The following is a 71,514-nucleotide window of genomic DNA, read 5'->3' as shown; positions in this document are numbered from 1 at the left end:
CTCACTGCAATTCCATCGTTCATAACTTTTGAACACAACCATATACATGTAAAAACTGTTGCAAAATTAGATAGTGTGTTCGGATTACTTCAAATAAGGCTATCAAAGAGAAGACCTGGGAAGGCCTGAGACAACATTTCATGAGAATGTGTGATAGAAATTGATTGCAAACGTTATTATGGCTTAAGGAGTTGCTCCACAAACATATACGAATACGGTACACTTTACGACTTTGTGGCTTCAGTTTGAGTGAGTTTTTTACAGAACTTTGTAGGACTTTGAACGTAGATGACCCCAATCAGACTTAGCGAAGCAGTATTATTGCTGTTATTAGACCATAAAAGACACACAGACAACTTCCAATAGTTCCTAAGTGACATATCCACAGCAACATCGTTTGAGGCACGATAAAACCTCAAACGCTACTTGAGATGCAAAACTAGTCCATCGAATCTTCCTAACCGTATATCCGTGTGCAGACAACGGCGTTCAATCCCCCAACAACCCGTCGGGGACAGCAACAGTGCACTACTTACTCATAACCTCAAAAAAAAATGAACCAACCCATTAGATTTTATTGGAGTGGATAGTTCCCCCAGCACGTTTGAACGGGTGGAGGAGAGGACATACTTTTCAGCCCGAAGTCCCCTTGAAAGAGAGCTTAATTGTTCGGTCGAACCACCCGCACCAAAGCGGCCAATATTGACAATAGGCAATAAAATGGCCGGTGGCTTCCTTCGGATGTCTGTCGCTCTCCGGTGTCGCTCGCCGCTCGAGATCACCAGGCACCGGGAATGGTGCCAGGAGAGGATTAAGTGATCCCAAACCCGTACGCTGCTGCGACTGTCGTTGACCACCGGCGCATGGCGGACCTGGAGGACGGAATGCGGATTGTGGCGGAGACCTTACTGCCGCATGTATATGTATAAAGCCCACCCGCCCGCCTCGAGACCTCCTTTAGGCTACATCTGCCGATTGGAATCGATGAATTAAGTACGATGTCGTCGTCCCCCCCCCCACCCCCCTTTTTTTTCGCTGTGTTCGTTCTGTTCGGGACAGTCCGCTTGGGGCTGGCTGCCACCGCTTTCAGGATGCCGCTATTTCGCTGCCCACCGTTTTTCGCCATTGTACGCGATACACATATACGTACGATAAATATTATGCGGGGCAGAGAACGGGCAAGGCAGAGAAGAAGTCGGCAAAACGATTTACAAAAAGGGGAATCGAAACCGATCGGTTTGAAATCTGCAAACTCGCCCAACGATGGCAGAATGGAAGAACTGAAACCGACACAACCGGGGCCTCCGGGTCTCCGGCGGCGTTCGGTGCTGCCGGAATTCTGAAGCTACAGAGACAGAGTGTGAGAGAGATAGGCAAAGAGAGAAAGGGAGAAAGCGAGCAGGAGAGTCCCGAGGTTGAATGTAGCAATTGAAAATTACAAGCATAAACCGGTACCGGCCAGCTGCTTTTGGCGACGGGGCTACGGGGCTGATGGGCAGGCGTGAAGAAAATATGAAAAATATGTTCCATGATTGTCATCGGCTTTTGTCGTGCAACTGCTCGGGCAGCAGGCAAGCGGGAGTCACCGCGCGACGAGCTGGCGACTTCCATTGGGCATTTGGAAGGCAAACGAAGGGCACAACCTTTCGAGGTGTAGTAGGAGGACACGCGAAACAACAAACGCAAGTACGCAATGCCTGCCAAGGATGTGTGCGTACAGCTTAAGGCCATCCCAGCCACTCCAAGCCGTCTACACTCCAACTCCGAAGCGTCGTCAAGCCGGAAAATGGGCCTACCTGTCTAACTTTATTCTGGTTGATACAGTGTCTCTTCCCGGTCGAGCCATCTCTAAGACAACTCTTCCCCTACGATCTACGCTCGTTGCAAGTTTTTGATTTGAAAAAATCCGTTCAGCCCCATTCGGGGAATACACTCTGTCCCATGTTCTCGCCGATGGCGGTTACGTACGCCCCGAAGGATGCTGGCAGGAGGGTTTGCTGGCGAGGTAGAGGACACAACGCAAACCATCAGGCAACGGAGGTTGAAGCAACACGTCCGGAAGGAGGCAACCGGTGCATATTTTATGAAGTTTTTTAAAGAATTCTTCAACAAAAGGTACGCTCGCGCGAGCGCTTAGTCACGTTCGCCCGGGGAGTGTGTGTGTATGTGCACGGGGTGTGGTTTTGTGTTGTTGTTGTTGCGTTGTCTGTGCAAGCCGCGTCCTCATATGAGGTGGAGATGGGGGAGAAAGGTTATGTTTTTTTTCTCCTCTTTCATTCGCTACGGTTCAGCTGTAGCATCGAGTTCTTGCTGTTTTGCCACTTTTTTGCCTACTGTTCTGTAACATACACACACACACACCTTTGGGGAGCCATTGGGGGGAGTAAAACCGTTCCATTAGATTCTTAACCAATTGATCCTGCCCGCTTGATGGAGATTTAGAACGGGGAACGCAAAGTTTTGAGACCCAAAACTTTGCCTCAGAAAGTTATGTTTCAGCCGGCAACTCCAGCGGATCGGGTTTGATGTCTTGCTTGGGCGAAAGGCTCGCCCGCAATCTCGGTGACAGTGCGGGCACGGGGCTAGTTTTCAACACCTACTAACACACTTTCGGCATAGTGGACAGGGGCTTTCCGTTAGCAGCGCGTACTCTGCGCCTGTGGTTAGGTAAACGTCACACAAATGACAAGCGTTTTTCGGGCCCGTGACAGGTGTTCCGGCTTGCTGCCTTCCAGCAAATGCTGACTACACCATGGAAGCTGCTGTTGAAAATGAAGGGTAAAGCTGATGGGCTACGAAGTTCCGTATTTAGGGAATTAAAGTTAGACACCCTCCGCTCGTCCCGCCCAAGGTGTGCCAAATTGAGTGTAGTCATTGGCGTGTGTGTGTGTGACAGAGTGGGTTTCAGTTATTTCCGACTAATGTGCAGAATCTGAAATGTGTGGTTCGTTCACCGTGGAATGAGTACGTAGGGTCACCGCAGCAAACTGCCTCTGCCTTTCAAGGAGAAAGCTGCCGTACCAAAACCAATATAAATTATTCATAATTTAATTAAATATAGTAACGATAGCTGTAATTACTTCCAGCATATCCATCCACCCTATCCCCATACCCTCCCGTGGAGTCCGGAGAGTTTGGGAAGCGATTGGCTCGGTGCTTACTGTCTCACAGTAAGGTGCGCACTGTAAAATTCATCACCTTTCCAGCGTTCATATCCTGCAAGAAGGTGTTGCTTTACATGTGTGTGTGTGTGTGTGTGTGTGTGCCTGAGCCTGTATGGGCTGTAATTTCGATTATTTCCAGAACCTCTCCATAGTCCTCCAGCCCGGTGGATTAGGATCCAATCTGGCAGATGCGTTAGCGAAGGGGAAAAATGGATTACTGTTCGCACACAAGCAGTATCGAGCAGCACCGGCGGCACCTTACAGGAAGGAAAGAGCAGGCGACTCGAATGGTGACATGTGGCGGGTGTAAGAGGAGTGAGCGAGAAGATGGCAGCGCTTCGATGGCATTTGCTAATTGTTCGGCCGTTTACCTGGAGGCGAAATTATTGATTGTGTGCAGGTGTGAATGTGACGCTGCGGCGCAGATGAGTGACCTAGTGCGGCGTTTTGTTCCTGTTGGTCTTTGTAAGCGCGTCGGATAGCTCCGATACAGTGGATACAGTGTTCGACAAAGTGTATACATTTTGATCTTCAGAGGACCTATTTTTTAGATATGAATCAACAGGGGTTCTAATTGTGATACAGGGGCGAAGGGCTTAAATTAACATCGGTATAAATTAACAAAGTATTTCCACTGATTTTCTGCTTTCATCATATTGGTTAGCTACAGATCATCATTAGTTGGAATAGAGTTTTCGTACATGACAATAGACCCGAACCATAAAAGATCCCATTGGAGCTTTGGACGGGTTGCGAACGTTGCGGGTGAAGATTGCGACTTACCAACAAAATTTAGCGACAACGAATATATGTAGTGTTGGGATATCGGCCATAAGAATCTCTCTACATCCTAGTATTGCTGCAAATAGTAATAGATCGCAGGTTCTTCAATATCTTGGTGGTCTCGTTTCTAGCACTGGCCTGGTTGACCATCACGGCGGCCTGCCATTTAGCACACCGATGCCGGACAATAAACCTACAATCATCATTAGGAAATTACGATAATCATCATTACATTACGCTTGATTGGTAGTGCAACTGTGCAACCTGTTTCGCTGCGCCTGCGAGCTACTGTGTGAGAAAACCGGGCCGCATCCAAACGGAGTGCACCGCTGTTGGGCCTTGTGCGTACAAAGAACCTCAACCTCCTGCAGAAACGATTTTGTCTCGATATCTCAAGTTGTCACTACCACCGACGGGTCCCAATTCCTGGTGTAATTGAACCTTTATTCGTGCACGCTGGAATGCCACGAAAGGTTGGCAAAATGTTGGGGAAGAAAAAGAACCAGAGAATGGCACGTCACTGTGGCATGAGATTTATGATTGAGCTGTTGGACAGCGAAAGAGCACACGGTACACCCCCGTCCGAGGCACCAGATCGCTCCACCGTGGCACAGACAATCTGGAGCATAATGGTTTTGTCACCCCGCTGCTGGCATGAGAAATTCTACCACCGCTTTGCTTTGCATATATTTGCGAACCGGAGTGCGAGACGGCAGAGACGACTTCACTCAACACTCTGTCATTATCGTCATCTTCATTACCCTGCCTCCTTGCGAACGGTCGCGAACACCAGTACACCATCATTACTGCAGATCGCGCGGGCCTACCCGTAGGTAACAATAAATATTTACATTTTACTTCACCGACACACACACACACACACACACACACACACACACACACATGCCGTACAGATATCAATCAATGTGCTCTGGGTGTTGGTGCTGGCGGTGGTGGCTGTCATTGCAAACACCGGCTGGATGACGGTTCGTAGGCTTTCCCAGCACGCGAGATGCGAGAGCCTGCTGCGAAAAGGTGCCGCGAAACGAGGGCCGATTGATTGTGCCTTTGTGTCGGGGCGGCTAGACAACTTCCTCTCCACCGATTCTACGCGAGCTGAAGCAATTATAACGTCTAACGTTTGTGCGAAGCGTTGCCCGTGCCGTGGAAGCTGCATCCGCCGATTGGAGCGTCTCAAGAGGACGGCCGTCTTCACCCGTGCACTTTGGACGACCCCGTTCGCCGTCTGACGGGCGGACGGACTTGGCTTGACTTGGCAATCGCGGGATATAGCAGCGCGACACTTATCAGCCTCTATTCACACCTAATCGAAGGTGTCAAAGATCATCTCCGGCATGACGGGACGCTTTTGCAACGTGTGGGTGATGCGCTGTTCGCGGCTTGAAGTGTTCCGGCCGCGATGGGATGCAAAATTCCTGCCCGATGTTTACATCCAACTCCACTCTAGCAGGGCTGTGTACCAACAGCAGGAAATCATAATCGCTAAGCATCGGGCTGGTCTGGCTCTCGGTCTGCACGCCTTCCATAAAACCATTCTTAACATCCGCTCGCTGTTTTAGCAATTGCATCCGTGGCGGGAGAGAGAATAAAAAGCAAACTTCAATCGAAAGTGAATCTTTTACGCCCCCTCCCAAGCGCAAACAAACACCGTGAAAGGGCAGTTCGTGGTACTGGACTTACTTTTTCGTTGGAATCGATAAAATTCAATTAACCTGGCGCTACCATCAACAGACCGAGTTTCCACCAAAAAGCCGAGGGGTTTCCAAATGGGGCCGAGGAAAGTGCGCAAAAGTATCGCACCCACCACTGCCCGCCCCCTGGGAGTGGGTCACCCCGGTACGCAATAAAAATTTGTAATTAAAGGCAGCAACAGCCGTCCGCCATTTCGGTTGCGTTTGCAGATGAGATACTTTGGGGCGGTAATGGTGTTGCGAGCGGCTTGAAATCAAACGACTGGACTGGAAAATGGATGTACCTCGCTGGACTGGAAAAGGGGTGGTGTGTGCTGGGGACAGCAAGCGAGGTATAAATATCGAATACTCGCATTTCCGGTGGTTGAGGCTAGGCCGTGAGCGTAAGGTCCAGTAGCACTCACCAACCGTGGTGCGTTTAGTTCGGCTTGGGTTACATGGATTTTTCTGCTCAAACTTTGAAAACTAATAAACACCATCACAGTTATGAGATTTAATTTAAGCGAAATTTTGAATTGTATCTAAATTCTTGAACGCAATCAACTCAACAGGACGAGAATCTGCTCAACTTACCAGGAAACAGTTATTACTTGAAGGACTGAAGTACAGGGTAACTGGCCCGATTTGTTCTAAGAAATACAAAGGAATGAAATAATGTTGTATTTCCAACCCCTCTCGTAGAGATTCATTCTAATGAACATTAAGCGACGAGCGAATTGAATCTCCAAAGATAAAAAAAATGAATCTACAATAAGCCATGAAGATGAATGAATCTCTAAAGATTCATGAATTTACTGAAGATTCGTGGATGGATTCATGGATCTATGAAATTTAATGAATCATTAGAGATTTATGATTTTTAAATTATTGAATTTGGAATACTCCCTTGTAACAGTCATCAACACGTACGACTAATCAACATGCCCTGGCAACGTGAGGTTCAAGTCTAGAATGGACCGTTCCTCGGTAGTAAGCAGTAAAGATAATTATCCGGCTGCGTGGTACTAAATAAGTTTCGAAAGCTTGTATTGGTCGGCATGTCCACGTAGGACGTTACGCTAAATAGAACAAAAAAAAAGAATCACAAAAGATTCATTAACATTCATGAGATTGATAGAGCTTTTTCTTCTTGTTGTGATTCAGGAATCCCTAAAGGTTTATAAATTTTTGATTTGGCGATTTGGATTTCACAACAAATAAATATGGACACCTAAAAATAAGGCTAAGCTCCATAAAGAAAACGAATAAAGTTAGAAGTAAAAAATCCTGGTCGCAAAATTCTTGGCCGCCAAATTCTTGGTCGCAAAAATCTTGGTCGCAAAATTCTTGGTCGCAAACAATCTTGGTCGCAAACAATCTTGGTCGCAAAATTCTTGGTCACTAACAATCTTGGTCACAAAATTCATGGTCGCAAAAATCTTGGTCGCAAACAATACTGGTCGCAAAAATCTTGGTCGCAAACAATACTGGTCGCAAAATTCTTGGTCGCGAATTCTTTGATGTGACTTTATTTACAAAAATAGTTTTAATTTATTTTTCAATGATTTATTCCAAGACTTATAATTGACCGTTAAATTAGTACAAAATCGAATAAAATAACAAAAATAACATAAAATATACAAAATTTAATTGCTACAAAATGATCATATCAGAAGCGAACCCGGGTCATATAAATCAACGTTAAAATTGGAGAAAGCAAATGTTTCGTTGGGATTGAACAATGTTCAGAAAGGCATCAGTATTTCAGTTAGGCGTCTAAATTTTACTTTTAGTTGAACATTGTTCAAAAGCAGCTTAACATTGCTTATTTGGGTTCGAAAACGGTGTACATTTTTCAATAAAACCCTTCCGTAACACATGGTGCATAAAAAAAAAGAAACAATATTAAGACACCACTCAGCAGCACAAAGTGTGGACCGCACAAAGCAACAGTAGTTCCTGTTCTCTATGTTCCCCTTACCTTCTTTTCCCGTAAATAAGCGTGAAAAACATAACCAAACAAATAGAAAATGGAAACTCTCACGTTAATCTCTCGCCAGCACCGGCGTAGCCTCACAAAGCGCGACTGCTTAAAACACTCACCCACAGATAACACAGCAAACGGGGCTCTCGGGGCGGAACAACACACATTAGACAACAACAAACAACAACAAAACACACACACACACACACAACAAGGTGTCATGTAAAAACGTATATTCCGATTCGCAACGCAACCGCCCGAAACGTACGCCGGAAAACCGATCCGGGTGGAATTAATTGGCCCAACAGTAACAATAGTTGCTAGCGCTGCTGTTAGTGTTATTCGTCCGCGCGTTGCTACGCTGAACGGATTAAGACAGGTTGGAACGAATCCGCGCATCGTTCTTTTTTTTTTTTTGGGTTGAGAGGGGGAGGTGAGCTGCCAGTACCAATCGCAGCACCTCGTCGTGGGCATACGTGCGTAAGCCCGTACTTATTCCTGCTGCACAGGTGCATTTTTGTCCATCTCTACTGGGAGCCGGGGGTAATCTGTCCACGTTTTTGCAAGCATAAGGTAAGGCAGTAGCGTAATGAAAGCTTTACTGTTACGGTTCCGTACATTCCGTGCAGTGATTATAGCAATGAAAACATACCGAATTTATTGTGCTGCACGTTAATAATGTGCTGCAGCTTTAATCTGTGGTAATATCTTGTGGAAATTACAGGACATGCTATTGTACAAATTAGGTACAGCTTACATTTGTGCTCAAATGTGTGCTCAATATCTCGTACACCACTATTATGGGAACGAGGAGCCTTGTGAGCAGGCCGAGGTGTGCTATTGATTATTCTTTTTGATTTTTTTTTATTCAATACTCAGTATCAATGTACCTTTTATTAAATTTGTTTTTATTTAGAAGCAAACATATCCAGATGTAAATGTCATCGGCGAAGCCTAGAAATTGAAAGCTCAGATAGAAAACCGTGCCACCGATGCCATTGTCTAAGGAATTTTTGTACTTTTTTGCACTTAATTGTTAAAAATTCATAAAAATGTAGATAATAAAGTACATTGAAGCTTTCATGAAGTTTGATGCTTGATTATGACGTTATTGCTATACAATTATAATTATACAAACTTAAGCACACATTGGTAAATTGACAGTAATATCGATGCAATATAAAATATTGATGAAATTAGGGGAAGGTAGGTAAAGACGGACATCTTAAGGAAAATGTTAAAAATCTAGGAATATGTTATCAGCAAAAATGTTGAAAATTTGAAGTTTCTATCGATTTTTATGTTTTTTGCATGAAATAAAAACATGTTTTTCTGTGAAGTTTTGAAATGATCGGGTCAGACCTGTTATGGGAACGATGGACATCATGAAGGGTAAGATGGACACCTGTAGAAAACGTTGGAAATTTAAGAGGGTAATTCTGTGGTAACATGTCCAATTGATTTCCTCGTTCTGGTACGCACATAAAGCAATTCTTGATCAATAGCAACGACGGTACATTCAGCCGTTCGTTTATAAATTGTAAGCGCCATTTGTAACACCTCGAATAATGCAGAATTTAAAGCATTTTTGAAATATCGGGCACTAACAGCTGACGTTGCACCAACTTACAGAACGACAGTCTAGAACTTCCTTTTAGGAAATTACTCCGCCAGAAGTCCGCGACTAAAGCATGTTTGAGGGACTTGTTAATATAGGTGAAGCTTGAATTGAAGATTGAACTGCAATCTCTCATCTATTCCTTAACGATTTCATATCAGTGCTTCCGTTTTTTGTTGATTAAAGTTGTCCAAGTCGTGGCAAGATATAGGGTTTCGGGAACTGCCTCGCCAGCGTCGAGCGAGTAATAGCATAACGTATGACTGCTATTTTGACCGGTGTTCAATTATAGCTTATTAAAAAAAATCTCTACAATTCATGCGATGTAATAAAACTTCCGAAAATATAAACAATAAAAGTTTAATTATTCAATTAATTATTGTTCAATTATTTAATTATTTAATTTTATTCAAAAGTGAATAATTAACCTTCTTATGCATTTATTAGAAGTGTCCATCTTACCCGCAGTGTCCGTCTTTACCTGGCTTCCCCTACATTAAATCGTGGATAAGGCATAATAAATTTTAAGAATAGTCTTGCTTATGATAAAAAAATGATACAAAATGAAAACTAAGATGCCATTCAGATGCACTCATCAAACTAGTCTAATAAAAATGATTTAATGAGTAAAGAACACAATAAAAGAAAACCAATAAACGCATGAACCACTTTCGAGCAATAAATATTACTTTGAAGAAAAAAATTATCATATCTAACATGGACTCTCTTATTGCGTAGTGTGTTTTAATCAACCATGTAAACAAACACAACAACAAAAATCTCCTTCCAAAAATACAACCAAAATCAGTTTTTCCGAAAACACACCAGAATTGCTTAGCAGTGTACTGCATCGCTCGAGCGGTCGGACACCCACAGTCAGCTCTCACACTCAGCGCAGTCCGCGGTGCCGTGGCACTCATGGGCTCACGAGCAGTTCCAAAAGCGGCTCCGCCGCACTCTGCCACCCAGCAGCGACCGAGACCGTCGGCGACGCCTGGCCGTCTGCGAGCGTGTGTGCCACAGCGCTCCGGCCGCAAAGCAAGCGCAACAGCACAGCGCGAACGACAGCGACGGCCACTCACGTGGCCGATGCGCGCCCGCGCACTTCCCAACGCCGAAGCGAGGGCCCACTCGGGGAATAGGGGAAAATCCGGCCACTCACGCGACCGAGATGCTGCGCTTCGTGATGCGGAGCGGTCAATGGCAGCATCCAGCCGCGCTAGGAAGGCTTTTCCCGAAGATGTTTTGTTGCTGCTGTTATGGCTGCTTAGGGAAGGTGTGTATGTGGAGAGGCAGCAGGAAAGGATGCCGCTTTGGTTCCGGTTTCGTGCGGTGTCGTGCAGCCTCGTACGAGCGGGCTGGCAGACACGCGGGAAACGGGACCGAGCGGGAGGAGGACGTCAAAACAAGTTCGATTGCCTTCGGGCTCAACTTGGAGTGTGTCCTTTATTTTGCCTTCTTTTTTTTTGCTTGGCTTGTTTTTGTTTCGCGTCGGTTTGGTTGGTGCGACGCACCCGAACCAGGAGCACCCGAAAACCAGACCGGGAAGACCGGGGCCGAGTGCTCGCGCGCGCCGTCCGAGATGAGCCCGTGCCTGTGCCGAAACGTGCGCCCCCTAGTCAGTCAGTTGCCAGCCGGTTCCTTCATCGGTGCGAAGTTCGCGACAACCGCCCAGCAGCCGCCTGCGAGCGCTTGTGCCTGTGAGCGTCCTGTCGTGTTTGTCCTGCCGCAGCAGCCGAGGGACGACGTTTGCGATTCGAACGCATTCTCGCGTATCCTGGTGTGCAGCTCTGATGGTGCAGGCAGCGCACCGAAAGCGAAACAAAGAACTCTAGACGAGTGCGAGTGTGTGTGTGTGTGTGTGTGTGTGTGTGTGGAATTAAAGTGAACAAGGATCTGTGCCAGTGTGATCTGCCAGTTTTGCGAAGATCAGATCGAGCGGCGCGCATGTTGGAAAGTGATAACTTCTGAACTCCAGAATCGTCAGATGTGAACTCCAATACGAAGAACTTCAGCAAGAGGCCAAAGCTTTGTGTGCAGTGTCTGCAAGATCAGCCCAGAGTAACATTCCAAGTGTGCCCCAAACTTGCCAGTGCTTGCCGAGCGTGCTAAATCCTCAAAATGATAGCCCGACAGTCTGGGAGGTACTCTCCCAGCCGGCAGCTGTTGGCCCTGCTCGCCCTGGCGGTCGTCTCCCTGGCGCCGGCAGCGGCCCGCGCCGCCAGCCTGGACGCTTCGTACGATCCCTGCTACGACGAGGATCGGCCCCGCCGCTGTCTGCCCGACTTTGTCAATGCCGCGTTCGGCATGCCGGTGGTAGCGTCCTCCACCTGTGGCCAGCGCGGCCTCGACCGGCTGTGCGACGTGCAGCAGCCGGTGCAGCGGCCCCGCTGCCTGCCCTGCGACGACGGCAACCCGCGCAAGCGCTACCCCCCGACCGCCCTCACCGACGTGAACAACTCCAACAACGTCACCTGCTGGCGCTCCGAGCCGCTCCGATCACCCGCGTCCATCAACGATCCGCCCGACAACGTGACGCTGACGCTGTCGCTCGGCAAGAAGTACGAGCTGACGTACATCAGCCTCACGTTCTGCCCGGGCACGGTCAAGCCGGACTCGATCGCGATCTACAAGAGCGCGGACCACGGCAAATCCTGGCAGCCGTTCCAGTTCTACAGCAGCCAGTGCCGGCGGGTGTACGGCCGCCCGAACCGGGCCACCATAACGCGCGCGAACGAGCAGGAGGCCCGGTGCACCGATGCGCACCGGCACGGCCTGGCCGAGGCGCCGACCGTATCGCGCATCGCGTTCAGCACGCTCGAGGGCCGCCCCTCGGCCCCCGACTTCGACTCGTCGCCGGTGCTGCAGGACTGGGTGACGGCCACGGACGTGCGCATCGTGTTCCACCGGCACCAGATGCCGCCGGACGACACGTTCGAGGATCCCTGGTATCTGCTGCACAGCTCGGCCCAGGTGCCGGGCAGCGGCGCGTTCCGCCGGCAGCCCCGCGACCTTGCCACCGACTGGCCGGAGCGGGCTGGCTCGACCACGCCCGACTACCAGTCGGAGGAGGCGGCACCACCACCATCGGCCACCCGCTCACAATCAAACCCAGCGGAGCAGCCGGCCTCCTCGATCAAACCGCCGGCCGAGGTGCTGGGCAACCACGGGCGGGCCCGGCAGCCGCCGCACCACCATTACGCCGTGTCCGACTTTGCCGTCGGCGGCCGGTGCAAGTGCAACGGGCACGCGTTCCGCTGCGTCCCGGCCGGCCCGGACGGGGAGGTGAGCTGCGACTGCAAGCACAACACGGCCGGCCGGGACTGCGAGCGCTGCAAGCCGTTCCACTTCGACCGGCCGTGGGGCCGGGCCAATGCCCGCGACGCCAACGAATGCAAAGGTAAGCCACTTGAGCGCGACTCGATATGGGGGGTGGGCTTAAGATAGCGGCTGGCTGTTGCAAGTTGGCGCAGCTTGCCGCGATAATTCCTACTCGAGCCGACGGGCTTAAGCGGAGACTGTCCCCGGTTGAATGTCCGCACCGTGTCTTATAGGCGCGGGCCCCCTCGGAAGGCGCAAACGGGAAATCTAAACAATCTGTTTCACATAATTGTAATAAACCCAATCCCAAATAATCAAGACAGGCGGGTGCAGTTGGCAGAGGTGGAAGGGAGGACGGTGGCTGCTATGACCCCGGCACGCGCTCCGGCAGGCGAAGAAATAATTGATTTACGGTCAATTAAAGCAAATATTGTACGGCCCCGAAAACGGTTCGCTCTTTTGTTCTTCCCCCTCGTTGATGGGCCGGGTCCAGTGCAGTGCGAATGACAAACAGAGGGAGATACAGAGAGAGAGAGAGAGAGAGAGTGCATGTGTGTCTGTGTGTTTCTGTGCGCCCCTTTTTTCGACTGAAACGCTTCTTGCGCCCCTTCTTCGGCGAGCGAAGGGATAATGTACGCCGCTTGACGCTGTTTCAAATAATTCGTTTCAGCATCCCTTCTGCACGGCACCCTTATCCCAATCCCGGCTACCTCTGTCGTGTGTGTGTGTGTGTGTGGGTGAGCCGTTACTTTAAATTTTGTACAGCGGCGGGCGTGTGGAAGGTTTGTCCGATTCAGCGCCCCGGTTTGCTTGCTGCGTTCTGCCCCGGCACAATCGCCCCGAAATCGCAATGAACGAGCCCAGGGTGTGCGGGCGGGTGGTGCGGTGTACAGTGCGCGCTCCGGTGCACACCAGGAGTGATATTGATATTTTGGGCATGCAGCCGACGATGGCATGATACAGCACTTTGGCAATGTGTAGCGAGCGTCATCTTCGTCTCGACGCATCTTACAAAACGTCCATTGCTGGGCTGTTCACTACAAATGTGATTCTTTGTAGTGGATGTACCATTGCTAGCAACAATATGTTGCCAACATACAGATCCTAATGGTATTGTTAATATGGTAATATTGGATACCATCGGGAATTTGTAAAATAGCAATGAATTGTTCAATGTTTGTAATCTTTCATAATAATGGATTTCTTCAAATAATTGTCGAGTTCTCATAGTTGTGGGACACATTATTGACTCGTTTTTAAGGGAAGTGAGCTTTATATGATGGAAATTGCACTCTATGGCACCCTTTTTGGACAGGCTCATCGGAAATTCCTATTAGATTTGCTATCCAACAAGCGTGCTATAGAGTCCAATTTCCATCATATAAAGTACACTTCCCGTAAGAAAGAGTCAAGGAATTGTCCCACTACTATGAGAACCCCTGGAAAACCCTGTGTTTCTTGCGTTTCTCCTTATTTGTTAGGCAGACTTTCAGACTCAATCTATTATGACTATCAGTCTAACAATAACATCGTGAAGTAGTAGATATAGCTTGAATAAAGAAAACGAGTACATAAGATATAAATAATTAAATGGATCGAACTCAACCTCAACTTATTTAATTTTTTTTTTTGGAACGCATAGACATCATAGATATTAGTTATAAACATTCCGATTATTCCAAGTTCGTCCAGAAAAGAATGAGCCTATATCTTATGCGACTCGAGGCTTGTATTATGGAAAATACAATGAAAACTATTTCTATTATCATGCAAAAAATAGTCCCTCGGTCAAATCCTGCACTACCATGAGCTCAACTATAGAGAAACAACTGTGAGCTATTGACAAAGAAGATTGCAATTGATAATAGGCTTTTCCGATTAAAATTGACATGAAACTTTTGTGCGGCAGCTAGAAAAGAGAGTTCTATATTTAGGTGAAACAGTAACAGTTACCAATGTTTTGCCCCGCATCTGAAGCTTACTGATGAAATTCAAAGGCTTAGTTGGGCAAACATCAAAGAGCAACTTAATTAAATCCCCTGCGTACACGACCAGAATGATCGTCAGTGTATATCTCACTGACCACTGTACCAATAGTGTTGCAATTTGCAGTCGTACAGATAACATGCAATGAATTTAAGATATCAAGAATATAAAAATGTAACGTATAAATAAATTGAAATATTGCAATTGGTATACGTTCTTCTTCTATTGGGCGTAGCGTCCTAAGCGGACATGCCGGCCTATACAGGCTTTCGAGACTTAATTCAGTACTACGCTGCTGGATAGTCAATCCCTGCTACGGGGAGACGGTCCATCCTAGACTTGAGTTACATTGCGTATACGTTACATCTTCCTAATCACAACTAATTTATTAACACAAAATCCACATTGTTCTTAATGCTTCGTTATACCTACGATAGTGGTATGGTTCCTATAACTTTCATATTGTGCTCCTATAGTGGTGTTAGTCTAAGAAATCTGAACAAAACCTGCGTACAATTGCGATGATAAATGTCATAATATTAAACTTCTGCGTAATTCAATCGACAGAAATGTGTTATTATGATCAATTAAAATTCTGTAGAATGACTGTAGTCAATCTAGATCTGAAAGAGAATCCTTAAAGAGAATTTAATCTCGATTTGTGATACGAATAGTTACATTTACAACCTACCTAAAAGAATGCAACTTTGTAAAGATAGTTTTTGGGCTGAAGTCATTACAAATCTAATTATTCGTTTCAAAATAATATATTTAGGTACTAGCATGATCAAACGCTTGAAGACGCAAAACATTTCAAAATTTTGTTTGAATAAGCGAAACCGCTGGAGCTGTCAATCATTGAAGTAATCCATAACAGAAGTAATGATAAATTAACTTTTTAAAACTCTTTACTTTGAATAAAACTATTCGCGTGACGTCAGAGTTGGTCCTATATTACAACATACTTAATTCTAGGTTGCATTATAAGTGTCCTTTAGTCATCATACATCTTTTCAAATTGAACAACATGCTTCTAAGTTTTAACAATTATTTTAGAAGTATTTCGTGTTTCTACAAAACTTCATAACGAAATTGGGGACATCATTTTAGACACCAAACAAACAAAAAACCATGATGTGCTCTTCTTAGGTAGAGGTACATCATGTATTCTGCTCAATAACTTTCCACGCCACACCTCATCATATTGCGATTGAGTCGCTAGCGTCAAAGTCCCTTAAATCTGCACGTATCAAACTGCTGCATGCAGTTGAATGGTCCGTTCCACTGTTGAAAACGTTCCCTGTCCCGCGCGGTGCAAAATCGCTCATAACCCTCTGTATGCATATATTTTATCAGCCGAGCGTGGAACGTAAAGCCCACGAGTGTCGAAGTCGCTTGCTGTATTTATTTACCGCCCAGCCGGAAGGGCAAGCGAATTCAGCCCAGACAGTAATCCATTAAGGAATGTTTGCCGAAGGTTCGAGTCGAATCCGTGCTCCAATTGATAACTGCGCTGCGAGGTTTCGTTGCGTCCCCGTGGGATTTGAGCGTACAAATAAGCCACAATTACCCGGCAGTGAGGTGGATTTACCGGTCACCGGGCTACACATGTTTATCCCGTAGGATCAACACCTTCGCGGGCCCTCTCACTATCGGCACGGCTGCACGGGGGTACGGAATAAATCACACCTTACAGTCTTTGTGTGCATCAGGTCGAGAGCGTTGGCAAATGGCAGAGCGTTTGCCGTACAGATAAATCAATCGTTTCTTCGGCTCCCCTCCTCCGAGATTGTGTTGTAGTTTCTCACCTTGAAGAGTTGTGTCCGCGTCCCGGCAGACAGATCGGCACACTGCCCCAGCAGGGGGATAAAAATGTAACGCTCTGCTCCAATACACCTTCGGGGCGCGCGTCAGAATGGTCAGTTTTTATCGCAGAAAAGTTTAATTTAAGGTGCCTGCCCCACTGGTGTGACACCTCCAGAGGGGGCAAACAAGTCTAGCTGATACGGACCCTTCCCCATCACTTGTGCCAATGCTAGGCGTCTTGCAAACACGGCCCGGCCCGAGCGCGTACGCACTCGTCCAGGGCGTCCCGCTGGGCAGAGCGGTGGAATGTGTGCGACCCATTCGGTGGACTAATTTACATGTGCCACCGAGCGACACGTTTATGACCCCCACGATATGGGCGTGCGATTCGCGAGGACACAAGATAAACGAAATGCTTGACTTCTGCACTACCGATAACAATTTATGGCTAGCAACGGGCTAACAAAGTACCAGCGACTAGCAACGAAAGGAGTGGGGCACACGCCCGCTTTATCCGCGACAAGAGTTTTGAAAGATTGAAGGTGGAGTAATATCCTAGGCCATTCCTCCATTCCAACCACCAACCTGTCAGCAGCAGCCATTCACTTTTAGTAGGCACAGTTTTCGGGCGGGAGCGGGGAAGACATCAATGCCCGGTAGCTTTAGTTCGGGAGGCGAATTAAACGTCTAATGTCACCGCCGTATCTTGCCCGCGCGGAGTTGTGCGGGAGTTTTTAATTACACGCTTGAGCTACTACGATTTGAAAAGGATTCGTCAGGCCCTGAAGTTTACGCTTCAGGTTGAGCAAGTTTCGGGCCAAGTTGACGCTGCATGCACTACAATAAAACACAGTTTTGTGATTGACTTTACCAGGGGAAAGCCTTATCCCTCCAAAAAACAGGGGGGAGCGTTAAACAGAGTGACTTGCTCCATGCTCCATGTGCAGCTGCTGAATATCCCCGTTGTGTCGCTGGAAAGGATGCGATTTTGTAAATGGGAGTCACGCATTATCGTGTGCCTGTTGGTTACGCGGGTACGTGCCCGGAAAGCGCAAAATGTGGCCTGACTCGTGTGCTGTACTAATAAGCGACTGAGTTGCCTGACACTCACACACATATATCCTCAGAAAATCTGACTTTTAATTCCACGCAGCACAAATGCGGAATTAGATCACGCTTTTCAATTAACCTGTTTCAATTATTCGTCACCGTGTCCAGGACTGGCATTGCTAAGGTTTCGGACAAAGGATGATATCTTCCGAACGAAAATCTCAATATTCAATCAACATCTCGTGCACTGCCTTTAGGCACTTGCTGCGAGCTTTACACACCTTTAGAGGAGAGGCCAACACACACACACACACACACACACACACACACACACACACCACACACACACACACACACACACACACACACACACACACACACACACACACACACACACACACACACACACACACACACACACACACACACACACACACACACACACGAAGCAGCAGCAACAAAAACAGTATTAAATATTAAAATCGCATCAATATCTCGTGATCATTAAAATCATATTCAGCTCATTAGCATACCTGAACCCGAGTCTTTCGCACGCACTCTCCGAATTCTGGGTCCTCGTTTCATCCAAATTCGTTTCGGGGCTCTTTTTTCGGCACTGGGTGCTGTCTCTCTCTTTCTCTCTCTCTCTCTCTCTCTCTCTCTCTCTCTCGCATTCGTTATATCTCCTTCCTGCTCTCTTGCCCTGATTATGTACCGAAAGCCACAGCATTAGCATGCAAAAGGGTTTTTTTGGAAGCCGTTGATCCTTGATGGGATGCGATGAATCGTTTGCGAAAAGCGAACGAGCCGAGTGTTCCGGGGTGTTAGTTGCACAGGCAAGCCACGTTCTTGATCGAACTAAACAAAAAAAAAAACACCTCCAAAACACGCATACGCATTCCACACACCGGAGCAGGTCTGCATCGGACCGACGCCTCAAGGTTCGTCGGCTAACCGAAGATCCATGTTGCTGATCCGACGCTTTCCCGGCGCGTCGTGTTCTTCCTCCTGCAGCGTTAAAATGCGTTGTAAACGCTCTGGATGTTGAGGTTCGCACGAACTCTAGTGATTGATTTCGTGCCAGAACTTCTTACGAACAGCACGGACGATGTAATACGAGCGGCGAATTCCAGGGCTCTCCGCGACGCCTCATCAGGCCAAGCCTTTGGAGATGCAATGTCCCGCGCACCGTTAGGTCGTTGGTGATTGTTTCGAGATGCATTGCCACACGCGGCATTGTGGCGTATCGGCCACTGATCTCGTTTCGGTGGTAACCTGCCAGAACTGATCCCACCGAAAGGGGCCGAGCCGTTCCATTCCAGGGTGGCGGCGGGTCAGTTACACAAGGTACAACTCAGACGTGGGTGATGTACAACACGCCCCGGGTGAAGGGATTGCTGGGAGTGTTTTCGGTGTGGTCCCGTCTGGTATGTGTGTCTGCGATGTAAAAGAAACGAAACAATAGTGCCTGTTGTTGTTGTTGTTGTTGTTTTTGTTATGGCTGTTCTTGTACCTTGGGTGTACGGGGACAAACCAAAGATCGGAAGTGATTTTGGAGTCGGAGCGAGGGGGTAGGAAGGGATTAAAATCGATCAAACTAATTAAAAATACATGTTAGATGAAAATGATTCATTTCGACTGGCTCGCTCGCTCCCCTAATTCTGGCGCTAGATATTCGGGGTCGGGGTGGAACCAGCTCCCCCGACGTTCAGCGGCTGCTGGAGCTCCAACGGAGGAACAGAGAGAAAAAAAACACTCTCGCAGAGATGAAAGTGATAATCAAGCGGCGTAGCGCAATGACACGCACTGCGTCTCCTCCTCCGTCACTTCTACCCCTGAAACGCGGGAATCATGGGTCGAATCGGACCGACAGGAACAAGAATCCATTAGCAGGTTCGAGGGCACGGTGTGTGTGTCTCTACCGTTGCACTGTAGAACTGGGCTAGTTGAAAGCTTTCAGCAGCCAAACACACACACTCACACACATACACAATAAAAAACTGGTTCTCATGTTTACCACTCCAAAGTGTGCCCTTCTGAAGCTCACCTCACCTGCATAGTGGGTTCAAACATGGCGATGAATGTGTTGCCATGGTCTCCATTACAGCGAATTGATCATTTTGAACACTGCTCGGCGAAGCACGCACTCGTCGAGCTGCACTCGGAATTACTTCCAAAAGTTTGTGCCACTTCAAACTTTCCCTAACTGTTATGGCAGATCCGCCTGCAGATCCGTGATAGCAACCAGCACCCGTGTGCGTAATAAATCGTCCAACTTCGCCATATAGCCTCATCTCATGACACGAAAGGTCTCGAAATGATTGCCGAAATTACTCGCATGATCCGATGGATGGCAATAAAGAGCGCCCCTCCCCCGTTGAGAGACATGCTTCGTTGCGTAATATTTATGAAGATGTGCCCTATATCGCTGTGGGCACGATTCTATTCATCGACTTAGGTCCCATGCAAAAACAACGGCCCAAGACCGGGGAAAGACACTTGCCGGGAACAGCACTGGAACACCTGCCTTGCGGACGCTCCAACTCATCACACACCGCAAGAACCTTTCCCCAAGGAGGTGATATATCTTGGATGTAGGGCAGCGGCTCGTTTGCTGTCGAGGATATTTATGACCGTTTCCGGTTTTTGCAGGACCACTCATACCAACTCCCTGGCACGGATTAGCAGTGGCAGCAGCGGCAGCCGGCTGAAAAAGGGGTAGTTTGGTTGAGAAATGGTCTCGGCAGGAGCCCCTTTTTACGCGAACGGGCTTATACTGACCACACGGCCTGTCGGGTTTTATGGCGATGGTGAAAGTTTTGCCCACCAACAAAAGGTTAAAGTCGTTTTGAGCTGCCGGAACTGTCCATCATGTAGATGCTGCTGCTGCTACTGATGATAATGATGACGAAGGGGATGAATGTCATCTTTGGTGGCCGTCGAAGGATTCATTAGTTTTCACTGCCCCGAATCCGGCCGCTGGCTGACAGGTCGATGAGTGCCGCAACTGTAAGCCAGTTGGGAAGCGGTTTAATTACTTGTACCCTAATCGTACGGAATGTTTTCGGGCTGAGGCCGGTATTGGCTAGCCCAACGGCTAGTACACCGGGCAGAGTGTATGAAAAATTTACAATCCAATTCCTTCGCAAGCCCTCCGGAATCGTTCTTGGGATTTCGGCATCCAATTCCAATGAAGCGTCACCGAATGGTGGTACGTTTACGAGCGCTTCTGATTAACGACTGCAGATCAGATTACAGGTCTCTTGTGCCGGTGTCATCCGGCTGGCTGAAGTGCGTCCCTGTCAAGCCCCGTCCCGGCAACAAATAAAACAAAATGTCCGATGTGTATCTTTTCAGCAATCGAATTTTTTTGTTGTCGCTTTTACCTTACTGGCAAACACACACTGGCCAGAACGTCTGGGAGGTGCTGTTGCCGAAGTAAGCTCAAGGTAGGGGCCCATCCGCAGGAATGGGCAATGCGAAGAAGCAATAGCACTGCCGACAAGACCGACGAGATAACTGCATTGGACGTAGATTTGCAAAAGAACCGCAGGCGGAAAAGAAAATCCGCAACAGTCTGTCTGTTCCGGCAGCCTCTATGCGCGTGTGTGTGTGTGTGTGTGTGGTGAAAACGGCATGCCGACCTCCGCCTCGATAGTGCCCCGGGAGCTAGGAATGAGGGAATGGAAATTAAATTAAAGCTAAATAGATGCGTACGAGTTGGGGTGTTTTGATTAAATTTATTAACAAAAAGGATCCAGGGGAATCCCGCTGAACGAGGGCCCGGAGGACACTCACTCGGGCTCGTGTACCGATCTCGGCTGCGTACTGCCGGCGGGGTCTTCTGGTATCTTCTCGCTACACCGGCGTACGCATCCTCTCCCGCATCCTGCGGGGAAAGACGCCAGAAGAAGATGAGAGCAGCAGCAGCAGCAGCAGCAAAAAGAAAAACGGCCGCACAAGGAAGGGGAAAGTATATCGTGCCGAGTTTCGAACTTCATACTTGCTTTCCCCGGCACCCCGGCTTCGTCCGCTGGCCCGCCGTATCCCGGGGGCCATTTTTTGTCCCGCTTCCCGGCAGGAGTAAAACGATATGCATCCCCTCGTACTCACGCCGGCGTCCAGCGTTTTCCCCCGCGTTTTCCACCGGGTGGGCGCGCCCGGCGGTTTGGAATTCAATCCATCTTTTCTTGATTCCTGACATCCATCATTGCGAGCTTCCTGGTGGGGCACGCCAGGTTAGCTGTTTGCTCACTTGGCTTTTGCTGCTTTTTTTTTCGTTGCTACATTTTTGCTACGACGACGTCGCATCCTTGCTCTCCCATTTCACTGGCCCAGAGCGAAACGACCCCTTTGCTGGATGTGTGTAGGATGGGGGACGGGTGTGCCAGTAGTGCCGCGCGGAGGGGTGAAGGAACGGGTACTGGATCAGAAGTACGCAGCGTTGTGTAAACAGCAACTGGTATGTCGATGAATTTTAATAACCATTAGGAATTTATGACTTTATGATGGCAGCACTGGAAGCGGAAACGTGCTCACTGCTCCGTGTTACTGTGTGTGTGTGTGAGTTTGTGTTTGTGTGCTTGTGTAAGTGCATCGTGTAATGTACGGGATGAGGGAGCATATTTTCAACGATGGTATTTTAATTTCAACCCTGCCCCTGTCACGCTAGTGCCCCATCGGTTCCGGATTGTCAGATTCCTGTGCGTTTGAATGCTTTTATAGTATTTACTAACAAAGGAAAGGTATGCATAACAGTTCCTTAAAGTGTGCCGTGTTGTGCCATTAATCTTTTTTTGCTTTTTGTGCGTCATTTGCGAACTTCTGCCGGCTCAAGGCCGGTGTTTGCTGCTTCAGACATCCAATAACCAGCAACATCTTAACTTGGCTAGCACTCTCCGATGAAATAAAAAGCTAATCGTAATAAGATCTTTTATCCGCACAATGCGTGATGAATTTGAAGACATCTGTAACACGTATTAGGCCCAATTTAGGCAGCTAAACCCGCCCGAGCTGTAGTTGAACGCGCCAGAACACTACGCCGCTGGCAAGTGGAGCGTGTGAAAAATGGCACAATATCGTCACAAAATGCTCACATGCTCGAAAGCACACAAAGGCCAGCCCGGTACGATGCATGCTCGCACGCCGCCCGGCATTGTGGCCCAAAGCGACACGCCATAAAAAAAACCCCCCGAAAAAAACCGGTATCGCGTCAGTTGTCAAAAAGGTGTTGATGTTCCAGGAACAGATGATCGTAACCGTGTAGTGCTGGCAATGGTAGAGGAAGAGAAGGGGAAGGGGTCATCATTTTCACCTGAATACTTTCTTCCTGCCTCGCTGCCATCGCGGTGCGCCGCTAGGAACATGGGCAGGAGAGCATCACGGTATCACCTCAAAGAACATCCAACAAACGCGCTATGATCCCGGCCCTCCCTTCATGGTCGCTGGGTTTTCGGAAATCTAGAAATTGGGTCCCCAACAACAATGGTTCTCTCCCTCTCTCTCGTTCTCTTGATGCCGTGCCTATATCTTAATACCCCGGTTTTTTATGATTCCGACCGGTTGTGCGCGGCCACCGCTTATCGGGTAGGCATTTATCATCCCATCGGTGCAGGGCCGTCATCGCCGCCACCGCTGCCGCCACCGCGATATCTTCATTAGGAATGAAAATATTTGTTCAAGAAATAAAACCACAAAGCGGCCTGCTGCGGGCGGGCCCCATCGCGCGGACTGTTTTTCCTGGCGAAGATTCTGCTCCAGCGTTCCGGCGTCGGTTTTGTTAGCGGTTTTGCGGCCGTTGCGGGAAGGACGGGATGACTTTTTTACGAGAATGGGCCCCGGGTTGGCGGGCAGTTTAATTAGAGACGGAGGGGCCGAAATGGGGCTTGGATTTCGTGGAAGCTGAGCGGGATGGAACAATTTCACCGTGCTGGTTTGCTCCGTTTGCTGTAGAACTTTCCTCCAACATTCGGATGTTAGACATTCCTATCGGCAGAAATGGCTAGCCGGGAAGGGTTATTTTCTGCACTGGCAGACGTGAAACTCAACCCCATTCACTTGCTGCCTGATCTTCTCAACATTCCAACAGCACGTCTTGGATCAAACTAACGCCCGCTTGGACGAGAGGGCTGACACGCTTTAATTAGTAGCTCCATAGGCTTCCAGCCCGCTGGTTTCCTGCTGGTAGGCTGTGTCAGCCACGGCCTGAAGGTTTCGCGCCCTGATTTGTGCAAAATCGCCCTGATCGTGCCCGTGCTCGTGAGGTTGCTGGCATTCCGCAATCATTACTGTCACGTTCGGATAATGAACATGACTTTCATGACACACGAGTACGCGCCCCGGCTAAAACCACCCGAGTGCCGGCGTAAGATGTCGTAAGCGCCATTAAAGTCTCAATGACTTTTCCGCCCTTCGCACCCCTCCTTAATCAATTATCGGCCTAATAGGATTGTGGTCGGTAGCTGCCATCGTTTTGACAGAACGGTCCGGCCGCAACGCTAACGAACGTACGTTTCAAAACAAACAGCCACTCGCGCTTGCCACATCTTATTGTCTTAATTTCAATACCGGATCAAGCGGTGGGAAGGTGCCGCTGGGACGCTATGATCGCCCTCACTCGCCCAAGTACCCGCGGGCACAATCGATCAGCCCGTTGGTTTGGGGCATCTAGAAGCGTTTGCAGTGTCCAGCGATCGGTTTCACTCGCCATGCGCCACCGGTGCCATGATCTAACCCCGTCGTTCGCACGGTGCAAGTGACTCACATGCTCTCCAGCCGGTGGCCGTGAACGTTGCCAACCAACCCTTGCAGCCACGAAATGACTTCATCGGAGTCAGCTTTACTATCGCATCTCGCTGTGTTTCTACAATTTCTAGGTTACAGTGCACACGCTCTGGCGATATGTCGCCTATAGTCTCTTGCCCGACTCGAATTTACATCCTCACGATCGCAGGGTGATTTCGTAGTAATAAAAAAAAACAAAACAAAACAAGAACCAAAGATACGACGCAGACTACGTTCGATCCCAGGGCCCCCGGAGGATCTGACGAATGAAGACGGAACACACCCGATCGAGCGTTTTATTACACTTTCGATCGAGTCCATGATTACAAGAAGATCAAATGTGCGTGTCTGCGTGTGTGTGTGTGTGTGTGTATTTATTGCTCCGTGATGAGGAGAGCAGACAAAGATAAGCAGCAGCATCAGCAGAAACAATGTGAGCCCGGTACGATACCAAAAGGAAGAGCCGAGGTTTGTGGCGTACCTTTTTGGGAAGACAACCGGAATTCACCGCTGGCCGTTGCATCCACACACACACACACACTCACACACCAGACACCTCCCGCTCCTGGGCCTGTATCGCAGCAAGCACAAACACGAAGGCACCGAAGGCAGAACGCATAAACGTCAAATTAAAAGGGAAGGAAGAGCGGCCATGGAAAGAAGTGCTTTAAAGCAGAAGACACCGCATGATCTTAGCGCTGAGGTCCGATATTGGTGGTGCCGGAAGGCGCAGCAGGGCGAAAGGGTGTGCGAACAGCACACAAGACACAAAAACAAAAGCTCGAAGCGAAGGAAAAGTCAAACAAGGCCCACAAATCGCGGTGTGTGTACCGTTGTGCGTGGAAGCTGCGGCATTCCTCGCCCGGACGCTTAAAGCTATTGCAGACGCAAGGCGCAGTGTGTCCGTCAGGCACAATATATTGAGATGCAATGCGAAGATTACGCCGCACGGGCACGCCTACCCCGGCTCGGGCCTGTGGAGTGTGGAGGGTTGTTGCGATTCTACTACTTACATCCTATCCCCGCACCGGGGATGTTACTAATATGTTCCATTAACCGAAAACCTGATATTTAACTTTTGCTTTACCCCCTTGCCCGGGGGCGGAATGCTTCCAAACGCTACCGAGCACTCTCTCTCTCTCTCCTAGGTGGGCGAAATATCTTTGTGTACATCAATCGATGGCAGGGCAGCAGGCCGATAGCTGACCGGCAGAAAGCCGTCGCAAATTGGGATGGGGTAGAGGTAGCACTTCAGGCCCGGCAGCCTGATACAACGAATGATGCAAATGGAACGGCTCCAGCCAGCTACCTACCTGGGAAGCATCGAAAGCGGCACGAGACAGCTTGTGACTGGGTGACTTTGACAATTAACTCTGCCGGGAGCTGAAGGTATTACATTGCCGAAACTGCCACTGCTGGGCGGCTTTGTCCAAGCCGTATGCAGATGGAGACTGCTGGTGCTCCGGTTTTGAAGCACTACTATCCACCCAGCCAAGTCAATCTTTCATCGGACGCTGGGAGCTTCTGGAGACACAAAACCCGGGCACACAGGAATTTACTGGAATCGATTTCCAATTGCCTACCGGAGCTAAGGCGGGGGACCCCGGTGTCAAATATATGTCGGAAATCGGAAGTCGAAATGCAATTTATTAACTGCCTCGGGGGCATCTGTGTGTGTACCAGACGCAACCCCGGGGTACGGGTATCTTCCGCCAAAGCCCATCAATATCATCGATACCAAGAACTCTCGTAGCACACAAGAGCAAACACACGCACACACACACACGGTTTGATACATTGCATTCGGTTTTCACGGAAGCAATCAGCTCACAAAGCAAAATGCTTGGGAGGGAGAGCCTGGCAGAGCCTTTTGCATTCGGGGTAAACAGTGCAAGACAAATAAGCGTGCCCCGAGGGCTAGCTTTCTGGACCGGGAATAGCTGGACGCATCGGAACAACGGTGTACCTCGGCTGCATTGGCTGCACTGCACAGCTCTTCCCTGTCGCTTTCCGACAGCCGTGCCCGGTGCTCTTAATTGATGAGGTTTTGTTAGGCTCCCAGCCCTGCCGCCCCGAGCAGGGCCTCCAAATTTTGGGGGAACACGAACGCATGCCTACCGAGGCGATGACTTCGGAGTCGGCACGCGGGTACGGATGGTAAATTAAAACTTCAACCGGAAGCACTTCTTTTCGATGGCATCGGTTTTTGGTGGAATGCTAAACGATGGTCCCGTTTTGGACATTGTTGGTTTCAATGCTCCAAAAAAACGATAGCTTCTGGAACATAAAACGGTGATCAACAAAACCTGGGGACCTGCGGCAGTGTTCTTGTCAGATTGCGCTGCCATTGTTTTTGGAGAAACTAGATATCTACACAACAGCACGGTTGGTGTGCTGTGTGATGACACGTTTCTATAGCTTTTAACCGTAAGATCCTATCTATTCCGAGGCGAGAGAGATACCTAACCCAAGTCCCGACTGCGAATTCTTCTGATTCCAAGGGGTTCCTTCGAGAGCGTTTCCATCGGCAGCTATTAGATGCGCACAAAAGCTGCAACACATTTATTGTCACACATCGCAGTGACCATTCTGCTTCTCAAATTCTCACAACCACACACACACACAAACACACCTGTTCGTAGAATTCAGTCAAAAAGCCAATGCCTACCGAAAAACCGCAGGCAGCTACGCTGGCTAAAGGCAACCGTCAACTGTCCCCTGGGATGAGCCCCGCTCGTGATGGTGTAAGCATTGTGTGCAAACATTCCTTCGTACCTTGTGTTGATTGTTGTTTTTTTTTCGGGTTACCACACACGTCGCCGTCTTCTGTCGGGCAGGTTCCGGGACACACTCCGCTCGAAGTGTTGTTTTATGCCCAAAAAACACCAAACACGGACCTACCTACAAGGTTTTCGGAGGGTTCTATTCTTCCTCGGGAGTATCATCTTGGGAGCTCATTTGTTACGACAGCTTTGTCCAGTGTCCTCGAGCTGCTGGGACTACTTCCTGGGGGTATTATACCTGTCGTGGGAGGTGTGTTTTGTTGTGTTGTGCAAGCGGACAACAATCAACAAGCTGCAAAGCATCCCGATATCATTCCATCTTCCTCCCCCAGATGCAGTGTGGAAGTTGAAGCTGAAACAACCGAGTCACCCAATCGGGAACACAGCGCTAATACCTGATGTGCTGACCGAGCCGGTTGACAGCGCGGTGACACCAGTGGGCCAACAGTGGTGGTGCGAAGAGTGACAGCTGGAGACAGTGCGCGGTTAATCGCTCGGATTAAATACACACCGACTTCCTGATGCGCCCTGTTGGTTGAGCCGGCAGCACAGCACACAGCACATCCACGCTCCTGATTGTTTCCTGATCCAGCACACACATATTTGTCCACTAACGATCACGATGGCGTGTGACGGAGCGGAAGAAGAAAAAGAAAACAAAAGCTTAACAAAGCACACACACACACATACACAGACAGACAGTAAGCAGAGCGGTTTAATTATTCCGGACACTATTAAAATCAAGCGCCCGAGCGCTAAAGTGTGCGAAAGGTTACCGCCGAGATTACGCAAAAACCGTGCCGCGCTGCGTTTGTGGAAGCAACAAATCTGCTTCATCTGCTTCCACACCATCTCCCGGGTCCAGGGATTTTCCCAGGGTTGATTTGCAAAGCCCCCCCCCCCCCCTGCAGGAGGTTTTGTTTGTATATCATTAGTGCGGTTATCATTGCGCTACCATACGCCCGTGACAGGAGAGACGGACGCGAGCGTGCGCGCGCCATCTGTCACATCCTTGCTTCCGCGTGGTGCTCGCTATCCTTTGCTTCCTTTTGGAATTGCACACACACACACACACACGCACACAGAGCACCAGGAGAACGCATCGGGGAACTCGCTTCTTTTTTTTATTCATCCATTCTTCCCTTTTATTTGTTTGTTTGGTTTGTTATTGTTGCTTCCGCCAAACCTTTTGCGCTGTGTTTCTTGGCGTTTCTTCGCTGCCCCGTGCAGCGACGTGCTACGGATTCTTGCTTGCTGGTTGGTGCTGAACCCCGCTTGTCGGGACTATTAGCTTGCCCTTGCTCGGATCGTATCATTCTGCAGAAAAGCAGCACGAGAGAGAGAGAGAGAAGAGAGACAAGTCGTTGTTTGTTTAGAGCTGCTGTCGCGTGTACCGGGCGTCTTGCGTGTGCGGTGTGTTTGAGGTTAGGCTTAGCGCGCGCCCCCCGCCCGCCTCGTATCATTGCTCGGACTGCGGATCCACTGCAAAGTAGATCAACATTTGTTTCTTGTCGCTCATTGCCCACTCTCCTGCTGTACTGCTGTGTGTGTTTTATTTTTTTTTATTGTTTTGATTAACTTGCCGATTTGCTGCAGACCTCTGTGCTGTTATTGTGCACAATTTGTTTTCCCCGTTCCCTTTTTTTCTGTGCTAGATTTTGTTGTCCTCGTTATCTACTCTTTACTTTTCGTTTCCTTTTTCCCTGTTTGCCCCCGTTGCTTCATGCAAATTTGATCTGTTTTGGGGCGTGCTATTGCTGCTGTTCTTTAATTGCTGTGACAGGCGATACGGTGTGTTGCTGATATTTTACACAAATTACACAGCGTTTGCTTTAATTTTCTTTATTTATAAAATCAATACAACACTTTGCTGCTTGTTTCGCGTAGCGGGGAAGTGTCTTTCTTATGCTTTGTTTTGTTATGAAATGAAGAACAAAGTTAAATTACCTTACAGCGCCTTCATCTACGAATTCAAGTAGTGGAAACGTACAAAGTACTATATTGTTTAAAATTATTTTAAAAAAATGGAAAAAAATTAGGACTCCTTTTTATTTTCTGCTCAGCCGTCACGTCTACTTTTGGCCAACCTTCGCTACCTTCGTCAACCCGTCAGTGCGCAGCGGAACCTTTCAAAATCATACAAAAACACACACACACACACCGCATTTCAAACGTCACTTTACTGCTAAAACCAGCCGCCGGAAGTACTCCAAAAGTTGCCGCCTCGTTTTCCACATGCAAGTCAAGCCCAGTGCGAACAGCGTTCCTGCTCCAGCCTTCCGACCAAGGTGGCTAAGACAGAGGAGGGGAATTTTCCTGCCCAAACGAACCCTTTGCAAATGAACAATGCAGAGAAGCAAGGCCGAGAGCAAAGACAAAAAATCATTTTAAGCTATCATTCATTTTGACGGTTTGGCTTTTCCCGCATGCCAAATTTTGGGGCCCGACTTTTCACATTTGAAAGGAGAAAGATGCGAAAGAAGAAAAAGAGTAAGTAACAAACTCACCCGATCAGCAGCAGCAGCAGCAGCAGTGTTGCCAAAAGCCGAAATGGCTTTATAAACACCTTCTGATTGAGATGGATTTGCGTGCGAAAGGCAAGAGTGTGGCGCGCAGCTTGCTTTTCCATTTCCATTCCGGCATTCGGGATGCTGTCGGTGGATACTGACGCAGTGCTGCCCAGTTGCTTGTCTAGCGGGGTGGGTATTGCCGCGGAAGGAAAATCATAGAAATTCAATGAACCCTGGTTTGCCTTCCTGGGACGGGCAGAAACGGTCCCCTCGTTTGCCGGAACGTCGGCTGGATTCGGCCAATGATTTTTCCCGCTTTCGAGCGGGCGAGGTTTTCCAATGGGATTGGGAAGATTATTTTCTGGAGCGCATTGTACTTTCCCCCTTCCTACCTAGCTGGGTGGCCAATGGAAAGGAAACGTCTTTGTTCGGTATCGGTTCGATGATTGATGATGCCCGAAGAGAAGTTTTCTTATTGTTTATGAAGGTGGATTTTTTCCTTCCCTCCGTTTGCTCTCCTTACTTCCTGAAAATATCGCAAGGAAAGAAAGAATACTCACACACACACACATTTGGCCGTGTCCTGGCCGTGTCCTTCGGCTGTTGGATTTAATTTTTTGGCCCCCGGAAACCGAGCAATTTTTCTCGCCGTAGATTGATGGTACCAAAAAAAACAAAAAAAAAACTCACAGCACCGTGCGCCATGATTAATTACGCAGACATGTTGTTTTGCAAAAGTTTTTTTTTCTCTTTTTTTTTTGTTTGTGGAGGTGGTGGGTTGCTTTTTGCATTTTTCATATTTTATTACTGCATCATAATCTGCAGTATCGGAACGAATCTGTCATGCATGATTGCGGGAGCGAAATAAAATTGATCTAGATTGCCGCACACCGTCGTCTTTATCTGTATACAGTTTGATGGTTATTAATGTTCCTAAAAGGCTGACAGAGTATTGTGTGTGTGTTTAGGAGAAATTATTATTTATGTTTTCCGTTTCGCGGGCATCACACCTCTATCAGGAGAAATTGATGATTTGCTGCAGTCCATCCAGTCAGATAAAGCGAGCTTTTTGTGTATTGTTTTTATATTTGTTTTTTTTTTTATTGTCTACCGCTTCTTCTTATTCTTCTTGTTTGTCCTAATAACCTGAACTATTGTCTTATGGTTTGATGAAGAAAAATTCTTCCTGTGAGCACACGCACGTTCAAATGAGCTTCCTCATAAAACAGCAGTAGTTATTCTGAGAACTTGGGACCCGTCCGCCCTTACACAAACCAATACAGCAATCGATTGAACCACCAGCGCACGTCGAACGGACCATTGCTAATAGCTCAATATAAAGCATTCAGCACTGGGCAAACGAACGCGATGTTGGCAAGCGACTAACTGCTATCCAAAAAGTGACTGTCCAACAAAATACAAAGCAAAATACCATCGTTGTCCGGCACGCCGCACCTAGCTGCCATTCCTTCAAACGGCGCATTTAATTGAACCGACGAATCCTCTTAGTGTTGATTCAAATTTAATCAACTGCTGCTCACGCTGCTGCTAATGAAGGAAAAGTTTCGCTCCACGCACCGCGTCCGCCGGCTTAACTTTCGGGAGCAAATAACTTCAACCCATCCACCTCTCCCCCCCCCCTCGCTACCCCCCTCCCTTCGGGGGGAAAATTGGTAGTTGCCATTTAAGCGCCAGCCAGGTGCGCTTTAATTACAGCATTATCGTCGCACGGTCGCGGAAGTGCCTACGGCGTTAAGCGTACTCCTTTCTCCCCCACTCCCCCTACTTCCTCCTAACGCTCGATCTTCCCGAAACCGAAGAAAGGTGTCTTTACCGCCCTCTTCGGAAGCACCCCATCGCGCTGGGGCGATGACAATCAATTTAATGGAAATATTTAATTAGCCTAATGGTGTGTAGCAACGGCACCGGCAAGGGCCGGAAAGATGCGGCGCCGTGTGTCAGCGTCGTGTTTTCTTACGAACCCGAAACCCCGTTGGGGTGGGGAAGCGAAAGTGATCCGGCACGGTGGGATTATACGCAGCTTCCACGCGTAGCCAAAAGCCGAGCTACCAACCAAGCGCTGGGAGTTCTTGTGTTTTAACACATTTTTTCTTCCCTGTGCCCGTTTTGAAGCTTCCGCCCGGCGGCGGTGACGGCACCAATTGCGGCGGTAAAGTGAAATATCATGTCACCGTGTGTGTGTCGTGTGCGAGGCTCGATGGTTGAGCGCTGTGCGGTTGCCAAATGTAGCGCCAAACCGCTCTGTTCTACAAGCAAAAATTCTGGAAAAACAACCTCATCCAATGTCGCAAATGTCGGCACGAGTCTGCGTTACAAGTTGTTCCGGGCGGGCTTCCACCGTACGCAACGGCAAGCGACTCTATTTGCTGTCCCTCCAACCGAGATGCTTAGCACAGACAGACAGACAGACAGACACGTGGTTGGCGTGTCCGCTTACCATCCACACCGGTGGAATGCTAGCGGAGACAGGTTTTTTAGAAGAGAGAGAGACAGTGTACCGAGCGCACTCTACCGCTTCACTAGGAATGTCAAGGATCTCCGCCCGGTGGATGTGCGTTACATCAGACTCCCCCCCAAGTGCTCGAGACCTTCGTGCGTACCGCACCGAATCAGCTGGCGAACGAATGGCAAACTCAAAAGGCATCCTCGATCGGCCGAGCAAACCAGAACCGCACCGGAACGTGCCATTTTTCCGCTGCCACAATGCCTGACCTGACGACCCAACGCATCGCCAGTGTGGTTTTGCATGCCAATCCACCGCAGCCACAGTGACTTTGGGGTGGGATTAATGAGAAGCCATTGTGCTTGTGCCGGGTGGAGATAATTTATCGAACAAGGAGCCTTTGCAGCAGATACTCCACTTCTGAGCTGCTACACTGCTTTGCATGTCAAAAAAAAAAGTGTTGAAGCCCCAGTTTTTGGTTTTGTTGCTCCCACACACACACACATATACACTAACAGCACACCAACTTTTCTCGCACGGAAAAGATGGCACGGATTTCACCAGCTGTCAGCGTTGACAAATTAAAATTTCCATCTCATTGCCCAGCAAGTCAGCTCCCGTGTGGACGTGTGAACCTGCTGCATTTGCACTGCCACGAGAGCACGTACCGGGTACCCAACGCCCCCCCCCCGCCCCCTCCCCCCCTCTCCTTCGGCACTGTCATTTGCGGCTGCACGTGTAAAGCAACTGTCAACCCAGCTGTCAAAATATGCATATTTTAGTGACGGTGCACGGATGCGCCCCGTTCTCAAAAATATAGTACGTGATGGGCTGAAAAATTGATTAATAGCATTACCGGTTTTTCTTTCTTTTTTCCCCCCTCAACTCGGTTGTTTGTGTGTTGCTTTCTTGTCATCTCGTGTGTGCATAAACCGTGTGACCACACGTGTGGCGTCCCATAGCGTCCAGCGATGCTTGTTGCAATGCTGTTCCCCTCTTCTTTTTTGTTGCTGTTGCTGCTGGATGGATGCCGGATCCATTCCATTTCGGTGCCGGGCTCTTACGCGACCGGTACAGCAGAGCCATCCGCCCGCCCTATGCATCCCCATTTCCGCCCTTTTTTTTCCCCCCCCGATGGTCGCTGGGAAATTGCATTTGATGTGGGCTTGCACAGGTATTAAAATTGTATCTAGCAGGACTTCCGCCGGGTGGTGGGCGAGCCTTTACAGTGCGGGAGCTATTTATAAGCGCGGGCGGTTGATATGCGTGTGTCGGTTTTATTTTTAATTGCATTTCTTTTGACGAACAGTCTCGGTAGCCGTTCAACTGCAGCTGCAAAGAGACCTCCGTTTATAACCTTATACTTGTTACTTTAACGCTTCTGTTTGGGTGTCCCAACCACACGGGAAGTAAGAAAGGGCAGACTGCTATGTTGTTATGGTGTAACGTAAGATACGTGGTACAGGTGATTTTTGATTTTAAATTATTTATTAAATTTTTTAAAACACAAAACTGATCACGCTGCGCTTACAACTGCGCACACACACTGTGCATGCATCGCCCGGATGGACACGAAACCAAAGCGGCTGGCAAGGCTGGGAAAAAGTGTCGGACAGGGGGGGGGGGGGGGGGGGCAATCCGGACCCAGCAAAGCGTGTACAAGACCGCAAACGATTGGAAGCAATTTTGCAACATGTGTGCACTCTAATTGATCGGCAGCTTTGGCCTCAAGCCTCCAGCACCCGGCAACGGTGCAGGAAAACATTCAATGGAAATGGGACTCACCATCACCTCACCCCTTTTGGCGCCCCTCTCCGAACGGGGAATTGTGAGGGAGGAATAAAAATTTCAATACGCGGTTTGAAGTTACGCTTGGCGTATGTCTCAATATAAAGCGGTGCGTGGAGAGGCGCGAGGGGGCAGTAAGTAAGAGGGTTTATTTGAACGTGAAAAATAAATATACATATAACTTTGACTGCAAAAAGAGGCAGTAAAGGGGTAAAAAAAAGAGTGCAAAAATACTTCTTTCCCGCTCGAGCGCTCGAGCACTGTGTCCCTGGGTGAGAAAGTTCTCCTCTTTTAAACCAAATTATAAATCACTGTGTCAAACCAGGCGGCAAACTGTGGGGGAAGGGGGGCTTGGCTACAATTTCCTACCCAGGGTGGGAGGCGTGGGTAAGGTGGAAAAGCTGGGGGAGGCTCCCGGACCAGCCAGCTATAACTCAATCAACCCCCGAAAATGCCGTGCCGGAATATTGAACCGATTAATGGGAGTATCCGGGAGCCGTTTCCTTTTTCCGCCCACACTCCCCCTGCTCGGCTAAACGATGGTTTTTCCCCCCTCGTTTCTATTTCGTTTTTTTTTCTTCTTTTTTGCATTTACCCAGAGCCAGCGGGGCAGGATTATGCTGCTGGCAATATTCAAAAGGAAATTGTAGCCGAGGAAAATGGGCGGCAACGCTGGGTGGAGTTTTCCCCTTCCGTGCGGTACGATGCAGTCGGTTTTTAGTCGTGTTTTTTTGGTTTTGGCCAAAGATGTGTGTGGAACAATTTGATGATGTAAATTCCATCACCGACCGAGTGCTTGCGTGTGTGTGTGTGTGCGCTCCACATGCGATTATTCCTCCCAGGCTGCTATTCATATTTTGTTAAAGGATGATCTGAAAATATGCTCTCGGGATTTTGGGCCCGATGTTTGGTTTTTCAATACTTCGCATGCTTAAAACACCTCCCCTTTCCGTCTCTTTGAAAAAGGACGAAAGAAAGCTGACACTAGTCCCCTCCCCTTGTGCTCCCAGCAAACCGTTTTGCGCTCCGACGAAGAGGAGCTTAAGCTTCTGGCGGCTTATCCGCACAACTGCTGCTGCTCCGCTGCCGAACTGTCTTAGTCGGATATGGGTACACGTTACTGGCACCACCATCCCCCACACAAACGATAAGGCGATAAATCTGCCGCTTAACCGGCACAGCGCGATGTGCGATGCATTTGGCGAAAAGAATTTACACAAGAATGTGAAAGTGCACCAGCAGTGTGTGTTAGTTTATTATTGGCCTGGCTGGGGAAGCGTTTTGTTCGCGACTTGAACCCGTTAAGTGCATAGGGATGGAATTTTCTTTCTGTTTTTTTTTTGTTTTACACAAAAATATACATCAGCTTAGTTTGTTGGTGGAGCCGGGTTGCGGGAAGCATGGCAAGGAATGTCCTGTTGTGTTGATCGAACAATATTATTCAATTAAGCAACCGACTGCAACCGGTACAGGCACTTGGTTTTGGAAAACACTTTTTGATGCTCTGGGAAGCTCAATCCTTTTTGTCTTCGTTTTGCGAACACGTCACGAGACAGATCGGTAGTTTAATTGATAAACGCAACGGCTACAGCGGTCTCTTAATGGGTATATCGATTCCTACTAGGACCATGGTATTCCAATTAGACCCAAACAACTTTTCTGATGTAAAGGATGTTATTTGTAAGACTATACGACTTTTTTTGAGACTCTGAAGAACATGAAATTTCCAAAAGGAAAGCTTAGTTACATTCCTTTTTAACATTTACAATTAGTAATTTTTGTGTTTTTTTACTCAATCTTTGTAACTACCTTTTCTATTATAAGTTAAAATTCGTTCCATGACAATATGTGGTGTATTGAAGATCTTTGGTTATGTTTTCGGAAATATTAATGTTAGCTACAAAACTTGAAACTTGTTTATAGCTCCATTAAATCATTAAAACACAATATTGAGTTCCTTTCCAATAAATAGGTACAAAAAATACTATTTTTGTCAGGAAAGCAAAATATAATACAAGAGAAGAAGTACAAAGAATCTTATTCGACTGGTCATTTGAATTAAAGGTTTTAATTTTTATTTAAAAAAATCGCTCCTGTGGTAGAAAAGTTTAAGTTTTCCTTTAAGAGACCCAAGAGGTCCAAAACCTCTTTAAATATTAAAACAATAACAACATTTTTATAAAATAGAACGTTAGCTTGATGCTTGAATTCTACAAACAAATAAAAAAATATATTGACCGAAATTGAATGCACAACGCTTATCTTAGTCGTGTCAGTTGATCTGGGTGACATTTAAACCGAAATTGAATATATTTACACTTTCGCCTGCGAAACCAAGGCCCGCAGTTCATTTTTGATATCCCATTGGCTACACCGAACAACCCGTTCCCCCCATCGAAGGCAATAAAACCGTACCTTCGTGCTTGGTGCGTTATTGGCCGATTTATTTTTACCGGTGCCGTTTCTTTCCCACCCTGCGAGTGAAGCTAATAAAGTGCCACATAAAATAAATCATCCCCATTTACCTTTACCGTTCTCCTTCCCTGGGGGCTACATCCTGTGGGAGCAAATCCTCTCCCTGGACCGCAAAACAAAACACACAAAAAAGGCGTCGGTAAACATCTAAACCAAAGCGCAGCATAATAGTACGTACTGGGTGTACTATCGCGCGCAAGCAGAGCAGCTTGACCGAAAGCGCGCAACCGACGCGTGTAAACGTGTCGATTGTCGGCTAAAAAAAAAGCACTGTAAGACAGCGCCATCGCATAAAACTAGGTACCCGTTCCCGTCACCAAAGCCCCATAAAACAAAAACAACAACAAAATCACCCCTATATTGACGGCTTATGACGGGATCGGGCAGCGCTCCACAGGTTAAGGGCACAGCACATACGGCACAAGCGTCTGGGAGGAGGAAAACGGCATAAAATTTGACACCCCACATTGTTGTCCAACAAGTCGCGGGTCGCCCTTTTGCCCGCCCCAAAAAAAAAATCCCTTGATGTCCCTGGCAAACGGTTCACTCTTCCAGCTCCCACCCGCCATCCCACGGGCTGGAAGTCATTAAAAATGTGCCGCTGTTTTTATTCATGTCGGTATGGTTTTCCACTTTTTTTTCTTTCCCTGTTGCTGCTTCTGCCCAGTGTTAACCTGCTAGTAGCCGGCACCAGCTGCCAAACAAACATCCCGGCCCAAACGACCCACCGATGGAACATGCAACATATTTTAACGCGTCACACAGGATTTTGACCGACCGAGGCGCGGTGGGAGCTACGCCGGTGGTAACCACATCAAAGTTAATTACCAGTCCCAGTTTTCCGCCGTCCCGCCGTGGCTTTTCGGTTGCGTCATGTGTGTGCTTTTTTTCCCACTGTTGCCGTTCGTGCCATTTTCACCATTTTCGAGGTGCGCGCTTCCCTATTTTGTGGCCTGACCTTTCTCCAGCACCTTTTTGGTATTTCCGCGAGCGAGCGCGCGCGCGTTTGTGTGTGTGCGTTTGGCAAGTGGGAAAAGATCACGCACGTGGGGCGTGGAGAGCATAATTTTGATCCCGGCAGCACTGGCAAAATTTACATCCATTAACGGGTGCAATGGTAAAAGTTGAATGTGATGCTTGCAAATGGTTAGGTTGCGCTGTCGGGTTTTGGGGGTTTGGGCACGCGAAAAAGGTGGGTGTCGTCCCATTATTACTGCCCGGTATGGCGCAAAAGGTGGGATAATGTGGGATTTTTCATTTCCTTTTTTTTTGCGTTAGTTATTAGTCAATCCTTTATCTTAATGTTGGTGCCAGCAACACAAGCGCCAGTTAGTTTAATTACCAAAAAAGCTGTTTTTTGCAGAGTTTTTTTGTATGGAATGGAATTATATTTGGAGTGCGGCATCGCCTCCGGTAGCCATTTGCAATGTAGCTTTAAAAAGAGGTGTTTTTAAATTGTTTACTGCAATTTGTTCATCATCATTGTTGTTGTCATCAGTGTCAGAGCATTCTTTTCGTGCGACTGGAAAAGTTTTTTCCTCAAATTGGTTCAAGCGAGATTCTGGCCCTAATCGCACTGTGTAGGAGCCAGTGTAGCTATCGATTAGACCACCATGCGGCTCTCGCAAACGGGCTCCTAAATCGATACTGCTTCAACCGATCACGTGATCTTTTTGATGAGTTGGTTCCAATTTCATCGAAAAACTGGGTAAATTTAAACGCGCGCACGAATTCCAAAAGCGCGTGCCGCAAAGCTCCAAAATGTAACCTCACCAACCATCCTTCGGCACGATCGTTAGCGCAAGGAAAACATCACCAAAAATTACAGCGAAACGTACCTCAGTGACACCATTACACGCGTTTTGGTCACGTTTTGGAATGAGCTCACGTTACTTTTTTGATGATACCGACCGAAAGGCGTGTGCGGCACCACCAGTGCGGCCACCTGTGCTATGAACCTTTGCCGAAGGATGTAGAGCGTCCGTGGGCTCAAAAAAAAAAAGATGCCTCATCATCGTCATCATCATCATCAACACGAACGCCATCAGCCGCAACATCCCATCTTGGGAGATCTCCCCATTATGGTGCCCGCTTTTCGAGTACCGAGCATTAAGCGGAGCTCGCTCCAACGCCTCCAACAATCACACCTCGATGCGAAACCTCCCGCCCCGCAAGTGCACTGCCTGGCCGGATACCGCTCTAAAAACAAACATCTTTTAATTGAAATTAGGTACGCGAGAATGGCTCGCCACCCGGCCGGTCGCACAGTCTCGCACAGTCATGGCGAGAAACGGGCGCGCAATATCTTTCTGAAGCAGCAGCAGCAGCAGCAACAATGGCAATGGCAGTTGGGAAGAAATAAACAGCACCTAGCGCGTCCCCGTGCCGCTCAACGAAAACAAACCACAAACCACGGCACGGAATCGGCGGGCCAAGCCTCTTGACGCAGGCGGTTTTGTGCCCATTTGCGCCAGTACTTTATTGTTACCGCAAACGGCAGCCGAAGCATCTCCAAATCTCGCACAAAACCGGCAGCCAGCCTTCGTCGTAGGAGGCGCACGGCGGCCTTCCAAATGAGCAGATTATCGTGTGACCATTTATCTTGATTAAACTCACCGCAGCGGTTCAATCGGCCGATTCTGCTGCGTGCTTGCGAGTAGTTGTCCTCTGCGGGGTGTTGTTTTCTCTCTCTCTCTCTCTCTCTCTCTCTCTCTCTCTCTCTCTCTCTCTCGCTCTTTTCGCATTTAAATTTGAATTAAAGCAACTCATCGTGAGGTTTCGCTAACGCCGACCTAAGCGGAATGATTTTGATTTGCTGCTGCTGTCTTCCACGGCTGCCGATGCCTCCCGGGAAGCGTCCCAGGCATCCAAACCCACTGGGTAGGCGGATCAGTTGCGGTAAGATGCCTGGTGGAAGTTTTTTGCACACCTCATCGTATTGTGCGAATGCGATTTGTCCTAATTGACTGAGATTTCTAATTTGGTATTCCACTCCACGCCGCGGGCAAGCAATCCCCTCGGAAAGGGGTTTTTGATGTCTCCCGGCTCTGGGAGGCCCCAACAGGTTCCAGGCGTAATCTCTGAGCTAGATCCGGGCAGCTCGGAGCGCTCCGGAAGCAAGACACTCGTTCTCCGGCACCGAGCTACCTTAAACCCACTGTTCCACTGCGAGCAGTGATCAGGTCCATCAGCAATTCTGAAGCAAAACAGCCCCTGGGAATCGAAACGGGGGCGCCCACTACGCCTCCCGTACCACTTGCGCCGCTGCTGCGTTCCGCTCCCATCGTTAGCGTTATGATAAATAGGAACATTGAGATGTTTTGTCAAGCTGGTCGCAAGCAAACACCGAAATGGAGACGCGCACTCTGCACAAATTGCCATTATTTATTCGATTGCTGCCAGCCGTTCCTCCACTGTGGGTTGCGGGCGGGACAGCGAGCGCTCTACTCTACTCCCACAGACACTTTTGCTTTTGTGTGTGTGTGTGTGAGAGAGTGCTCATAAACTGTGAAGAGCGTGTTTACTGCCTCGGATGTGTCATAAAAACGTAATATAAATCGAGACGAATCATACGCGCCTTCTGCCTTCTTCGCGCTGTCCCGTAACATTGTTGCGCTGCCAGCGGCGCATCTCTCATTTGCTCTCACTGCTGAAATAATTATTATTTACAAACGAAGCAGTGTCACACGGGCTTTGTTTCGCAGTACAGTTGGTACAGCTCTTTGCTGGCATGATTTTTGCTCGCTGCCGAAGCACCGGAAATCGACACCAGGAGCGAAGGCATGCGGAAATCCGCGGAAGTTTGCGCCGGCTTCGGCATCTCATCCCTGCACCTCTTCACGCTCCCCGGGCTGCATTACTATGAATAATTTAATGCACAAGCATCGCCGGGCCGCCACCGTGGGGTTTTCGTTGCTTTCCTCCAGATCAGACGCATGATCTCTCTGTGTGTGGGTGTGGGTGAGAGCTACGGGGGTGGGTCCGGACGGAAATTAAAGATTAAAATAGCGACCGAAAACCCCGTACCCCGTAGCTTTTCCTTCTGGCTAGGCTTATTGTTTGACTTGCTGGTGAGCGGAGCCCCCGAGGGTTTCAGGTGGCCCTTGCTCCGGGCTAGAGACGTCTTTCTTTGACCAGCCTCGAGCGTAATCCACTGCCACGTTGTTGGATCACGTCCTGGGAGCACTTTTTTTTTTGTTTTTGTTTGAGGAAGAGCCCCAAACCTTTCTTCTCAAGGGTCAACTATTAACCTTAGGTGGCGTTGACGTGTGCCTCTGTAAGCAAGAACTCTACTTCACCGCTTTCTGAAGATGCTCCAGGAGGTGATCCAGCCATGTATTTTTCAGCATTCTTCTTCAACATCTTCACATCTTTAGCACCGAGATATTACCTCCAACTAATCTTACTGTTCTCTCTCTCTCTGTCTCTATCTCTCTCCCTTACCACGCTCATTTCCGGGGAACGGTGTCCCATTGTGACTCGTCGCGGCACAATGCCAGCCTGCAACTGTAATGGACACGCGCGCCGCTGCCGGTTCAACATGGAGCTGTACAAGATGTCCGGCCGGATATCCGGCGGCGTGTGCCTAAGCTGCCGGCATGCGACCACCGGCCGCCACTGTCACTACTGCCGGGAGGGATTCTACCGGGACGCCACCAAGCCGATCACGCACCGGAAGGTTTGCAAAGGTAGGTACGCCTGCGGGGACCCATTCCCGCACGTCTTTTAGGTTCTAATCAAGATTTGCCCAACAGAGAGTTCTCCCGATGCGATAAGATCAATCCAAGGACCTTGGTGACTTCGTCACCGTGTAGGTGCAAGTTGTGTGAATTTTTTTATCTTGTGTTCTGCATCACCTCAGTTAGTGGCACGGAAGGAGCGCAGGAAATTTCATCAGATCACATAATTTAATGAAGATTTATGATGTCTACCGTCAAGCCGAGAGGAGCGAAAGGGGGGAGAGATTACCAGACGATGTTCGCACACGGTTTCGCGAAACGTACCCTATTAATCATTACTCTCTCGCCCGTTTTACGGTGGAGAATGAGCAGAGCGTGACAACAACGGCACAAACAAAAAAACAGACAGTATCAGCGCTGCCAATATCGGGAAGGAGACCATTTTTGCTGAAAGCGATTTGTGTCGAAGTCGGCAGGAGCTTACGCGCTTCCATAATCGGTAACTAATTTGAATTCCTTTCGGTAATGCAGTCGAGATTGGTTGCGGGTGACAAATTTGCTCCGTCTGGCCCGAGTACTTACGCCGTGTGGCCTTCGGTGCGCTCCCAAGTGCTGGATCTGCGGGAGGAAGGACTTTAAATAATAAATTGCCACGGCTGAGCCCGGCTCACACTTACCTCAATGGATGGGCTTCTTGAGCGGGCAAAGTTCCGGAAACTGCTACATGCCACTGCCGCCACACCGGCAGTCGTTGCTGCGACCAGCTTCAGCGTCAGTGTCGACTTTATCTGCAAGAAATTCTATCACAAGTCCCCCGATTGATTCGGCCGTGCCGGAGCACATCTCACAGCTCCGCAGCATCCAAAGAACCTATTTCCCGCAAAACTCCAAAGCCCCCCCACACCATCAGCCCAAAATAAAACCCAAACGGTGGCAGCTACCGGGCCAGGCAGAGGAAGATATTCCGGATTTCCGGTCGGTGGGGTGGGGTCGTCTTTCCGCTCGAAAGTAATTTCTTTCTGAAGATTATTAATAATTCATCACCACGCCCGGGTGGTGCTGCTGGTTTGCCGGCGCTGTTCGCCAAAAAGCCTAGGCCGCCTGCCAGCCCATCACCATCGATCTCTTGGGCACCTTGCCGCCCCCACCCCCCCGGGGTAACAGGTCCCGTGCTAGACACAGCTTGGCACACCGCCACCGAGTGCCATTGCCGCGTTTCGCAATCCATCATCATCGCGAGCGCACGCTCTGCCCACAAAAAAAAAGGTACAAAAATGGGCGAACCGTTACTAAATGTGTATTGTTGAAATGTTTTCGGGAGCCGTGGCGGGAGGGCCAAAAAAAACAGCCCATACACTCGAAGCAATTTTCCGATTTGTTACTTACGGACTTGGTGGAGGACGCTTTTCAATTTACGCTTTTAGTCCCTCCGTTTCATTAGCACCGGGAATAGCACTGGGGCTTTTTTCACCCCCCCCCCCCCCCCCCCCCCCCGGGCATCAACAATTCGGGCGGGCGAAAAAATCAACAATTCAGCATTCGACTTAAACGTGAGGGCACGTTTTCACGTCCCAGTGCATTTTGTTTTGCGATCTCGCCTTTTCCTTCATTTTTTTGCGGTGGTTTTCCCGCATATAGAGCATCCTTCGGTCGGGCTGCGTCCCGAAAAGGTGCCCCACCTTTTGCTACATTTCCTGACTGACGAACCTGACATAAGCCCGGGTGTCTGCGATGGGAAATAAATTACCTCCAGCTGCAACTACACGGTCGGCAGCACTGGGGATGAAATTAAGCGAAAGCCAAATCATAACTTCAACACGCTGTTGCAGGCAAAGTTCAGGAGAAGAAAAAGGTTTCCCACTCACTTCATTAAGGACATCACGCCTAGGCGCACCGCATTGTTCCTTGACCGTTATTATGACTGTCAGCTTTTACCCGATGCTTCGCCCACCGTGCAGACCCGGAACGAAGTGATTATGGATGAATTATGGATGTGCCAGCTCAAGCGGGAGCTCAGGGTTTGCTGCCCCTGTTTTTCTGTTCTTTTACTGCCCCGGCTAAGAAGTTGAGATATTTCTAGCACGCAATTTTATTCCTCATCCACATCCTTCGCTCATATGCCCATTCGTGAACGTGTGCGCGTGTTAGCTTTGTATGTTTGATTGCAAAAGAAAACACACGCCGAATACGAAATCAAAACGATCCGGTTCGAAGGACCAAAACTCGCCGTGCGTTTGCTGGAGCGGTCACTAACCCGCTCGTGGTGGAGATGATAAGCCGCTTTCGGCACACTGGATCGAGCAGCTTTTTGATGCGTTAGTTTGAATGGTTTGAAAAATTGCAAAAATAAAGAAGACTTTCACAACGCAAAGCAAAACGGTGCCCGCAATATCCGGACACATCGGGGCCAATTGGACGCGTGCTGGAAAGAATATCGTTTTTGAAATTTAGCAGTCAGCTAGCCGCAGGTCTCGGCAGGCAAGAGTCCCAGCCCCCTCACAGCGAAGGATACAAGTTAACTGCTCACCTACACACGGTCCCGCTGGCGCCCGGTAAGGTGGGCCGGGTGTGCTCGTACCTTCCCAGGCGCAGCCTGTCAGGCTGGAACATCAAACGCAAAACCAATTGTTTGGCGAGCGAGGGGTGGGCTAGGGACGACCGGGTGCCACAGATATTGACGAGCCACGTTTCGAGCTGGCCGGGTCGGGTGTGTATGTATATCGCATCCCGAACGCTCAGGGGCATAATTTCGAATCCATATCAACAGTAGAGACGGGCAGAGCGCATCGGACCACTGGACGAAACAAACAAACAGACGGCGACGATGGCGAGCAGAGTGCCAGTGTACCGAAATTGATACTAGGACTGTAACGGGCCGACGGGCTCGTAGCTGTGGCAGCTGTGGCAGATGAGCCTTGTGCGATGCCATCCCCCTCCCCGTCAACAGCACGGTTGTGCTTTATTGCGTACGCATGCACGAATGTGCAAATAGAGTACGAGTTCGGGTAATTTGTACCGGCCACAGTGTGCTATCAGTTTCAGGCTCGGTATCTGTGTGTACACTGCTGGACCGAGCAGCTCCCAGTGGACAGGGGCTGCATCCACCAGCCCTGGATGCGGCTGTTGACTCGAGCACATCAGTTCGTAGCTCTGTCCGCTGTTCGTTACTGCAGGTTTGCTTGCCGCAAGCCGTCGGCCGGGCCTGCGGCCGATGATGCTGTGATACGGTGATTAAAATCTATTTAGCGCATCAAACAAACACACATCGAGGCGAGTGTGACGATTTTGCGTCACAAAAATTCATCAAGCACAAACCGTGATAAAGAAACATTATCACTGCCTGGGGAGGGGCTCACAGCTGCGCTGTGCTCCGAGTTCGACGGCGACCGGCCGATTCCCCTCATTGCGATAGCGCTACGTCACAGCGAACAATGGGCGATAGCGTCCAGCTGGACGCCGTCGGTAGCCATTTTGTTGACGCACAGCAAAAATGACGCGCCCGGCTGTTAGGGTATCACCGAGCAGCCGGTGCAATCGCTGAAACGCACACGCACTGTGCTGTAAGTCGAGCGTTCCGTTCGGTGCGACCTGCTCGGAGCGGTGAGCGGGCTGCCCTGATGAGCCAAAATTTAATTTCACCAACGAAACCGATAACGGCATCGCGCACACACACCGAACGAACACAGCCTGCGGGGGTAAACAGAAATCCGATGAGAACGCGCTCGGCTCTAGTGACGGTGGATCGGAAGCGTTTGCCGCTCACTTATTGCTACCGGAGGCGAAACCACCGACCGAGAGGGTGTGCGCTTGCAAATGATTGAATTTTAATTGTTCAGCCGCGCTCCATCCTGTCCCGCGCCGAGCTATCGTCGTCTTCCGGGGAGGGCGATATGCGAATAGTCCGACGACAGCGGAACTGCAATACAACGGACCACAGTTGACAATCAGACCCGCGACTGGTCCGTTTAATTGTTGTTGCCCATTAATGATGAACCGGGAGGCCAGGAATCGGTCAGCCTGTAGCAGTGCACGAGAATCGATCGTACTGGCACTGGTGATGTTCTAGGCTGCTCTTTAACTAGAACAACCTGTGTAGATATTAAGCAACAAACAAAAAACGAATGGACAATACTCCCAACAAGCTCCACACCCAGTTTGCACACCAATATAAAACACACCCGGTGAACACTCTGTGTGGAGCAGGTGACAAAGGGGAGTGATGCTCGATTTATGGTACGACCTGGAGAGTTGATAATGAATTTATAAATATTCTAGCAGCTGTCCAGGTGTACTTAGCACTTTCCAATGAATGTGTGACGAGCGTCCACCGGAGCCGACTGTTTTGTTCCGAACCCGTGCTGTGCCCAATTGCCTATTAATAATTATTAGTGCTCGGCTGGCTTTCGTTCGCTGGACGGGGGTCACTTTTGTTTTTACACATTTTACATGCCCATGCCCATTACGAGCGTACTACCATTTTGCTGTTATTTATTGACTAGTTTTTGGGGGGTGTTAAAACAACTACAACAGCAGCACAACTACTACTACTACCACTATAACCCATATTTATAACACCAGTGCCTGTAAACTGACACAAATATGTTTGTTAGAACGCTCCTCGTTACACCTGCAGCGTCAGCGTTCAATTTCTCTCGGGCGGGCACTAACAATATTGCAGTGGGAAAGGAAACCTCCACTTTGACCGTGGCGACCGTTGTTTTTTTTTTAGTTGTGTGTCAGCCATCTTCGCTTCCTTGACGGTATTTCGCCCTGCTTGCACACACACGATGGTGCATCGCCCGGCACTATGGGACTGTGACGTTGTGCGGAAAATTAACATCAATGCAAAGGGGCTCAAAAAGATTCGCTTTCGATTTTGAAGATTTTGAATATTAAATACACCAATCAGCTATACTTAAACGACCCGGAGTAGTAACATCAGCATGCTTGCACCGACTCAACTACCGAAATAAACAAGTGAAAGAAGGTGTTATGAATCCAAAAGTGCATGTTCAAGGTGGCATCGTAGAAGTGATACACTTATTCTACTGCAACTTTAGTGTTTTCTGTCATTGGCTGTCAAGCACACGAGTAAATTCTGACTGTTGTGTATGTCATGTTTACTATCTATTCAACATAAACACACTCAGTTTTCAGTCCAGATCGTGAGAAAGATCAGCACATAGATTCGAATAACAGTAGGGTAACGACTTCAAACTAGGCACGTGTAAAATGAACGAAAATCGCACCGTTCGAACAGTTCGGTAAAATGCACGAACGAACGAGATTCTTACAAAAAAGAACGACCAGGACTTTTGGAGGAAACTGACTACACCGAACGCGTTCGAACGTTCCGTTCATTGTTCGACGGCACACTTAAATGTGGTAATGAAACGTGCAAAATCATATTGCTTTCTCGCTCTTTGTCGTACCGTGCGAACGGGTCGCCAGAGATCAAAATGTACTCTGTTGGCGTTGAAAGCGTACCCATACAGCTCAATTCCTCGAACGCCGTCGAATTTGTCTAGCAGTGTTCGATACGTGTGCTGTTGGTGTGGAAATCGTACCTACACAACTGAATTCATCGAACGCGTTCGAACTGGCTCATTTGTGTTCGATCTGTGTTCTGCTGGTGTGAAAATTATACCTATACAATGCAATAGATCGAGCCCGTTCAAACGGATTAGTCTTTGTTCGCGAATGAACTGAACTGAATTGATTGTGCTCATCATGTTGATCCATATTTAAGTAGTTTTGTATAGAATCCTTGAGTATGTATGAGGCATTGGGTACAATATATGCTGGAAACATTTTTGCTCGTATTAGTTTTTTACATGCTAGTTTTTGGTCGGTTTTGCGATAGCTTGTGTTGACCAAACAACAGATGGGCCGAATGTTTAATGTTTTTAAATTATTGGTTTCAACCGCAGAATGAGTACTTCTTTGGCTACAATATGCGGCTATGGTGGGTAAATGAAAAAAGATAACGAGCGTTCTTTGTGAATATTCCGGACGGCTCCAGACGATTCCAAACAACTCCGAATAATGCTGGGCAGAACTACTTTCCTGAATCCGGTTCCGAAATTACCGGAGTTGGACCGAAGTCGACTCCGGAATTTTGCTTTTTTCCGTTCTATTCACTATTTGAAAGAATTTATCCTTTTCTTTTCATTATTTTGGCATAATTGAAGAATTCGGAGACAATTATTCGCTCTTAAAAATGTTTTATTTTGTGATTCGTGAATCATGATTCTGATTCAATCATGACCAACATAATTAAATCATATTTTTCGACTGAAATTGTTGTTTTTTTGCGTTTTACCTCCGTTTTTGCCCACCATGACCCACTGTCCGGATACAAGACAGCTGCCATCCCTACCCCTTTGGAATTGCTCCCAGCAATCCGCCAGCATCAGCGAACACCCAATGGCAAAAAGCGATAGGAAGCGAAGGAGTGAAAATATTTATGACTTTGCTGCACCAAAATATCGCATTAAATAATTTTTAATGTGCATGCGCTACCTCCCCCGCTCCCTCCCACCCCCCCACCCTTTCCCAAAGTGTGCCGTGGCGGTCTCGTCGTCTCGGGTTCGGATCGGTTAAAAGCGTTCGCATGTGTCTGGGTCTGACTATGGCCCAACTAGCCCAGCGGCGATATTGCTATCAACATCATCATCGCTATTATTGCTACCTGCCTTGCAGAGAGAGAGAAAAAAAATCTCGCTTGGAAGTAGCAAAGTGTTTTTTTTGCGCCCTCTCCTCTCATCTCGTGTCTTACTTTGCACCCCCCTCCCACCCGGTCAGATTTGAATGCACACGGGCCACAGCATCGTGTGAGGCCTGCATGTGCATTTCGTGTGTCTGTGTATGTGTGTGCGTCTGATGCACAAGGTGTGTTTTGATTTAATGCAACCCGCACTCTTCACCACTCGGATTCTTCCAATCTTCGGCAGCAGCTCTCAGCGTGAGTGTGTGTGTGTGTGTGCTCGAAATGGCGACTGGGGCATCTGGGGTAAAAGATAATCTGGAATCCGGTACAAGTTGAAGGTGAGATTTACCGATTATACACACCGTACACCGAAAACGCTCATGCATGACGTGCACGGGACGATGCGCCGGCACGTCCGGGATGTACACGCAGTTTCGCACTTTAGATTGTCTGGGCGCACCGGGGGTACAACATTCCACCGCTGCACTGCACGGCAGATTTCGTGCAGGATCTTCGCCCCTAATTTCTTCCCACCCCTCAGGCTTCGCTGCAAAATTGAATTACTCAAACTGCCAAGTGCGCCTTCGCAGCGCCATAAAGTCGAAGCAACTGCCGAGGTGTCAGCCCGAATTGCATACGTCGGGCAAACGTTGGGAAAAAGAGTCCCCTGAGTGCAGTACGCTCGTCAGTACGGCCCGGTGTGTTGTGCCGCACCAGAAGCATATCAGGATATCAGAAGAGATAGAGAGAGAGAGTGACGGAAAAAAAAGTATTGTAATCGTGCTGCTGGACACTAGAGGACACTAGCGAAGGGAACACAAACACCAAATAATCCACAAAAAAAACCCTCTCAAAACGAGATCCCTGGACGTAAATTGAGCTCGAGTCTTTATGGCGGTACTTTCATTATCGCAAACGCACGCACCCCGGCTAGATGTGGCAATGTCTCCCCGGAGTATTTCGTCACCGTTAGGGGGTACGCCAAACCATACTCCCAACGCCTCCGAGCACCGAGACCAAAGGCCCGGACAGATAGAGACGTCACCATTGACAAGGTGCTCCATGGTGCTTATGTGTCAATTCGGTTTTTGTTTCGTTGCTCGCTGTGTGCGTGCGTTTCTTTTTGATTTTTTTGTTTTGCCTCTCGAAAGTCATTCTCGATTTTGTTTGCGATTTATTTTTCACTTGGGGAATGTGCCGGTGCGATACAAGATAGGCTCTAACGCACCGGAGGAAGTGGAGGATGTGCTGGATGTATGCAAAAACATCGTGTCTCTGCAGTTCGGCCCCGTAAACCCGCAAACGAGCGATCTATAATGAAAATCAAGCGAAATGGAAAAGAAAAGGTCCCGTCTACGAGGGATTACGAGGGTGTAGATAACGTGCACACAAACAGGAGCACAAACACACATATATGAGTGGTGTGTGCGATACTATACGTGTGCTCTCGTCCGGATCTGCTAGATACTTGGGGTGAATCTCTTTTATTACTTTTCCCACAATGAATACAAAGTGGAAATGAAGGCAGCGCAACCAACCAGATCCAACAGCGTAGGGCGTGGGGAAATAACGACTAGCGAAATTCTCCGTCAGTCTATAGAATATCTATCGAGCGGTGTTGGATATCTTCCGACTGCAGTGATGGCCACACACACACACACGAGTTTGGAGTTGGTCGGGCGAACGAGTTTATCTTTTCAGCAAACGAATTTATTACATTTTATTTCCAAGGCGAACCCCTTTTTTTCGCCTAGCGCTCCTCGGAACATTGCAGTTCCTGAGTTTTAGATTGAGTGGAATTGGGTTAGCGAAAAACCTGGCAGGTTCTTTATTCTGAAATTGATGTCAGATCTTCTATCCTAACGAGCCTGCAATGTTGGGGGGGGGGGGGGTCTTTTCAACGCCATTTGTTTTTTTTTTTACAGCAACAACCTGAAGTTATCACTTGCAAACTTCAAACTTTGAAACCAAACACACTCCTACCGATCAACTCGTGGCAATGGAGCCCACGGATCAAAGCAAATGATCCGTGCCGGAATTCTGGAAAATGGGCGCACTCCTCACCAATCAGGTTCAAACATCTCCTCCTCCACCCTCCGCGCTTAACGTCTCGTTAAAAGGCGACCTTTAGCTAACCGAACAAAGTAAACCAACCGAATCTGCGCGTCTCAATCGTCGGATTGTCCCTTTTGGGTGTGTGTGTGTGTGTGTGTGTGTGTGTGTGTGTGTGTGTGAGTACCTCTCAAAGTGTTCCATAAAGACCGCGGACGTCCACCGGTCCAGGACTTCCCCGGGATGCGTAACGCGTAAATTGAGCGCACTCCCGAGCTCAACTTCATTCCAACGCTTCTGCAAATCGACAAAACCAATGGAGGGGGCGTTGGAAATGGAGGATAGGTAGTGGAAGGGTGAAAAAATAACGCTACAAATGCCTCTGCCATCATTAACGAGTTCATGTGTGCGTTAAGCCATGAAAAAGTATCACATTCGCAGCCTTCAACTATAACCTCTTCCCCGGGGGGTTGTTCGGGTATTTGGGTCCCCCGCTCGAACTTCATAAAAAGGGAGCGAATAGGGTAGACGGCGACCACCACCACCATCCTCCGCCGAAATACCTTCGGAATGCATCGAAAGGGATGAAAGGCAAAGCTTCGGCAAACGCGCTGACGCTTCCAGCACAACGGGGCGTGAACTTTTCGTGACAAATTTTTAACAACAACACCCCCCCCCCCCTATTTTGCTCCATCGTTTCCTCTTCGGTAGCTCCAAATCCCCGCCACAAGGTTCGAAGTGTGTCTAAAGTTTAGGCTTTATTTAATAAAAGAAAACAGTAACTGCGCTTTGCCGCCCGGGTTCGATTGTGGCGCGGTGGGTTGAACTTTAAAGTCCTCGCGGAGGGCGAGCGTCCTCAGCGGCGGCGCGCAAATCATGCCCGCGGTGTGGAGCGGCGCGAAAGCAAGGAGAGGAAGGAATAAATCCATCACACCGAAATTGCCCACTTCCTGCAAATAAAAAGGGGAGCGAAGCAAAAAAGTAAAACATTGGCAGGGCAACAGGGCGGGCGGGGATCACGGGTGGAGCCAAATCCCTTCTTCCCCGGGGCAGGCAAAAGGGACTTCAAACGAAAGCGTCACTCGGCAAAACGCACAGGCGTGCCACCACGCGGGCGTTCTTTTCCACGCTGCTGCTGGGCCATCAAAACCTGAATACCGAATACCGGATGATGCAAATCCCTGCTCCGGTGTTATTTTGATGGATTTTCGTGAGGTTTGGGGCGTATGGGAGGGGGAAGGATGGAAGCGATTTTCCGCACAGCACTCTATTTATCTCTTCCCGCGCACTGTTCCCCGGAAGACACACCCCGTGGTATTTTCTCAAATAATTTAAACGAACACTTATTTACCTTTCCGTTTCGCCCGTTTCGGTAGCGCTGCTGGTGCCGCTGGTTTCGTGGAAGGATTTCAATTCGCATCTGTTTTCGTTGACGGCGGGAAAATATTACGGAGAGTCGCTTTTTTGTGTCCAAAAAACACACTCACGCTCGGTAGGTGAGCACACCTTCGATTGGCTATGCTTGCCACGTGTGAGCCAAGATCTCACGCTCAACCGCAATAGGCAAACGCGCTCCGTGGCTGCAAATCTGTTTGTGGTTGCTTTTATTCAACTGTGGTTTGCAAAAACTAAAACACAAAAACAGCGTTTAATCGGTATGAAAGAAAACATTTGCCCCTGAAACGGTTGAAAATATGTTTTTTTTTTTTTTTGCTTGAGAAACAAGCCCAAATGTTTGCTATAAAAATGTTCATTTTTAACCCTGATTTCCTCCTGAATGCAGGCAATACGCGGTACAATATATTCTCAGTGAACCAAGAGAATAAAATGGAAAACAAATGTTTTGCCAACAAAGTCACTTTCCATCCTGAATGTAGGCAATACGCGCAGCAAAACATTCCTAATCAACTAATTGCGTAGAAATGAAGAATATATTTGTAGCTCGCTTCCAGCCTTGTTTGCGCCCTGAACGTAGGCAATATGCTCAGCAAAATACGCAAACATTTGTTCACGTCCAATGAAACGACTTGGAAGCTAAACCTCTTTTAATAGTGCCCCATTTGTCACTCTGCAACGAGCAGCGACCAAACCAAGACGCCGAAGCTCAATTGACCAACTGCAGCTATTATTACTGCACAGTTGCCGAGCCACAGCCTCCACCGAACCGGAAGGGCGATAAATACACACTCACACACACAAACCAAAGCTCAACATAAATATTCGCTCGGGCCGTGCGGTGTAGTGCAACAAAACAAGCCCAGAACCAAACCCGAAAAAAAAACAACGGCGGCCTCAATGTCACAGCTTCACTGCAGCAACTAAAGAGAGCACAAAACAAACAACCATCCTTGCAGGGACAGAACAGAAAAAAAATGTGTGCCTCCCCTACACAAACAGCCACCGTCGCAACCGCAGCCCGGCAAACGGTTGGAAGACTTTCCGGTTTTTCCAAGACCGTTTGCCAAGACTGCATAAATAATTGGAGCACAATTTACGACGCCGTCGACGACGGTGGCGACCATTCCCCTCAGGTCCCTCAGGGCGCATCGACTCTCGAAGGGCAGGCTCTCGTGTATTAAATTTGGTGATGAGCCGCCGCTCGGCCCGCCATCCTGTTCCTTTTCGTTTTTTTTGCGCTGTCGCCGTCGCGGACACCGTCCTGTGTGCTTGTTCAATGCACCCACGCAGCACCGAAACCGCGGCAGAACACGAACAATGGCCAGTGTAACCAGGATGGAGTGAACGTGTCCCACACACGCAGGCCCTGGGACGGGGGGAGGGAAAACGGGGACCGGAAATTGGTTTAACCAATCCGATTGATTAATGCCCGTGAAGAAGTTACAAGTTGCTGCAGACAAGGATGCGTTGGTTGCAAGGTTTACGAGATGTTGGAAGACAAGTAATTGCACACGCTTTTACCGGTAGAGGATGGGTCGTGTGTTCTTGGGAGTGAAGATTACTTCCCGATTCCTTAAGCGACGAACTAGATCCTTAAGGCCTGGCTATTGCAAGCATTGTTTATTAATGTAGGTGCAGTTTAAACGAGCTCCAATATCCTAGTCTTCAATATATAGATTAAGGGAGAATACATATTTGCAGGGAACTACCGATTCTTCAAAAGGTGATCCTTGATCCACAAGAGCACTCACTAATTCTTCCAACATCAACAGCATAGGCAGAACGAGCCTTTTAAGTGCCTTTAATTGGGGATATAAATCTCCCAAAACGATCTCCAATATCCTTTTCCTCGGTAACTCACCAGGCATAGGGGCAACCCATTACCGTTTATGCAAATCAAGATGTCTCGTAGTATATCTACGCACCTTCATTCAGATGCTTGGGTAATTAATATAATTTCCATCACACTCGATAAAGCAACTAGGAGCTCTTGTGACTTTTGGATAGTACGGAAAACATTCATCCCACACACACACACACACACATATATACACACATATACAAAAAACAACCCTTCCAGCATTGGAAAAAAGATAGCTAAAACCACATAAGAGGTCCTAAAATATATGCTCCACACACACACTACACCTACTCTCGATCTCGACCCTTTGCATCCGGTGCACGATTTACGAGCTGACTAATTTTTCAAATTATCCACTAAACTGTCGCACACTTAACCTCCAAATTAGCAGTAACTCAGGGCAGATAAGTCCTAACCCGTGAAAAACGGCTGGCAAAGGGGCGTTCACATTGGCAGTGTGACATTTCCGGCCGCTTTTTTTTTCATTCGTCTTCTCGCTCTTCTGCAGGGACTGCGTGCTACCACCAGTGAATCAATCAATGTGAACGTACCCTGGGCCCGAGTTTGTGCGTGTACGTGCATTAAAGCTGGCTTGAGATAGATTTATGTACCATATGTACGAGCCTGGGGGGGAGGATCGGAAAAACCAAAAAAGGAAGGGAGTGCGGCCGCCTGTAAGCGTTTAGCCTCGCCGTGTACGGTAGACGCTCCTTTCTGATTTCATTATATCTGGCACGGTCGAGTAAGTTCTGCCAGCTCGTCGTCGTCGACGGCAAAAAAGCCTCAACGCCCGTGCCGCTCTCTCTCTCTCCATCTTCCCCCGGCTGGGTGGTAATTGATTTTCCTTGCCAGGGGAAGATTGCATACTTTTCTGCGCGATTTAAATTTATTAATAACAGTGTGTAGCGTGGGGAATGTTCGCTGGGGCTATGGCGCAGCGGGAGGAGTGCCCGGAGTTTAATCTTCGACATCAACGAGCCGAATACAAATCGATTAGTGTCAGGGAATGCGGTGGAATTTTGTTCCTTCCCCGGTTGCTGAAGTGCGTGGGTGGGTTAAGGGCAGCTCGAAATTGGCGGAAATTCTTCCGAAAAGCCGTCAGTATTCGGGCAAATCTGCGCCAATCCCTCGTTAGCTACCACGGCTAACACATTCTAACAAAAATAAGCAACTCGCTTTCGATTGGGAGCTTCCAAAACGTTGTTGTTTCAGCAGCTCAGCCGTTGCCTTTGGAGCATGAGCGCCAAATCCTGTGCCGCGTCTTGTGCTCTCCGTGTAATTTCCAACTCGTGGCCAGGGACCCATGCCAAAAGAGTTAAGCCGCCTATTTATGGTCAAGATTAAGACGGGCTTGCACAGGCTTGCAATAATTCATTGCGCTGCAAATTCTGGCACGGTAACGCACGGGCTTGGAGCGGTTCTGCGGTGATCGATGGAACTCGAGCACGACTCTCGCTTGGAGAGGGCACGCCTAGGCAGCAAAGGTGGAAAACGATAATTTGTGCGCTCGGGATAAAATTATGACCATTTCCACAAACGTTACGGCATGCACACGGGGTGGCAGAGGATTTGAGGTCAAGCTTCTGCGACAAATCTGCAAATAAATGTTCACCTCGAAGCGTACTCTTGTTTTTTTTTTGTTTATTTGGTGTTGCTTCTCGCTAGAAACCCAGAGAAAGTGCCTAAACATTCGACGCCTGGAACGGTGTCGATAACGCGCCGACACAGTGTCTTAAGTCTTCCGAAGTACTGCGGAACAAAGCGAGTGAAGGATTGAGCGGTCAACGGGGAAGCGCTCGAACTTCTACCTTTCCCAAAAAAAACAAGCTAGCCTGCAGTCTGTGCCATATTGCTCGAGGCGGATTAAGCAGAAGCGGTAACACACAGTGGCTTCGATTATGACACACACACACACCGTCGATATAGCAACCTGCACGTCGATAAAGCTTCGTAACATCTTCCTCTCGGGCGCTGCTTAGCATAAATTATGGCCACTCGGGTCTCCACGGGTTCGCTGTCTTAAGCGAGATGCACACCAATCTCCAAGACTACAGGAAGACCAGGTGACCGGCTTACTGCTACCACCGTCAAGCTCAGCTGCCAAGCCAAGGCATTCGCCGTGTGGTTCGGCAGACACAGACACCGCCCTGTTCGACCGGCAGATCTTGTAGTCCGAAACGAAGGCATCAGCGATAACGATAACATATATTTCATATCGTTTTTATTACAACCATCATTACAAGTGCCGAGTGATTGGTGTTGCACCGATCACGAGGGTGGTCACGACGAGAGCTAGAGCGAGCTAGGGAGTAACAGCGCCCGCCCGGTTCAGACATATTCCACATATTCTACCTCCGCTGCTGAACTTCCCGCTGTACGACCAACGGCCAGAAAAGCAACAACAAAGAGAGGGTGAAAAAGAAACAAAACCAAAAAGCACACACACACACACTCACAAAAATGGGTGGGCAAAATTGACTGAACGAAAGAAACGAGGTGATAAATTACACCAATTACTGGAATATCTTCAACATCAATAAATTCCACCCATTCCTGGGGGCCAATTTCGGGATCGCGTTTTAGTGGTGGTGGCGGTGTGGTGCTTGCAAGGGTTGGGGGCAGACACGATATGGGTGTATGATGAACAGTTCGATTCGACGAAGATAGAAGCCCGCTTTTTTCCGCCCCCCCGACGGAATGGGGTGTTGGCTTCTTGTTTTTGCTCTGCTGCAACGCTTCTCTGCAACAACCCTGGTAGGAGGCTGCACTGTTTTACGTGCTTCTTTGCCGTTGCTGTTCGGAGCCGCTTCCGCTGAGCACAGGTCCAAGGTATTCCTACTGCTGCAGGATCATGTCCTGCTCAACTCCACTGCCCGCCCATCATTGATGGTGCGTTCTTACTCCGTTGCTTACTGCCCGGCCAACTCCACAAATCCACCGCGCAGCTTGCCGATTACCGACTCCTCCATGCCCAAAAAGGTGCACCAACAAGTTGGTTTTGGAGCAGATTCGGGAAGATTGGGTTTCTTCCAACGACGGTAAACCAACACGCCCCAATTGAACACGCTACACTGTAAGCACAGGCGAGGGGTTGTTGAGTTGTTGATGGGAATTGTTTTTTTTTTTTCTTAGTTCGCACTCAGGTAGTGGAGCGACGTCGACGCCTCCGAATATTCGTATCCCCTCGGGAGATACCGTGAGTCCATTGGTTGTAACGAAGCTATTACTTGCCTGCCCGCACCGGACGAGCTGCTCTCGTATGATATATCTGTATTAGAAACCAATAAACTGCTGATTTATGCCGATGGTGGCGGTGTGCCGCTCTCGTTATTAGAAGACCCAAGAATAAATCCCGCTACTCCCTTCTCTGGTGGCAAAAGATGTTGGGTGCTTGCGTAGCTCCGGTAGCAGCACCAACGGTTACGGCTCGTTAGGGAGTGGAATTCAAATGGGAATGTGTGTATGTTGTGCCGGCCCTGGTACATTAACATAGAAAACAAATAAAAATAAACTCAAGTTGTATGTTTTATTTTTTTTGTATTTTTCGCTCCTCAGTTGTTGCTTGGCTTTGGTGGAAACGCTTTGGAGGGTATATTCGTGATGTACGTCCATTCTTGATTAGAGGTCAGAGTATCACATCCATTCGCGCGGGTATTAAAACCGCCTTAATAGGCCTTAAGCATGCACAAATGACGACCCTGCTGAAGCAGTGCGTTAGTTTTGCGGTCTTATTTATTGTCCTGCGGCTTAGAATTTACATCTCCTGAATATCCGAGGATCGATCCAGTAACGTGCGCCCCGTTCGGTTGGTCCGTGCTACCCGGTGTGGGGCAGCGGGGCCGAATGCCCGTGCCAGCTTCCCAGCTTCCATGATGGACATTCGATAAATCTTGTTTTATAGTGTACCGGTATCGTTATGGAGATTGTAATGAAGTGTTCTCCCGCCGCGAAACGATGCCCGATTATTACCGGCCCTCGCTTAAGATACCTCAGCCAGCGCAGGCATTCCGTATCAGCAGCAGCGAATCAAATGGCCTTTATAACTCATCGCACACACCCGCTCACGCAATGCTCATTTCCATTTTTTTTTCCAGCCTGCGACTGTCACCCGATCGGATCGTCCGGCAAAACCTGCAACCACACGACCGGCCAGTGCCCGTGCAAGGATGGCGTTACGGGGCTGACCTGCAATCGGTGCGCCCGCGGCTACCAGCAGAGCCGCTCGCACATCGCACCGTGCATCAGTAAGTCGTCGAACGATTGTTTGTTTTATATCCTCTATTGACATGTCTCTTTTTGGGTTTTCCTCTCTCCCGCAAATCTTCCCCAGAAATTCCGAGAGTCATCAACATGGTCCATTCGCAGAATACGGCACCGGAAGAGAGCCACCAGTACGCGGTCAGCAGCGGCGGTGGTGGTCAGCACGAGCCGGAAGCACCCACCTACCGGATGCATGCCGGACGGGGTAAGTAAGTGCCGCTTTTCATCACTCTTCATCAACACCCCTTGGTCCCGCGTCCCCTGTTGGTTCATTCCCAATATCCCCGAGTTCCCCGAGGTGAGGTGCGCGCGCTCGGAGTGGCTGCTGCTTGTCCGCGTCGAATTTCCAACCCGATCTTGGCACTCAAGGCACGGGTTTGCTTGTTTAGATCCAATCGCTTACAAAGTCGGCAAGTGATTACTCTTTCGTTTTTCACTGCTGTGGGCAGAATGATTCATCAAAAGGGTAACAAGCATGTCAAAGCGGACCGTAGGCAGTGCCGCATAACGGTAAGCGGGTATGCTACCTACGCCCACCGCACAACCCCGGTAGCCCAACCCAGCTGATTGATGCACGCACCAATACACCCGATCACTGACCCGATCGTCCGGTGTCCTGATCGCCACTGCCCAGGAGATGTCTGCGCCCTCCGGGGTGCGCTAATGAGCGCAATCAATCTTCAACGGTGTGGTCTATTAATCAATGGGCACGCGAAGGTACCGGCCGTTCGGCTGTTGATCCACCGTTCAGGTGTGCTTCGTTGCGTTGGATGAGGGAGTGGTTCGATGACGTAGAAGCGTGCCCCCGAGGAGGACACAATTCCGATAAACCCCTACAGTAGCATCGATACGGAATCAGTGAGCGCAATGTTTTATTTTTGCGCTACTCCTACGCCCTCTTGCGAAGGTGCACACACACACACACACACACATACAGAACATCTGTCACGGATGCAACACCTGTGCACACTGATGCCTCAACCAGAGCTGGTTCTACTCGACGCTGTCAACACTAATAGTAGTTTGCTCGATGACACTCGCGTCACTTACTCGCCAAACGTCAGCTAATCAGCACCACTCGCAATTGACATTTCGCCAAACTGACAACTGCAAATGCTTGCACGCTCTATCTTTCTCTCTCTCTCTCAATCATCGAATCAGCAAAGTTCGCAGCTAATTTAAACGAACCGGCAACTACGAACCACCGTGGCAAGGTGCAGAAAAGGAATCCCGAGGGAAGGAGAGCGTGTGCATATGCTTAATTTATCACTACCATCGCGCAAAGTGAAATGCGGTGGTACTAGGAGTGCGAGCAAGAACCACTAAGAAAAAGCCACAGCGGCGAGCAGGACAGCGAAAAAGAGAGCGAACAACAAAAAACACGTGTTACACTCGCTTCGATACTGTGAAAGATCACACTTCAAATCACGCCTCGGCTTGCGTCTCGCTCTCTCCTCTTACTCGGCACTTGAACGCTTACGCTGCACACGCTGCGACGCGGACAGAGAGAGCGAGATAGCGAAAGGACGCAATTTGTTCAACAACTCAACGCTTAATTATGTATTGCTGCTCGAGCGGATGTGTAACGCCAGCCGGGCTTTGGCCGCGGGTTCGTCGCTCGGGTGATAAATATGGTAATGGGGAGCGCGCGCGCGCGCGCAATGTTTTTAATGCATAAGTTCTTTTTCCCTTCGATCTTTGATTGCTTCTGGAGGGGTGGCAGCGGTTGTTTGAGATGCACCACACTCAAGACGAGCATGCTGTGTGCTGCTGCTGCTGCTCCAGCGGCCATATTTTATCGTTCGTTCGTACCCACTTTCATTAGCTCTTTGTGATTGGATATTTTGTTTACACATTTTCATTCTCGCGCTTTAAAATTGTAAAATCTTATCGCGCTACACGGAGTTAAGCGCACTGTGTTGCGGTCTAAAAACGGTGCTGCTCATCGCCAACAGCACCATATGCACGTCCCATGCCTAGTTCCAATCCGCTCCACGAGGCAAGTGCGACAAATGCATGCGTTGCGCTCAAGGCCACTCGCGAGCTGCACACTGGTCGCGTAATCCGCCGTGGCGCGGAAAACAAATCAACCGCCACACACACACACACAGAAGAGGAGGAAGAAGAAAAAAAGAAAATAATAATATACAAACCCCGCCACCCGCCAGCCCGTCGGCCGGGACTCGCCAGGGCCACACCACCCGGCTATTTATCATGCGTTCATTAATTTATCACATCACCATTACGGGCGAAGTAATTTCGCATATTATGAAGATTTATCATAATCGCGTCCAGGGGGGGGGGGGGGGCGCTGCGCAAGTGGAGCGGGGGTTCCCGCGGAACCGCTGTCGACCGACCGATTACTACTCGCACCGTTTGGGCGGCCCCCGTTCGTTTCGCGCCGGGTTTTGATTTAATAAGCGCGGAGCGTCTTCGGCTTTTGGCCATCTGACTGGTGCATCTTGAGACCGCGCGCTCTCTCTCTCTCTCTCCCTTCTCCACCTTTCTCTTGCTCTGTCGCACTTGCCCGGCTGCACTTGCACGGCTAATGAATGAAGCATGTTGCGTATTGATTTAGGGCGTCCGAACCGGCGGGCGAATGTGGTTTTAATTAAAAAGTGCAGCTCGAGCGCGAACGATATTAAAGCAGCCTGGTTCGGCTTGCGGTTGCGTTTCGCTCTCGCAGCCAAATAAACCTCCGAACGAGGGGGCACGGTAAGACGCCCGCAAGTGCAGGCACTGTGGGTTGAGCTGCAATTTGTTTGTGTGGAGCAATATTAATTCCACTGCACTGGAGCAACTACGTTTCAGTGTTGCTTGCTGATGGCTTAATAATGCCTCCAACCAGATTCAAATAGCTTCCCGGGTACGGCAGGTGACCCTGTATACTACTCACAACTGTACGACTCTTTCCCACTTTCAATGGTCAGCATTCTCTGCTAATTGTTTTTTCCCCCCTGGTACAATCCTTACCGAATTAGCGGAAATTTATACACTTTACACGGCTAAATCTCTTTTTTCCGATGACACCGGCGAACCCAAGGGATGCAAAACATTCCAACAATCCAGTCAGACATACACTTCGGACACCAAAAAAAAATACACAAAAAACATTAACAGCAAAATAATATCCTGTTGCCACCGTACCGATGTTTGCAAACGGTAAGGATATTGTTTTTTGGGGAAAAGTAATTAGTTTAACACACACACACACACACACACACACACACACACACACACACACACACACACACACACACACATATCAACAACAAAACTAAACAAAAGAACCCAAGAATGCAAATGTGTTTTGGATGTCTGTGGATGGGCAAATAACGAAATAACGAAGCCCGTTACCGTGTGTATTGGCATGAATCACTGAGCCGAGAATAGAGAGGCGCACTGGTTTGGCGTTCGTTTTGCTGGTAACGTCATTTGCACGAGTTTTCTCGCGCCTCCTTCCCCTCCCCCCTTGGTGGAGTCTGTGTCGGACCAGCTTTGCAACCCATTTTCATCCCGAAACATTCCAACCTCGTCCGAGGGCCCCGTCGACACGTTAATCCCAACTCCAAAGGATGCTAGACATACACAGACACACACAGACACACACACACATGCACATATGGTTCTATCGCTTCTTTGCTTCCTTTTTGTCTGCGTGTGTGTGTGTGTTTGCTGGCTCCTCTGGCTGTACCGCGCATGTTACCGCGCTTAACCGCAGACAATCGAAATAATTACATTTTAATCCAGACCCTGGGATGGGATGCACCGAGCGCGTTTCTTCCGGGAGCAGCACCACCGGGTTGGGTGCGTGCAGTGCGGCGAATGAAAATAACGTAAAGTTTTGCCCCGGCTGCACAACAAAGAATGCACACGGTGGTGGAAAATTCAGTACTTCTTTCCTTTCCTTTTTTTATGGTTTTGGTTCACAAACAGAAGTGAGTAAGTGAAAGTAATTTCTATAATTGGAAGCATTGGATGTTCGGGGCGCCATATTCGTTTGCTTGCTGCAGATACAGGACAGGCTATTTTGCTGGAGAGCTGTGGAGTAATAGAGCCATCGTCGCCTAGAAAGCCTCGAGCAGGTTGATGGCAATTTAATGACCTGACATGGTAGAGACTAGAGCCTGGAGATACCGGCTGAGGTCTCGTATCATCATCTTTTAGCCGTCGAAGTATCCTGGAAGTCTTTTGATCCGGATGTTCAATGATTTTTCGTTTTGTAGCTGCTGCCATGTTGTTACCTTTGACTACGCTATGAAATAAGGGATTTGGAACATATTGTAGAAGTAAGGAGATGCATGGAATACCTTCAATTTATAGTTAATGTTGAAATTTACACTAGATAGCATGTCAGAATCTAGTAATAGGAACAGAGTCTTGCTGTACAAAACAATGATACAAATTAATGTAGGTCCTAAGAACCAGGACACGGCAACGAGGCTGAATGCTGATACCGTCCGGAATTGCGAATCATAGTATCATAGTGGTATAGTATCAATTATGGCATCAATATAAGACCCCAAAGCTGTTATAGTGCCCACTAAGTAAGTAAGGTTGGTGCATTGTGTAATCTCGCATATATCGAGCTTTCCCATAAGGTAGACAATCCTATAGAGAGTTTAGTCAAAAGATTTCGATAAGATGTCCTCGGGAAAGCAACAACTGAGTTATTAGATACACTTATGAACCTTTGGCGATAATCGTTACGCTTTCTGTTTCTAGCGACTGGAACTCAAGAAAGGTGCTATTGTTGTTTATTGTTTCTATAAGATACTTCTATAAGATAAGAGAAGTTGTCATTTGTCTCTCTGGATAGATTGCTTCAGAGTTAAGAGGGACATTTACCGGCACAAAGACATCACAGGGAATTTAAACTGGCTACAGCAACCTGGATACTGAGATATGGATAGCAATATTAGGATACTCGTGGACAGGTATATTTGTAGGCATATTGAAAACAACAGAAAATCAGACTGAATGCTCAACTGACAAAATAATGACAGTTTATGATTCTTTATTAGGATCTGTTTTGGCTATGGCCTCATGAAGTGATGTTATTCTGATCCAAAAGTATGTGACTGTGTTGATTTTATATTGATTTTATGTGTTTTGAGAGGACCTTTCCTCCACGTTCACACACTCGTCGGTTTATCTTTTATCTTGTGTTTGGCTCAGATATGCGGATAGATTATAATGCTCAGAAGCAAATTCTTATCACATTTCCGTACTGCATCTTGGGGATACTTATACGCTCAAACCCCTGATATCTACGAAGTTTTATCCCCGTGTCCCAAAAGACACTACACAAACATTCTGCTAGCCATAAGTTTTGCCTGGTAAAGCGTTTGTTTGCCTTGCAAACTTCGTTGTCGAAGGACTGAAACTTCCCCATTTTTGCCACTCAATAAACTAGTCCCATTACCCGGAACACCAACGGGTTGGGCGCCATAAATCAAGCAAAACACGTGATGGAACACGACAATAACACGGACGTGAGTACGGGGGCAGCAACCGACGATAAAAACGTGTGATAACCAGGGCACACACACACTCAAAACCTTCCAAGTCCTGCTCCGGGGGAAAAGCCAGGAATGCAAAACCGATAACTTAACCTGACAAGCACCATTATTGTTCCGCCCGCATCCGGAGGTGGTATGAAAATGATCCACCCAGCTCGGACTGGGCCGGGCAGACAAAAACGGCAGCTCGCAGCCTTGTGTCACGAGCGTTGTTGTGATTGTTGAGATTCGGTTTGTTTTATTACTTGTTTGTCAACGCCTTTGCAAATTGCTTCAAAGCACCGGGAGCTCGTCCGCAACAGGACCTGGACACGGACTACTTCCCAGACCGGAACCGGGCGATAACTTTGCCTGCAAACAAGTTGGTTGGAACGTTTTTGAAGTAAACGAGCCGAGTGAGCGGGCCCCCGGAGTTAACTCTTCCGTTAGTTTTGGTGCTTCATCTGCAGTAGCAAAAAAGGCTCAATAGCTAGCCCAGCATCACTGCATCAACACAATATGGCGTCCTCTGTCGTCAGCAAAACGGAGCAACAGTAGGTAGCAGAAATTCCACAACTCCCTGCGCCAACTCCAGAACGCTCGACGGTGTCTGCCCCTCGGCAGTGATTTGCTATCTTGCTGACCCAGTACCATTAACACGTCGCACCGTACCTTATAATCTCAACCCCACTCCACGCCTTCCTACTCCGTTTTGCGAGCGGCAAGCGTCAGGAAATATAAATTATTGCCCGATAATGCCGATCGGTGCAGTGCGATTGCGCGGGCGCCCGCGCGGACTTTGCTGCGCGTTAATCCTAATGCATCCACACGCGCGATCATCACGACGACCCTCACCGAACCCCCAACTCCTACCTCGCTCCCACACCCCATGGGGAATGGTGTCAAACCATTAAGCCCAGTCATTAGTGAAATCGAAACACGGTTCTTCGTTTCGATCGCTACATCCCCGTCATAAACATCGTACATCGTAAACCGTCACCTCTCCCACTCGTACGGTGGTGGTTGGTGTCGTGGTTCGTGGTGGTAGCGCCACTACGATCTCACCTACACCCCCATTCAGATATAACCGCTCTGATATCCCGATACCCAATCTTCACACGAACGCGCGTTCTTTTCTTTCTCTTTCCCCCTTTCTCTTTCTCTCTTTTTCTCTCTCTTTTCTTTTTTTCATTGCAGAGTGCGGAAAGTGCAAAATCAGCACAAAGCGGCTAAACCTAAACAAGTTTTGCAAAAGAGATTACGGTAAGTGTGCCCCTGCGCAATCGATCGTTTTGCGATTCTGCTTCTGCCTTTGCGGTTGTCGTTTGTTTGTTTGTGTTTCCTTTAATTTTTTTTTCTACACTCCGGAAGCGTAAAACAAATAGCAAAAAAATACACTCACACACAGATCAAACACAAGTAGTCGCGATGGCATCACCGAAAAGTGGACAGGAGCGTATTTATCTTCACACTGGCAACATGCACACCGATCGGTGTCAGGCCGCCGTGTTAACACCTTTCCGTCCCGAAAGCGCGCGGCGTCTGATGCTGCGCCATTTTGGGGACACGGTGACAGCGCCGCCTTGCACAGTGCAGTGCATTCTTCGCCAGTGCTCACACGGTCGCGAAGACTGTGAGGCAGAGGACGCGCAGCAACCATGCAAACAGCGCTAGCCATTGTTCGGTGTGCCGTGGCCGTGGCAAAATTTGCGCAGCGTCGGTAGTTTTATTGGGAAATTCAATTTGCAGAAGCAAATAAAAACAAGGTGTCAGATGCAGATTAGCACACCGAGTAAGATGCGCAAACAGGTAGTAGCTGTTTGCTCTGTCCACCGTCCCGGGGACGGTGCTAGCTGGACCAACCAATTAGATGCAGTCTGAGTGGGTAGATGATCAAAAGACAGTCTACTTGGCAAGGGCATTGCAGTGATAGTGGGAAGTGCCAACAGCATTGCGCAAACGATGGATGGATTACTGAGTTGATCAATTGTTTGCAATCCGCAAATCGTTCATTATTGAGTGCGTTTTGGTTGCAGTTGAGATGCCGCAGCTGAAAGCTCAAACAAACAGGAAGTGATCCCGAACACATCACGCTCCTGGAACTGAAATGGAATTCCCCATTGTAGGATCTTATCATTATCCAGGTATTGAATGATGCTTTGAATCAGTTCCTGGATCGCTATTTTCGTTGGGGAATTAATCTGGAATCTAGCTGGATCTACCTGCAAACCTGTCACCAATCTAGAGGAGGTCGTAAGTCTATTTTACGTCCTGGAACAAATCCTCATGAATTTATAATCCAGGAACATCTACTGAAACCATTTTTGACACTAGACCTGGACTCTGTAATCACTTTTGAAGGTTCTTTATGGTAGTCTCCAATATTTTGCATTCGGTTTAATCAGTCTTGCCAACAATATACAAATTGATTAGGAGAGTTTGAAGAATTAGTTCATTTTTTCGCATTTAACATCATACATACCCTAGATGGATGACGGTTATTACAACTGATAAGAAAAAAATCTGAAGATTTGACTGGATATAAGAGTCTGATAAAGCGCATGGGTATGGTGGAAGTGTTAGCCTTGAAATAATTTTGTTGATTTGATTTTATGGTTGGCCTTGAAATGTTTTATTGTGCAAATCATCATTAATGTTATGGTCTTACTGTTAAACTCTCTTACTGCTGATGATACTCTAACAAATCCTGAAGTCTGGTTTATATGATGTAATACTATAAAAAACTGGTTTCGGAAGATAAAATTACCTGGCTGGATCAAACACAACAGTAACAAGAGCTAGTAATTTAATGTAAACCCAAAGTAGATCACGATAGTGAACCATAAAATAAGCTGTCACACAGAAGCCTCGGCCTTCTTCGCTAAGTAAATCAATCCTAGGACTTAGTTCATGTTGATCTTGTCTACTGTCTAGCCTGTTTGTGCAAGACAGACACACAGGCCGTCCCACTGAGAGGCCTTAAGCTTCTATGTAAATTAAGATTGAGAGCATTTTCTGTAGCAAGTACAGGAACCCCCTATCGCACTGGGTACATCACGAACACCTGCACTGTAAACACATTTGGCGAGTCGCCAACCGCATTGGTAGGACTCGTAAACCGTTCTGAGCAATAAAAAACAACTTTAAGGCTTTAACCAAGAGCTTCTATGCAAAATTATAAAGCCAGCACTTTCCCAGCCCACACTCGCGGGCGGCTTTAGAGCCTCGCGACGGCACACATCGATCTCTACAAGCCTATCGGGCGCGCGCGAGCGTTTACACTAATTGCTGTGCCGCTTTATCGCGCCCGGGCGATAAGCGCTTCTAATGGTGGCGCCCGGGATATGCATTCCATATCTCGTCCGAAATCGCGTAAGCCGCTTAAGCACATAAACAAGCCATCCGAAAGGGTCTACTAGAGATAGATGGCGGAAACGAGTGTGCAGAATGCCGTCCCACGCACACAGGAAAAAAAAAACACATAAACTAGCGCCAGCAAGCAGGAAGTGAATGGGTGGTACACTCTCCAAGCTCATGGTGGATTTTTACCGCTTCTCTCCACTTATTTTCCCCTCCGGCAGCAATAATGGCAAAAGTGATCGGAAAGGACACGAAACCGAGCGACAGCGGAACCGGGAAGGGCAGCACCGGCAGCGGAAACCCCAGCCAACCGTACCAGCCACCGTCGCCCCGGTACCGAGGCACCCCACCCGAGGACGGCGCGGTCCGGTTCCATCTAAGCGTGCAAAAGGTGTTCAAGCGCAGCCGCAGCCCCGCCAGCCCGCTGGCCAAGGCGTCGAAATGGTCGGACGTACCGTACATCGTCAGCGCGCACGATCTGGACTGTCGCTGTCCCAAGCTGAAGGTGCATAGGTAGGGTGACGTCATACTTCCCATTTTGGCCGCCTGATATAGCTGACTCAAAAACTGACTGCTCTTCCATCTTCCAGGTCCTATCTCATCCTGGGCAACGAGTCCGAGGGACCGGCAGGAACGCTGGGCGTCGGACCGCGCACCATACTGATCGAGTGGCGCGACGAGTGGCACCGGCGGCTGCGAAAGTTCCAGCGGCAAGCCGACCGGACCTGCCACTGAGCGCTGGCCACTGTACACCTTGCCGCATACGTATCAACACTGCTCCTGAAGTAGTGGCGCATTGTAACTTACTTATAAGGCGAAACATTTTGTTCTTTTGTGGACGAGGAGAAGCAGACACCCTTCCTACGGACCCTGTTTAGAGTATGTTTGGATCCGATTTTTCCACGCCAGTTTTGGACACTCTGGCAAACACCTTCCAGCGAATGTTAGTGTATACAGCTTTATAGTTTGCTAACTGCAGTACAGGCCTTCTCGGCTCAGATTCGGTATCAGCTCAGAGATCTGCATAAGCGGCAATGCGCTCTACTACTATTGCTTAATCCCTTAATCAAGTAGTCTTTTGTCGTGGGATGCAAGCAGCCAGGTACTTATAAACTTGTGCATTTTCCTACAAGGAGTCGCTTTACGCAGGTGTGAAGGACGCCAGGTCGCAAGCAAACAGTCTTGATAAGGCGCTAGCAAACAAGCTCATCCATCTACCAATGCATACTGATCTAGATGTCTTCTCAATAGCCGTAGGAATCATCCATGTTAGACAGTTTCTTGTAAAGATTTCATTCTGCCTCACAGCATCGTTACAAGCATCGATCGTCGACTTGTACAGAAGCATCATGGTGTTATCGTTCGAACAAACTACTTTACTAACTGGGCGTACCCATATTGGAGCGTCCTTGTTGCTAAAAAACCAATCGCTGTAATATTTGGCTTGAATATTTAGAAGTTCCGGCCTCCAACGCCGGACTGGCCATGACTAATGTTCCCGAGCATAGTAACAAGTTAACAAACTCTATCGACTGGCATTACAATGACACGCACCAGCATGCACCTTGACTGGCAAAGGCCGTCATTGGAGCCGTTGTCATCTGCGTAACTTCATCGACAAGCACGAGGATTGTATTTTATTTCATTAAGCGCCCGTTAAGATAAGCACACACCAGCAAGCGAAAGTTGAGCAAACCAAAACTAAGAAATAATGAAAGAGTTACTGGAATTCAAACTTGTAGCATTAAGCATTCCATTTACAGTCACTACCCCCCTGGCTACGTTTCGATCGAGTAAGGTCGTATCGGGGAGGGAGGGGAGATGGAGCCCTATATATATATATTTAAGGACCATATATCAAGTTGGCTAGATCTATTATCAAACCGTCACCCCATTTTGCGACCGTTTTGTACAATTGCGACACGTTTGTTTTTAAATATGTAAAGCGTTCCTGCGCGAAGTGAAGGGATACCGAGAGCAACGTCTAGGTTAATGTCAAGGCTTAAATAATACGATACGATGTTTTTCACACTTACTTTTTTTTTCTTTTTCGCTTGCATCACGATGTATACATTCAGTAACTTAACGTTTTACAACATTAAAACCAAAAAACAAAACAAAAACATACATCATACACCCACACACATACACACAATTGTATCGCGTTGGACGAACATCCAATCAGTGAAATGCGACGTGTGAATCTTTTATTGAATGGTGAAACATTGAGAAAAGCCAAATCAACGTGACCGGAAAGTTTCAACGGATGTTGAATTTGAAAATGGTTTGTAAACGGCCTGCTGGGAACTGCTCGAATGAGCGGGTTTGAGGTGCACATGCCATACCGTGGCGTCATCTGTTGCATTTTAAGCGTACTGTGGCTGTGACATCGATTATTGCGGTTATGCTATGTAAACCCCGTAAGTATGTAAGACAAAAAGGTCCTTCGAGAATATCAATGCCATGTACAGTGTGTATAATAATATCACCACAGGTTTCAAGGTGGTAACCAAAAGTAAAACATTTGCTGACAACTTTTGTTCAATGTAGAGAATCGAGCTGGTAATCATAGCATTATATAAAACTAAATTCGGAAATATGTGAGAATAATGTTTAACAAGTAGATGAAAGTTTTTTGCATAACGTTCTCAAGTTCCTGGAGTGCTAAATTATAAATATGGCCATATCTAGTCAACTGCCAGTACGTCAAAGGAACGTTGAAGCTTTACAACTTAGTCTTTAGCTAAACTTAAGTTTGCTTAGTTTGCTGTAACCGTAATTGCTAAATTTGTCAATATATCACAGTATGTTTATCATAAACAACATTCTTCTTCTTATTGGCACAACAACCGCTGCCGGTCAAGGCCTGCCTGTACCTACTAGTGAAGAGGTTTTGGCTTTCAGTGACTTTTTGTTACGGTAGCAGGATAGTCAGTCCCAAGTATGGGGGCCGGTCTATTCGGGACTTGAACTCATGACGGGCATGTTGTTACGTCGTACGAGTAGACGACTGTACCACCATACCGGCCTAATAAGCAACATTATAGGAGTAAAAAAATAAATCGCTGTCTATATTAACCAATTTTTTACAAATTACTTTGCACCAGTCCACGAAGGAATGCACCAATCTATTCGATTATTTAGAAAACAAATCAGTCATTCCTGTTTTTTGTCTGTATTTGATTTGAATACAATCAACAATTAAGCATGTCTCAAAACTCGTTGTATACATCAATGGTGAATTTTGTGAATCAATCACATGCAATACATTTCTGCACTTCAGGTCGAGAATCAGAACTTATCCCCAAAATGATAACATTCTCTAATACCTCTACGCTTTTCGAAGCAAGTACATCTAAAAAAAAAAGACCAGGTGTGCCAAATAGATATAGTTTTGCAGGCCAGACTTTGGCGAGCCCTGATTTTGCAAGATCCATCCTGTCCATGCAACGGGTACTTAATCGAAAATTTACACATCGACTCCAGAATACAAACGACAAATTTACATTTCAATTAAACAGAACAACCAGCTAACGGCAATTTCAAATTTTCTTATCCATTCATGCAGCTCTATTTTTTTTGTTCCTAAAATTCAGTCAGCTACTCTCAAAACAGATCTATAATTTAAAGTTTCGTTCTCGAAGCGCTCATAAAAAAAACACTAACGATTGATATTTAAATGAAGATTTCCACCCACAAACAATGCGAGCAGTCTACTCGAGCTGCTCGAAAAACTAACACAACAACAGCGATGGAAGTTAGCGCCATCTGTTGGGTTTTCTGCTAAGCCGCTCCCATCCATTGGCTGTCAAACGTCCGTTCTGCAATACACACACACACACATGCAGCTCGCACAGTTGTGTCAAAGTGCGCAAAACGGGAAGAGGCAAACAGGCCGAGACGGATTTTCGCTCCCCCAAACAGTTTCCCAAACGCAGCCAGCGCTGGTGGGCCAGTGTAAATTTAAACCGCCACGAGCGAACCCACAAAGTGCAGAGATTGTTGGTGTGCGAGTGCCGAGTGTGTCGGTGTGCAGTACACCGCTCCCTTTCCCACTCCGTACAGAAGCGTGCGTGCGTGCGTGCGTGCAAAAGCGTTGTGACAAAAACAAAACAAAACAAACCAAAGCACACACACACACGGACACACATTTGCTCCAGCCCTGTTTTTCTCTTTGGCTTCAGTCGCACTGTACGCACGTGTGTGTGTGTGTGTGTTGGTGCTTATTTTTATCAATCGATTTACAGAGGAGATTCGCTGACCCCTGCCGTGGTGTGCTTCCCGGGTGTGTACACATACTTTCCCGTGCGTTGGTTTTTTGCACACACATACGCGTCCTTGGCAGAAAAGAAAAAGGGCAAGAAACCTCAGTGGTGGTGGTGGTGGTGGTGTGCATCAGTGTGTGTGTGTGTGGATTAGAAGAGCTCGGCCCGTGTGATATGGTTTTGCGGATGCTGGAATGCACAGCAGCACGCACATAAATCTCCCAGGAGAAACATAGGCGAATAATCAGCAACCATCAGACACACACACACACACCCATACGCGGGAGCATCCCTCGTCCAGCAATCAGATGAGCTAAGCTCAGCAGCAGTTGCAGAAAGAAAGCAAGCAACAACAACAACAAAAAGTAAGGAAAAGGGTGGACGAACTGTGCCGTTGGAATTTTGGGACCAGCGGCAGCCAGCAATCACCAATCAACCACATCGGGGCTCGGGAGTGTCGGGAAGGTCCATCGAACTTTTTGCCCCAGCTCCAGCACTCTCCCATCCTATCCCCCTCCCCCATACAACCAGCAAGAAAAAAAGGGAGCAAACATGGTAGACAGCATGTCGCAGGATGCTGGTAAGCATAAGAAACGAGTGTTCCCTTTCCGCGCGCGTGAGCCAAGCAAACTTATGTCTTTCTTCCTTTTTTTCTCTCTTTTTCTTTTCCCAACCTCCTCCTCCGCAACCAAAACTGACCGCATCCCGTTCAGAGTCGTTCGAGATGCTGAAAGCGCTGTACGACTTCACCGCCGTCTACCCGAAGACGATCAGCTTCGACGAGGGCGAATACTTCATCCTGCATCAGACGAGCGCCCGGCAGCGGAACTGGTGGCAGGTGGTCAGCATGAAGGGCAACATCGGGTTCGTCCCGTCCAACTACGTGATGAAGCTGAAGGTAAACGCTGCAGGTTGCCGTTTGATGGAAGATATGGCGCGCGCGCGCCCTTCCAGGAAGTAGAGGGTCACTTACACACACACACACACATACACACATACAGACGCAAAACACACTGCACTGCAGAAATGGTAGAGGTGGTAGGGATGGCCACCCTTACGGTCACGACCGCAGCATCCCGGGACTCCTGCGGTGCGAAATTGCATCCCGCGGCTGGTCGGGTGCCCGCAGCCCGGGAAGCATGTTTGCGAAAAGCCCTTCGAGATAAGCATAACCGGGGACGGGAGGGCTGCTAATAAACACTCCCGGACACTGGCACACAGCA

At 48.3% G+C, this 71,514-nt stretch overlaps 2 protein-coding genes across 3 annotated transcripts in view; both read left to right on the top strand.

The window, feature by feature from the left end:
- The first annotated feature begins 10,835 nt into the window (after positions 1 to 10,835).
- On the top strand, positions 10,836 to 68,216 carry LOC121594481 (netrin-A-like). Of its 2 annotated transcripts, none has more exons than XM_041917757.1 (7): positions 10,836 to 12,640; positions 40,706 to 40,894; positions 57,000 to 57,149; positions 57,236 to 57,370; positions 63,864 to 63,929; positions 66,248 to 66,539; positions 66,617 to 68,216. In XM_041917757.1, the coding sequence occupies exons 1-7, from the start codon at positions 11,362 to 11,364 to the stop codon at positions 66,759 to 66,761; spliced, it is 2,256 nt and encodes a 751-aa protein (XP_041773691.1). In that variant the 5' UTR covers positions 10,836 to 11,361; the 3' UTR covers positions 66,762 to 68,216. The 2 variants fall into 2 exon arrangements, with proteins under 2 accessions (XP_041773691.1, XP_041773701.1); XM_041917767.1 differs by having other exon boundaries at positions 57,236 to 57,374; positions 66,617 to 66,708.
- Positions 68,217 to 69,882: 1,666 nt separating this feature from the next.
- Positions 69,883 to 71,514, top strand: part of LOC121593039 (NCK-interacting protein with SH3 domain) — an 8,945-nt gene continuing 7,313 nt past the window's right edge. Inside the window, exons 1-3 of the mRNA XM_041915076.1 lie at positions 69,883 to 69,983; positions 70,274 to 70,871; positions 71,005 to 71,189. Of these exons, the coding sequence (XP_041771010.1) occupies positions 70,844 to 70,871; positions 71,005 to 71,189 (213 nt within the window). The 5' untranslated portion in view covers positions 69,883 to 69,983; positions 70,274 to 70,843. The remainder of the gene's footprint in view (positions 69,984 to 70,273; positions 70,872 to 71,004; positions 71,190 to 71,514) is intronic.

This window comes from Anopheles merus, chromosome X (genome assembly GCF_017562075.2).
Source record: "Anopheles merus strain MAF chromosome X, AmerM5.1, whole genome shotgun sequence".
Lineage (NCBI taxonomy): Eukaryota > Metazoa > Arthropoda > Insecta > Diptera > Culicidae > Anopheles > Anopheles merus.
Note: the sequence above shows the minus strand (reverse complement) of the source record. Positions and strands in the feature narration are given on the sequence as shown.

Excerpts from the sequence above, each read along its gene's own strand:
- LOC121594481 (XM_041917757.1), top strand. The coding sequence starts at position 11,362 with ATGATAGCCCGACAGTCTGGGAGGTACTCTCCCAGCCGGCAGCTGTTG. Across the intron at positions 40,895-56,999 it reads GCACCGGAAGGTTTGCAAAG|CCTGCGACTGTCACCCGATC; the intron begins GTAGGTACGCCT and ends TTTTTTTTCCAG. Across the intron at positions 57,371-63,863 it reads CCGGATGCATGCCGGACGGG|AGTGCGGAAAGTGCAAAATC; the intron begins GTAAGTAAGTGC and ends TTTTCATTGCAG.